Here is a 72,089-nt window from a genome sequence, read left to right as displayed (position 1 = left end):
ACAAGTTGTAAAAGGTCATTTAAGATCCATTGTAAGGTGTCAAGAGTGTTTAAACAAAGTTTGAGTCCATTTTGACAAAAAATATAAAATTTGTTAAAAGTTGTCAAAATGCAACATTTGGAAAAGTGGTAAAAGTTGCCAAGAAGTTGTAAGGTCATGTAATTCGGTCAGGAATCAAGATTTACAACTGTTATAACACTCACAGAGAGTTAGGACTGTAACAATGTTAAGATTGATTAACAAACTTAAAGTTTCTAAACTTGATCAGGGCTATTACATGTAAAGAAAAGTATTGATTATGCTTGGGATGAGAAATATTGTTGTTGGTTAAGATGCATGCAGGTATGAGGGATTCTTGGAGGTGAATAGATGAATATGAAGAAGGACTTTAGTGCAGCAGCATATAAGCACATGGAATTGTCATTGGAACAACAAGAAGTGACCAGAGACCTTGAAGGACAGATTTGAGACAAAGTAAAGCCTTTTGCTAGATTGTTAACAAGGTGGATGAACAAAGTTATTGATTTGAATAACCCATTGTAGCATGAGTATAGCATGGAAGATGATTTGCCAATTTTTTGTAAGGATTATGTTTGAATCCTAGTTTGAACAAAGAACCTCAAGTCAAGTGATTAAGAAATATTTCTTTGATGAAGAATGACCTTGAATTGATTATTGTTGTGGAAGTGAACTTAAAAGGATTGTGGTTGAGTGAAACTAGGTTGTTGAGTTGACAAGGTTAAGGAAACTATCATATATATAGGTTTAAGATTTCATTATTTGTGAAGAGTGCATGTTTGAAGCCTCTGAGTTGATGAGATATGGTGAGTGTGAAGAATATTTAGTTGGAATCTATGAAATTGAGAATATTGCAGCAGAAGATCTACCTTAAGGAGGTAATGTTTTTATGTGAAACAGTTTTAGGAGATGGTAAATGCATGGTAAATACCAAGTTTCAAGATCTGGAAGTGAGTTTTGGGGTTTGAACAAGGAGGCCCTAGTTTTTTAGGCCTAAAAAGGGGGGGTTTAGTATCTAACCTATCAAATGATGTTTTATTGTCTTGAAACCTATAAAATATATGGTTTTGGAACATTTTTCAAGACATTTTTTTTGGTTTGGAGTTGTGTTTGTACCATTTGTTGATACTTGCTTTGGAAAAGAGGGCTAATTGGGCCTAGTTGGTGTGTAGCAGGGTGTTGGTCTGAGTATTTTTTCCAAAAGACCCATAGTTGATTTTCACATATGTTAGGTAACTTCCAAAAGGGTATCCAGATATGAAATTTATTTGTCAAGTGTTTTCAAATTATTTTGATTAAATATCAAAATACCCGTTGAACAGGGCTATTAGGGAATTGGCTTATTTAGGGACCCGGTAAGGGTTTGAGAGAGAACCAGTTGATAGGATGAGTGAAGCCTATTGGGTAAAGTGGAATAGGGTATGTTGAGACCCTAGGAAGTGTTGGAACAAGTTGGTGAGGTTGAGAGTTCTATCTGGGCATCTTGGTGAAGCCTAGTGAAGGAAGGTGAAACAAGAAGAGTTGAGTTTTTTAAGAAGAAAGAATGATAAGTTGCAATGTGATTGTAGGAGGGTCCATGATGCTTTGCATCATAGTGGTATCAGAGCAAGGTAGTAGGTTCTTGCAGATTTCAGATTGAAGACTGAGAGATAAGAGAGGAAACCATCATGGAAGAAGATGAAGAAATGTGGGCAAGGTATGCTCAGGGGCACTCTATATTCCGGACACAATGCAAATGTAGGGGTAAGGTATGTAAATTTTTTGTTAGCAGTGGTTCTTTTGAAAATCTAGTCTCATTAGAGATGGTTGAGAAGTTGAACTTGCTAAGGACACCTCTTGAGTCACCTTACAGAGCATATGGGGTAAGCAATGATCAATGGGTTGATGTTAAAGGGCAAGCATATGTTTCTTTCAACATTGGTTCATATTATGATACTATTCTATGTGATATTATGCCTTTGAGTGATTTTCATATGATCTTGGGTAGAGTATGGCAATTTTATGTTAAAGCCCTACATGATGGTAGAGAAAATGCATATGTTATTAGCAAGGATGGGGAAAAAATTGTGATGACATCATTGCAAGATGACAAGGCAGCATGGGGAATGTGAAGGATAAAGTTGATTGAAAGAAGAGAGTTCCTAAGGCATGAGGAACATAAGGATGAAAAAAAGATAGAGATAGAAGGCACTTCTAGGCTTGAAGAAGATAAGGTAGAGTCTAAGTTATAGGAAGAAGATGCAAAGAGTAGGTATGAGGTGAAGGAGAACAAGGAAGCAACCCTTGAAGAAGAAAAGTGAGATTATGTTGATGAAGAGTGCATTGATAGGAGTGCAAGATTGTGGTTCAGATAAGTCAGAGGTATATATGAGAAGAGAAGAAAATGTGAGTGAGAGTGCTGATGTATTGCCAATGACAAGGCAAGGATGGCCTAGAGAGGTCATAGTAGAAGATAAAATTGATTTGCTGACAGAGAAAGTGGAGGATGGTCTAATAAAAGGTGATGTTGATAGGGCAGATATGTATGAAGCTAAGACAAAGATCCTAGAAGAGGATAAAGATGTTAGAGGAGGGGTAACTTGTGCATTTGAAGGGGACAAGAGCAAAGAGCAGTAGGTATCTTGTGAGGAGGAAGATGAACTCAATGGCAAAGAGGTTCCAAGAGTTGAGATAGAGGTAGATGATAGAGATGCTGGTGATGACAGCAAGGGTTCAAGTCTTGAAGGGCTTGAGTATGCAAAAGTGATTTTGATTGGGACAATGGAATGTCCTTTAGATGGAGTAAAAGGTATAGTATAGCAAAATACCCCTATGATAGTGAATTGTGAGGCTAATGATGTAGCCTTGAAGTTGGATAGAGAGTTGGTATGCCAAGTGGAATGGCATGAGATGAGGAATGAGTTGGTAAAGGAAGTTGAGTTAGTTAATAAGATGATGATGGGCCATGAGAAGGCTAGAGAAAGTGTGTGTTCTCCTAGCATGGACATGAAATATGTTAATGATAAGACTATGAGTTGTCTTTGCATGGTAAGTCTAATTGTTTTGCAGATGTATGCTATTGTGAGAGAGATTCCAAACATGGTGAAGATGATGGATGTTGGTAGAAGTCAAATGGTGGAAGGGGCATGCTATTGCTTCTTGATTTTGTTGATATTGATAATGAATAGGAAACCAAGAGTGAAGATGAAGGGAAAGAGTCAGAGTATCAGATGTTTTGGCATATGTGGAGATGCAGGTCAGATAGAGAGCATATGGGAGCAGCCTAATCAGAGCATGGAGGATAAGATTCAAGAGGAAAAAGAAGCAATGAGGGGTACAAGAGATAAAGCATGGATGAGAAGTCAAGAGAATGACAAATACAAAGCCAAGGTAAAGATGAGAACACTAAAAGGGAAAGATGGTGTAGGTTTTATGTTTGTTTCTTTTGCAGGTACACCATTCCCAAGAGACTTGGAAATTTTTGAGGCGGGGAGTATGGTGCACGAGTACCCAAGACAAGATTGGACACCAAGAGGCCATAATAAAGATTTATGAGAAATTAAGTCTATAAGGTTAAAATGACCATTTAATATTTTAAACATGGATAATAATGACATTTGCAGTCATCAAACTCATATAATGAGTCATTTTGTAATAAGTTGTCAAAATTGCCATGTTGGGCAAATAATGTCAAAATGAGTAATGTAATGGGGTTCAATGGGTAGAATAGGTTTTTGAGAAAGTTATGAGAGTTTTGGTGAAAATTGTTTGGAACTACCCAAAACCCTGATTCACGATGACCAGTTTTGGACAAATCATTATTTGTGAAGAGTGCATGTTTGAAGCCTCTGAGTTGATGAGATATGGTGAGTGTGAAGAATATTTAGTTGGAATCTATGGAATTGAGAATATTGCATTAATGTTCTGCATCAATAGGGATGGACACCTTTGGTTCCTTTAGCTTATAGGACAAGGCCTCTTTATGTTTCTGGAATGGGGAAACTATGACAGGTTGATTCATCACTTTGTTGAGACCCATCTTAGGCTATTGCACCATTGGTTTGCTCGTGATCTGCACTTTGAATGAAGGTTGTATTTGGATTGCACCTGAGGATCCTTTGAGGTAGAAGCAGAAGCGTCATTAGAAAACACTGATTTTTTTCCTTCCATCCACGAGAAAAGTGCATGATCTGGGGTGACTTGGGGATGTTGCTCCAAGGACATGCCTTGCATATGTGCAGTGAGAATGACGATCTCCATACCTAGGGATGCATAAGCGAAGTTAGGGTTGATTCCTTGGCTCCGTTACTCTGTCACCTTTTATTGCAAGTTCCCTTGCAGACAAGTTTGTGGCATGTGAGCTTCATTGCAAGGGAAACATCAATAATTCATATGATCTGTCAAGTTATTTTGGCCCGTGGCTAGCTCCTTGTTCTGGTTTGATGGTATAGCTTGCAAGGGGGTTGGGACCAGAACAATCTAGTTGTTTGGCTATGATTGGCTAGATTTAGTACCTCCTTGATACTAATTCTATTGAAATGGAGGTCTTTCGGCCTAGTAATTCTAGAATGGAGGTCGTGTAGGAGATGCTTGTTGCCTTTTTATGTTGATAATCACATTTGAGAAGGTCCACAACAGATTTTTCATGTTGTTCACCTCAGCTGCCAAGGAACAAGATGTAATAATGTTACTTTGTTGGGAATTTGAATAGACATATATGGACTATGGTAGTGTTGATGTTCTTAAGGAGCCTTGTTCTGGAAATTGTCCTGACAATTGGACGAAGACTAGCATGAGAGGTCCCAGTGAAAGCTTCCTGACATCAATAAAATTATTTTTTTCTCTGATTGCAAGTTCATACACATCCAAAAGAGTGTTCTCATTGAGGGATTGGATCACGACTGATATATCAAATTTGAATGCCTTGAGATAAAAGACAAATGTCATATCTATTGAACATATGGGAAATTAAGAGGGGGGTGAATTATTTGAGAACAAATTTAACAATCTTAACCTTAATGCATAAATCCATAATATTAAGAAAAATTAATAGAAATAGGAAACACATGCAAAATTCAGATCAGACACAAGAAACACCAAGATTTATGTGGAAAACCCAAAATGGGAAAAACCACAGAGAATGTTAATTCTAAATATATAAGCACTAGTTAAGGTGACACCGGTTAAGGTGATTTTTACAATGGGTGGCTCACTACCAATGTGCTCACTGCCAATATGCTTACTACGGATGGGCTCACTGCCCTGAAAGGGTCACTACCAAAGAAGAAAGAAAGACAAAGAGAATCCACCATAAGAAAAACACAGTATGTACTGTCGGAACTACTTCCAATAATATCTCACATAGTCACTGGATTCCTTCAATCTCGTAAGTCTTCAACACAAAAACCTATATATAAAATCATTAAATCAAACTCCTATATATATTGTCTCCGACAATCATAATTTTCAATGTCGATTGAGATAGGAATCTAAAATAGGTCTCCACTAAAAATTCTGATAGTGGCAAGGAATGAAACGTGAACCATATCACACCATTTCTCCTCGAACACATCAATACACTACATACATCTCCAAGGTCGGACCTAAAACACATCCACACACTATGCAATCTCAATATCTAGTCTAAGGCCTTGAGCTCTGAATCACACATGACCCAAAAATAATACAAAAAACATCTTCTGAGATACCAAATGCATCCGGTGAAACTCAAAAACCTTCAACCGCACAACATACCTAAATTGAACACTCTTGCTCATCATACCACATCTGGACCTAATCCGGACCCAAAGGATTTGACATTAATGACAACACATAATGCAATGCTAACAATCTCCCCCTTTCATTGATGGAAACATCCATCAACAATAATATGGAAAACAAAAGACCATCATTCATCATTAAGTGCAAAACCATCTCTCTATCCCCCTTTGACAGCAATGCCAAAGGTGGTCAAAACTCCTCCTAAGAAACTCAATATTGCTCCCCCTGAGAAGAAGCATGTCAGCATTAGTCCAGAAAAGAATGTTCATGTTGCTCACCAGATTGATGCACACCTGAAATACACATTAGTTGAAACTAGTGGGGGGTAATACCCCTAACTTCTATCAGAGATACTCAAAAGTATATTTGCATAATGCCTTTGTGAAAATGTCTGCAATCTTCTCTTTTGTGGGTACATACTCAAGTCTGACCTCATTATCTAGAACTTTTTCCCTCAAGAAGTGATGCTTGATAGATATATGCTTTGTTTTGGAAAGTTGTACTGGATTCTTGGAAATATTTATTTCACTAGTATTATCACACATTTTTGGAATGGGGTCATCAAATTTCACACCAATGTCCTTCAAAGTCTACTTCATCCATAAAATCTAAGTGCAACAAGAAGATGTCGCAATTTCCTTTGCTTCTACCATAAATAAGGACACAAAATATTTCTTTTTGCTTGACCAAGCAACTAACCAAGAGCCAAGAAAGAATGCTCCTCCACTTGTGCTTTTTCTGTCATCAACACTTCCAACCCAGTCTGCATCTATGTAAACTATGAGGTTGAAGTCTGAATTTTTTGGATACCATAAACTAAACTCTTATGTACCTTTAAGATATCTAAAAATCCTTTTTACTATCATTCTTTTGATTCTTTCTACCAAGGATACTGCATACATGATATATGGTCTAGTAGCAGTCAGATATAACAGTCCTCCAATCATTGACTTGTATCGACTTGCATCTGCCTTAGGTGATTTATCATCCTTAGTTAACTTTCATCAAATAGTCATAGGTGTACATACCGGTTTGGAATTCTCCAATCAAAAGTTCTTCAACAATTCTTTGACATACTTAGACTAAGAAATGAAAATTCCTTTATCATTCTAATTAACTTGCAATCTAAGGAAAAAAATCAACTCACCAATCATGGACATCTCAAATTATTTTTACATCTCAACAACAAATTATTTTCACATACGTTCATTTCCTCCAAAGATTATATCATCAACATATACTACCACAATAAAAAATTTACCTGATTCTACCTTGATGTACAAGTTATGTTCTGCTGAACCCTTGTAAAATCCTTAATCGGTTAGATATTTGTCTAATCTCCCATGCCAAGCTCTAGGAGCTTGTTTTAGTCCATACAAAGCCTTTTTTAATTTGAAAAAAATGTTTGAATCATCCTTCTGATTGTTCAATGTAAACTTATTTTAATTCTCCATTCAAAAATGTTGATTTCACATCCATCTGATAAACCTTGAAAATGCCAGGAACATCCGGATTGCCTCCATTCTTGCAACTGGAGCATAAGTTTCATCAAATTCAATGCATTCAATTTGAGTGTATCCTTTGTGTAGAAACCTAAAATTGTCCTGTTTGATTAAATAAATGAATCTTTATTTAAACCTAATTCTTCTATTAATTAAATGAATCTTTATTTATTTAATTAATTCATTTATCCTCTTCTAGCCTTATTTCTCATTTAAATAAATACTTTTATTTATTTAAATTATCTTTTTTCCTAAATTAAATAAATACTTTTATTTATTTAATTGATCCCACTTCTTTTATTCATTAAATAAATCTATTTATTTAATTAATTCATTAGCCTTTTCTACCCATGACACATGGCATTCATCTCTTAATTCCTACATTACCTACCCTCTTATTATTTTTTTATTTTCTCTACCTACCCTCTAATCTTAGCCGACCATTTATATTTTATACCTCTTAATCTTATCCATCCATTTCTTACAATGTCTTCTATATAAGAGGATGCTTCTCTCATTATCAACCCTATTCAACTACTAGCATCTTCAAGCATTCTAGCATTCGAACTTTCATATGCGATCAAGCTATCAATTGTTGGCATTTGTGCAGAGTATGTTGACATAATGATATTATGTTGTCATTGATGTCAATGTGTTGGAGAGTGAATTGGCAATATGTTGAAATGTGAACCAGTACAACGTGGTGAACCAGTATATTGAGCAATAGGTGAAGTGGTATGTTTGTCCAAGAGAACCGGTATGATGAAATGTGAACGGGCATATGGAATGTTTTCTATGAAGACTTAACATGGTATAACTACCGGTTGGTAGTCTTAGCTTAAGGGTTTCCAGTTAAAGTGTTCCAAGAATGTGTGATTCAACCGATGACATCGTATGATGAGTCAGAATTGTAATGAAGATCATATCATGGTGCCATGTCAGCCTTGTGTGCGTAAAGGATCTTGCATGAAGGAGATTGATCTTATCTACCTCGGGAATGTGTGAAGTCTCTGTAAATGGTGGAGAACGCCTGATGGGTTATCACTTCCATAAAGCGGTGAAGAATGAGCGATGGAGAATGTCTTGAGATCTGTTCAAGACCGTTATATTCAAATGCAAAGTATTCAATGGCTAGGATTGAACCACCTGAATTGCTTAACCTAAATGTTTAGGGTTTAGCGTTTATGCTACCGACCTATCTGTTTCCTATAAGGTCGATGTTGTGTTTCATGTTGAGGTTGTTGTAAAATGGTATGTGTGTATCTAAGTGAAGAGATACATGATTCTTGCCAGACCAGATGAGATAAGGGGATTGATTCCTGCATAGTGTGTGTGCAGAAGGAAGGAACTTAAGCGGATCTGCATTAGGCATTGAGTGCTATTATCAGATCATTGTAATACCTATTTCTCTTTAATCACTTCAATAGTTGGAAAATCCCTTAACTGGATAGCTTTAATCAACTTGTTGTAAATCCTTTAATAGGGTGACTCAAACTCATTGAGTTCTTGAAATCCTCTAACAAGGTAACCTCTAACAGGGTTTAAACCTTAACTGGGTATTTAGCCATCTCTTAATCGAGTGATCTCTAACAGGATCGGTTCCTATTAGAACCTGTTGTAACAGTCTTTAACCTGACTAGGCTCCTAACAGAGCGGACTTCTAAAGAGTTCAAAAATAGCTTGTGGGTATTCATCCCCACCATGTTTTTTCCCAGTTGGGTTTCCACATGAAAAATTTGTGTGTCATGTGTAGTATTTTTCATATGATGATTTAAGTGATTTGTGTCTGAAGGTAAAACATGCTGAGCTAGTTGTTATTATATTTCTGATGATAGATTACCTATTCATGCATAAAGGTGAAATGGAAGTGTAGTATTAAGTTGAGTAGAAAACTAAGTGATTAACCTGTTAATGCCTGTCACAGTCATTCCTAGCCTTACCGGTTGCATTCTGTTTCAGATTGGTGTTACTGTCTGTCAGACATTTGCAGTGATTGCAGTCAAACAGGTTTGGGAAATGATTTTGTGACTGTACTAATTCACCCCCCCCTCTCAGTACCGGTTTGGCACTTATTGTTCATCGTTGAGTTATCAATTGGTATGAGAGCATCCTCTAGGTCCTCTGTGTTGTGAGTTTAACCGCTTGAGGGAAAGATCCTATTGTAATGATGAAGAGGGAAGGTCCAAAGTTCAACAAAGATAACTTCAAAATATGGAAGGACAGAATTAATATTTACATCAGAAGCATAGGTACTCAACACTAGAGCTATGTTGAGAATTCTTTTGTTATTCCTACCGGTACTCTCACCGATGATCAAAAGAGAGAAATACAGGAGAATGGGCAAGTCATGGAAGCCCTAATCAGCAGCTTATCTGACATTGAGTTTATTGATGTCTAGGATAAAGATAATCCCAAGGAAGTATGGGACACTCTTGAGAGTATCTATGGCGGTGATGAGCATGTAAAACAAGCCAAGAAAGAAAGCCTTAGAGGGAAGTTTGAAGACATGCGGATGGTTGAAGGTGAGACCATTCAACAGTATGGAATAAGAATCAAAACTGTTGTTGGAGATATCAAGAGTGTAGGTGGTAAAATGGAAGATTCCACTGTGGTAAGTGAAGTTCTGAGATCCTTATTACTAGTCTATACAATAAGGGTTGCTACTATTCAGGAGTTGAGATCAATAGACAAGACTAAGGTATCCCTAGACTCCATCATTGCAAAGTTGACAACCTATGAGCTAAATAGTTTTGATGGCAGTGTTCAAAAGACTGAATCAGCTTTTAAAGCTTCTATTGTACCACCCAAAAAAGGAAAAGAAGCAAGCACCAGTGGTGAACCAAGACATAGCAGAGAAATGGATGATGAGGAGATTCTAATGGAATTTGAAGCTCTTCTTGCCAGGAAACTTCCTAAAAGAACCGGTAAATATAGAGGTAAGCTCCCTTTGAAATGCTTTTCTTGTAATCAGATAGGACATATTGCTATAAACTGTCATAATGGTGATAGCAAGGACAAATTGGAGAGGTTCAAGAAATTCAAAGGAGAAAACCAGAAAAACTGTTTTGTTGCAGTTGATGAAGGTGTCATAGATGAGGAATCAGAAGATGAAGAGAATGAAGATATTGTGTTTGTTGCAATAAAGATGTTTCAGACAAGAAGGCTCTTGTCTCCCACTTTGATAATCCCAATTAGTGGATTATTGACACTGGTTGTTCTCACCATATGACTCGTGACCGGAGCAAGTTTCTATCTTTAGAAGAGTATGATGGTGGTGTGGTTCATTTTGGTAATGATGCACCATGTATGGTTAAGGGAAGAGGGCCCATCTCTCTGAATGCAAAGAGCAGTGCTAACAATGTGTATTGGGTGGAAGGTCTCAAACACAATCTATTGAGTGTTGCCCAGCTGAATGACAGTGGACTCACTCTGGAATTCAAAAATGGAGCGTGCAAAATCAAAGGAAAGAATGGTGAATTGGTGGCCACCGGTATGTAGACCAAAGGTAACTTATTTCAGCTGAATGCAAATGTAAGTACATGTCTTATGGCTAAATTTGATGATAGCTGGATATGGCATAGGAGACTCTGCCTTGTAAACTTTGATAACATTATGAAGTCCAGTAAGACCAAGGCAGTCAGAGGATTGCTGGTGCTGAGCAAACCAAAAAATCCTTTGTGCAGAGAATGTCAATTGGGGAAAATGTCTTCCTCAACTTTCAAAGGTAAATCTTTCACAGCAGACAATTTACTTGATCTTGTGCATACTGATTTGTGTGGTCCTATGAAAACTAGGAGTGTGTAGGGAGATAGGTATTTTATGATTCTTACAGATGATTGCCTAAGAATGATGTGGGTCACATTCTTGAAGGACAAGTCTAAAGCCTTTGGAAAGTTCAAAACTTTCAGAGCATTGGTAGAAAAGGAAAGTGGTAGAAGAATCAAGTGCCTTAGAACTGATCAAGGAGGGGAATTCACTTCCAGTGAATTCAACAAATATTGTGAAAAGAATGGTATCAAGAGGCAACTATCTGCCCCCCGGACTCCACATCAGAATGGCTTAGCAGAGAGAAACAACTGGAATGTGGTTGAAGCAGCTAGAACTATGTTGATCCAAGGAAAAGTTGCTCACACCTTTTGGACAGAAGCGGTGAGCACTACAGTATACATAATGAACCGGGTACTCATCAAGAAAGGAAAGGATAAGACTCCTTATGAGTATTGGACTGGTAAGACACCAGTGGTAACCTACTTTAGAATGTTTGGTAGCAGATTCTATATCAAGAGAAGTGAACATCAGAGCAAGTTCAATGCAAAATGTGATGAAGGAATATTCCTAGGATATTCCACCAAGAGCAAAGCTCTCAAATGTTTCAACAATAGGACTCAAAGAATTGTTGAAAGCATCAATGTTAGAGTTGATGAAAATTCTGGAAAACCTGAGGAAACCAGCAGTAAGCAAGTAAGAGATGAACCTGTAGTAACCTTCTGGGAATCGGTTGTTAATCAACCAAGTACCGGTAACAGTGTTCCTACATCGGTAAATGCTGATGCTGATGAAGATGAGGATGAAGAAGAAAAGAAGGAGGAATCAGTCAAGAGCATTCCTCGATATGTCAAACTGAAGCATGATCCAAAGCAAATCATAGGAGATAAGGATGTAGGAATCCTTACAAGAAGAAAGGTCAGAGAGAATTCTTGTATGATCTTTGAATTTGAGCCTAAATCGTTCAAAGAGGCACATAAAGATGAAGACTGGATCAAGGCAATGGAAGAGGAACTTGACCAGATAGAGAAGAATGGTACATGGTCTTTGGTACCCAGACCGAAGCACAAAAATGTCATTGGTACCAAATGGGTGTTCAGAAACAAGTTGAATGAGGATGGCACAGTGGTAAGGAGCAAATCTAGACTAGTATGTAAAGGATATGCTCAAGAAGAAGGAGAAGACTATGGAGAAACCTTTGCCCCAGTAGCCAGATTGGAAGGAGTCTGTATGCTTCTTGCATATGCAGCTTTTAAAGGATTCAAGGTATACCAAATGGATGTAAAATTTGCATTCCTAAATGGAATACTTGAAGAGGAGGTGTATAAAGAGAAACCATATGGGTTTTCCCTATCAGAAGACAGTGACATGGTGTGTAGGCTACATAAAGCCTTGTATGGACTGAAGTAGGCACCTAGAGCATGGTATGAACGCTTGCACTCCCATCTTGTGAAGATTGGATTTGAAAGAACAAGTGAAGATAGCAATATCTACTTGAAATCAGAAGGAGATTAGATTCTAATTTGTGAAGTATTTGTTGATGACATCATCTTTGGAGGTGATGACAAGATGAGTCATGAATTTGTTGATGAGATGAAGAATGAGTTTGAAATGTCACTCATAGGGGAGATTAAGTTCTTTATTGGACTATAGATTCAACAAATGAATGATGGAATCTTTATTACTCAGTACAAGTATGTCAAAGAGGTGTTGAAGACCTTTGGCATGGAAGATAGTAAACTGGTTAGTACACCAATGGTGACCGGTTGTAAGCTATCAAAAGAAGATGACTCAGTGGTGATAAATGAGAAGGATTACCGATCAATGATTGGTAAGTTGCATTATGTAGTGCATAGCAGACCGGACATTGCGCATGCAGTGGGTATTACTGCTAGGTTTTAGCAAAGCCCTAGAGAATCCCACTTGGTAGTAGTCAAGCGGATTCTTAGATATCTAAAGGAAACTATTGACTATGGGTTATGGTATCCATACAATAACGACTTCAACCTGAAAGTGTTCACAGATGCTTATTGTGCTGGTAATGTAGATGACCGGAAGAGCACAACCGGTGGTGCATTCTTTCTCGGTGGTAGACTGGTCTCGTGGATGAGTAAAAAGTAGAGTTGTATCTCTCAGTCTACAACAGAAGCAGAGTATGTTGCAGCCTATATGAACTGCACCCAGACTATTTGGATCAAGCATGTATTGAATGGCTTCAAAGTTTCTGTATCTAAATCGGTAAGCATATTTTGTGACAATACAAGTGCAATTAACATTTCCAAGAATCCGGTTTTGCATGCTAGAACCAAGCACTTTAAGCTCAAGAGGGAAAAATTTCAGAACAAGGAGGTTGTACTAGAACATGTTTCCAGTAAGGAGCAGTTAGCAAATATATTCACCAAGCCTCTACCAAAGGCTTCATTTACCTATTTAAGAGCTGAACTAGGGGTGCAACCCCTTCAAGAGGTGAACTGAAAGTATGTACTCCACATCAGTCAGGTATTGCAGTCTCCAAATCTTTCTAGATTGATGTGTTGAAGGATGCTACTCCTCAGGAGGAGCAGCATAGTGGAACAGGAAACCTTGTGCCTTCACTTTGGCATTGTTCTCAAAGGCAGAGAAAGATGTGAAGCGGAGAAGATATCCACAGCAATGGGTTGAAGATGTGATGCAAAAGGAGAGAGCTTTGTATATTGCCATCAATGCCAAAGGGGGAGATTGTTGGCATTTGTGCAGAGTATGTTGACATGATGATATTATGTTGTCATTGATGTCAATGTGTTGGAGAGTGAACTGGCAATATGTTGAAATGTGAACCGGTATAATGTGGTGAACCAATATATGTGCAAAGAAGTGAACTGGTATATTGAGCAATAGGTGAAGTGGTATGTTTGTCCAAGAGAACCGATATGATGAAATGTGACCCGACATATGGAATGTTTTCTATGAAGACTTAACATGGTATGACTACCGGTTGGTAGTCTTAGCTTAAGGGTTTCCGCTTGAAGTATTCCAAGCTTGTGTGATTCAACCACTGACATCGTATGATGAGTTAGAACTGTAATGAAGATCAGATCATGGTGCCATGTCAGCCTTGTGCACATAAAGGATCTTGCATGAAGGAAATTGATCCTATCTACCTCGGGAATGTGCGAAATCCCTGTAAACGGTGGAGAACGCGTGATGGGTTATCGCTTCCATAAAGCGGTGAATAATGAGCGATGGAGAATGTCTCAAGATCTGTTCAAGATCGTTATATTCAAATGCAAAGTATTCAATGGCTAGGATTGAACCGCCTGAATTGCTTAACCTAAATGTTTAGGGTTTAGGGTTTATGCTACCAACCTATCTATTTCCTATAAGGTCAATGTTGTGTTTCATGTTGAGGTTGTTGGCAAATGGTATGTGTGTATCTAAGTGAAGATATACATGATTCTTGCCAGACCAGATGAGATAAGGGGATTGATTCCTGCATAGTGTGTGTGCAGAAGGTAGGAACTTAAGCGGATCTGCATTAGGCATTGAGTGCTATTATCATATTATTGTAATACATGTTGGTCTTTAATCACTTCAACAGTTGGAAAATCCCTTAACCGAGTAGCTTTAATCAGCTTGTTGTAAATCCTTTAACAAGGTGACTCAAACTCATTGAGTTCTTGAAATCCTCTAACAAGGTAACCTCTAACAGGGTTTAACCCTTAACCGTGTATTTAGCCATCCCTTAACCGGGTGATCTCTAACAGGATCAGTTCCTAGAAGAACCTGTTGTAACAGTCTTTAACCGAACTAAGCTCCTAACAGAGGGGACTTCTAAAGAGTTCAAAAGTAGCTTGTGGGTATTCATCCCCACCGTGGTTTTTCCCAGTTGGGTTTCCACGTGAAAAATATGTGTCATGTGCAGTATTTTTCATATGATGATTTAAGTGATTTGTGTCTGAAGGTAAAACATGCTGACCTAGCTGTTATTATATTTCTAATGATAGATTACCTATTCATGCATAAAGGTGAAATGGAAGTGTAGTATTAAGTTGAGTGGAAAACCAAGTGATTAACCGGTTAATGCATGTCACAGTCATTCCTAGCCTTACCAGCTGCATTCTGTTTTAGACTAGTGTTACTGTCTGTCAGACATTTGTAGTGTTTGCAGTCAAACCGGTTTGGGAAAGATTTTGTGATTGTACTGATTCACCCCCCCCCCTCTCAGTACCGGTTTGGTACTTTTTGTTCATCATTGAGTTATCATCAACCACATTTCCGTTCTTTATTGAATTCTTGTGCACACATAAAATCTAAGAGCAAATATATCAAGCAAGATCAATGGAGATTGGAAAAATGGAGATCCAAACCCTATTGGACATGTGATGGTATAATCTTTGTGATTTAAGTTTATTTGCATTGTCTTAGGTAATCTTCATATGTTATGGTGGATCTTTGTTGTTGATTAGGTTAGGGTTTTGTGTTTGAATCTATTTAGTCTTTCAATATTGTTGTTTTCATTTTTACCATAAACATTTTGGCATGCCCTGTGGGACATGTATTTTTGTTAGATCTATGTTTTTTTTGTAGGTTTTTCTAAACCTATATCGCCATTTTGTAAAACAATTTGGAGAATAACCTTGTGCAACTAGGGTTTTGGATGCAAAATCAAGATCTTGGAGAGTTTTGATCCGATCTCACAAACGACTTGGAAATTTTGCATAAAACTTTGTTGGCAGGTTGAAGACAGTATCAAGAGCTCTCAATCCAAAATTCAGAATTTGTGGAGTATATTTGTATTTTCTATGAATTTTTTATGAATTTTCATAAAAAATTAATTTTGAGAGTAGATGAGACATTTTTTTGGTTTTTCTTATATTTTTTGAAAGCTCTCCAATTTATACACATGATCTGTTATTTGTGATTTTAATGCTGATGCAAAATATTTTCTAAAAAATTGGATCTTTAAAAATTAGGGTTTTTCATTATTTTGATCAGATCTCACAAACTGCTTTGAATTTTGACATCAAATTTTTTTAGCAAGTCAAGAACAGTATCAGAAATTCTCAGTAAAACAATAAGAGTTTTGGGTCATATTGGAATTTTCTATGAATATTTTATGCATTTTCATAAAAAATTAATTTTGAGAGAAATTTAATGAATTTTTCGGATTGTGTTATATTTTTGGAAAGCTCTCAGAATTATACATAGGATCTGTTCTTTGTGATTTTACTTTTGATGCAAAATAATTCCTAAAAAATTGAATCTTTGAACATTAGGGTTTTGCATTATTTTGTTTATATCTCACAAACTGCGTGGACTTTTTGCAGGAATTTTTTATGCAGGTTTGTAATGCTATTAGGAGTTTCTAGTAAAAAAAATTCAGATTTTGTGGATAAATTTTGCATTTTTTATGATTTTTCATAAATAAATTAATTTTTGGAGCAAATTAGAAACTTTTTTGGATTTTCTTACATTTCTGGAAATTTCTTGAAATTTTACAAGTGGCATGTTTTTTATGATGCAAAATAACTCATGGAAAATCAGATCTTTGAATCTATCAAAAAAACGTCCTGTTGAAGGCCCCTATTTCACAAAGTCTTTTGGATCTAAAATTTACCTAACTTGTGTGCTTGCAGGAGGGGTATTATTGCAAAACTAATAACAAATCTTTGTTGCAGAGTTTTGGCAAGGGTTTTTTATTATTTTGTGCCTTGTTTTCATAGATTACCAAACACTTCAATTGGTGCACTAAAATTGAACTAGTGTCTTTTGTGTCTTGAGCAATAGGCTCTTTTTGTTTAATCTCTAGAGGGCTTGTCTCCCCATGTGGTATTTAGGACTACTAGTGAGGAGAGAATGACCCAAGTGGTAGCGAGGAAAACCCACCTCTTTTGAACCACTATAAATAATTGTATCCATGGTGAAAGCCATGGATAAACTGTGTTGATTAGTTCATACCGACACTATGTCTCCCCATAAATCCATTTGATCAAATTTATTTGATCAGTTGTAGGGTGTAACCCTACCGGCTGGGAGCCTTCTGTATTTACAGAGCTAAAAGTGTCGCATGTATGGCCACACAAGTGGATGCCCTTACTAGCACCTTTTTTTAATTTTAGAAAGCCAAAATCCTTTTAGTTGTTGGGGTAGGAGGTTGGACCTCTGGAGCAGCCCACACACATACGGTTCTTAGTAGAGATACAAAGTTCGCCACAGGGAGTTTTCGTGGGGACTAATGCTTGGCTGCCCTAAAGAAGTGAGTGTTGAGGGTGGAGCCAGTGGGGTCAAGTATCTAAGTATCCACTCTAAATACCGTAGCCTTGAGGGAAACCCCATGTGGGATCAACAACTATTGTCTTGGCCAACCATAAGAATTGTGCTTGTCTTCTTTTAAACATTTAAACATTCAAGACCAAACATCAAAACATTATGTCTTTTGTGTCTTCAAGTGTATGCAAAACATTTTTACATCAAACAACACAATTTATTTTGAGTCATTGTGAGTCTAAACATATGCAAACATTGAGTCATCATCAATATTGTGTCATCTTATCACAAAAAACAGTCAAAAAAATTAGATTTGGTCACAACAAACAACTTCACAGATTGAAAAATTGTACTCAGATTTTAGAACCGCATCTGTGAAGTATATAGGCACGTCTGTGTTTAGTATTGAAAAAAAAACTTACAGTCCAACAAACAAGAGAAATCAGTTTCAGATTTCTTCAGCTTCCTAGGTCATTTCTCTGGGTTTTCATCTAGTATTCAGCCTATTTCTGGGTCTCACAAAGTTCGCCATTGCTTTACATCTTGCATTACATTCACATTTGTCTAAACTTAAGTCAAAAGGTCACTTGCTTGTCCTCATCTTGCTTTGTCAACACACTACATACAACAACATTTTGCTAAGTGGTCCCTCATAAAGGTCTATCACCTTTGGGTCTCATTTGATCTCACTTAGAGTCAAGGTCAACTTACCTCATCAAGAGAAACTATCATCTCTTTGGAAGCCACACCTACTCTACTACATACATACTTGGACTTACACTTTGGACATTGCAAGTACACCTCAGATTCATTTACATTCCATCCAACAATTGGTCTTCCATACTCTTTTCATTTTCATCTAGTCTCACACATCTTGGTCAAGACCTAGTTCATGGTTGAAACTCATTCCCAAAAATATAGGAGAGAAGATAAAGAGGCTCAAGAGTCTGCAAACATGAGTGCCTATGAGTATGACAATGGTATCTTCTTCAATTCTGATCATACCACATTACCTAACATGGACACTTATAGAAACACTCAAAATGTTGAGAACATGGATAACACAAACAACAATGATACACACAATGACAATATGGATAACTTTTTCATACATTCAGCATAAGTGGAATACTCCATCATGGATCCCCATTTTAATAGATTGGCTGAAGAGATCATGAGGAGAGATAGACAATATTTCCTACAAGTGATGGCACAAAGTGGAACTAAAATACCTCATGATTTTGACATGTCTCAAATATTGGAAAATCAACCTATGCAAGAAAGTAAACGCAACATGGATCAAAGGAGACCTAGTAGTGGAGGTAATAGAGGACCATGTTTTGTGCCTGATTCTCCATCATCTTTGTTTCAAAAAACCTAAGGTCCTAAATACACATGGTCAAGCTTATGATACGCATGAAAGAGCATCTCATGAACAACTCCGTCTACACGACCATTATGGAAGCCTTATGCAGATAAATACACTCAATTGCATACCAATGCTAAGGATCAACCTCAAAAGCAATTGGATATACAAAGGCATGCTCAAAATTTCGACACAAGGAAACCCCGTGTCAAATTTGGGGGCAACACACTAGAACAAACTCATGACATGCTTGTAGAATATGATATAAATGGACAAAGCGGATATTCCATTCCTCATTATGACTCTATACGAGGTGGTTCCTATATGCAACATCATTATAGACCTCCTCCATATGAACAAGTTTATGATCAATACCATCCATACATGCAGTATGCTCCTCCTCCACCCAGTGGCTCAGGCATGGGACATGGTCCAAGAAGTCGGTCTCCACCTAAGAACAATTTAGAACAGCAAATTAAAGACTTACAAAAGAAAATAGAGGACATAAATACACCGAAGCCAGTTTACACAATGAGAGGCATATGTCCCTATCCATTTGACAAAAGCATTCCAATGCCTCCTTTTCCTACACATTTTGTGACACCTAAGTTCGATAAATACAGAGGCAAAGGAGACCCTAAGACACATATAAGATAGTTTTTCATAGCTTGCATTGAGGTAGCATCAGAAGAGACGTACTTGATGAGACTGCTCCCACAAAGCTTAGGTGATCAAGCTATGGAATGGTTCTCCCAACTTCCACCTGGAATTAAGTCTTGGGGTGATCTAGCAGAAGCTTTCATACAACATTTCTCATACAATATAGAGACAGACATATCAGTCAACACTTTGTGCAACACCAAGAAAAAGGATGGGGAGTCACTTTCATCATTCTTACAAAGATGGAGGAATTAAGCTAGCAGATGCTCTTGTGAAATTCCACAAAAACAAATGGTAGAGATGTTTACACACAATGTCCACAGAGAAATTGGTTATGATCTAAGGAAAGCTTGCTTGTCCACTTTTAAGGAGGTCATTGAAAAAGGCTTAGCGACAGAGAAGGTCCTAATTGAACAAGGAGTAATTAAGATATTCAAAGAAAACAAAGAGGACTTTAAAGGAAAAGATAAGCCACGATTTTGGAACAAGAACAAAAACACAGTAAATGATGGTGTTGTTGATTCTAACATAGTAAGACCCAAAATCATTCTTTCTGGATCAAGTTCTACAAACAGCCAAGTGAATACTGAAACAACTTCCAAACCACGAAGGAAATACAACCCATTGGGAGAACCACTTGAGTCAGCTTTCAAGAAGCTAGTGACAAACAAGATAATAACAATTCGAGATAATCCTCCATATCAGCCAAAGGTAAAACCAAATTGGTGGAATGATGATGAGTACTTTGAATATCACAAGAGCAAGGGCCATAAGACAGGAAATTGTCATTGGCTGAAGAACATCATACAAGATCTTATTGATAGAGGTGACATTGAGATCGAGGGACACTCATCCAATCAAGAACATGAAATATTTAAAGAACCATTTTCAAAACATGACAAGGGAAAAGCCAAAGCCACAGATGAGAAAACCAACTATACCAGAGCATCCTATAACTATGATTCAATTGTTAATCACATTTCAATGGACAATTATGTCTCTACCATTATCATAAAGGACAAAATGCCTGAAAATTATACCCAAAGACCTAAAGTTGTCCTACAAGGAATGGGATCTTCTTCCAAACCTACCTCTGAATGTAATGTCACGACTCATCGAGGTAAGGTCATTTTGCAAGGTGCTCCAGCTAAAAACATCACTTCCTCAGCAACCAAACCTAGATATGACCTGGTAGAACAATTAGAGAGGACGCCCATGCTTATCTTCATCCTATATCTTTTATGCATATCCCCCGCACATAAAGCCATCCTTGACAAAACTTTGAGAGACACTATTGTCCCCACTGATCTGAATGTGGACCAGTTTCAAGCCATGGTGGGATACCTTTCCATTCCACATTCTCTCACATTCACAGAAGCTAAAGACGCCTCCATGAGACAACCACATAATTCACCTTTACACATTGAAGCCCTCCTACACAAAAATCAAATAAAATGAGTCCTGATAGATGGAGGAGTTGGTCTCAATATATGTACTTTGAACACAATAATAAAATTGGGGTATTCATATAAAGTTGTGAATGCTATAAACAAAATTACCATCAAGGCATATGATGATGAAGAGTGTTCATCCAAAGGCACAGTCACATTGTCTCTTAGAGTTGGGCCGGTTACAAAGGATGTGGTTTGTCAAGTCCTAGACCTCGATCTCACATACAACATATTGCTAGGATGTCCATGGATTCATGAGATGAGATCAGTCCCATCTACATACCACCAATGCATTAAGTTTCCTCACAGTGGAGTGGAAGTAACAGTTAATGGTGATCCTAACCCATTCATATATTGCAACAATATGCGACCTAGATCAAAAATAACAATCCTAGTCAATCGAGAGGCTGATCCTTCATCAACATATGTGGATCCAGAATCCTTGAAAGCTTCTACATCAAAAAAAGCAAAGATCAAAGAAAAGTTCAAGATTAAAGACATGGGATGTGGTGATTATATCTTTCATGTTGATCAACTCCCACTATCTCCTAAGGCATTTAGTCGATGGGAATAACCTACAAACAACTTGCAATGTCAAGGAATTGGGTGTGAACCACCTAGTGTTGTGGCTACTAAGTCTAAATGCAAATCTCCTCTAGTGGTGCAAGCAGCTCTTGATATCAATAGTCCTAAGAGTGGTTCCAACAAAGAATCTGTTGAATATATCACCAACCCTCTTAAGAACTCACATAGATTTACCATTTCCTCCACTCTTTCCATTTCTAGTCCTCTCCTGGACTTTGATCAACAAGAATCACAAAAGCCCTTACTTATTCGGGATCAAAAATCAAGCTATGAAAAGAAACATATAAAAGTAAAAAATAAAGAGAAGTCCTTCGGTCCAAATCAAAATCAAAAGCTATTGGACTCTGCAAAAATTAAAGTCAAGGATAAAAATCCTATGAAGAAAAAAGAGAAAGATGATCTCTCCTAATACTAAAATAACTGGGGGCAAAAGTTCTAAAATTTAAGTCAAAAAGAATACTTGTTAATCCTAAATCTCCATCATGCTATCCTACTTTCACTTCTTTTCACAATCACAAGCCTTCATAAATCATCCATTTGTTTCGCACATCCTTTCCCTTTTGGCAATACATCATGGACCTTTAATGGAGCTTCCTCGAGGGACTTTGTTATCAAGGATGTCCAAACTTCTTTAGGTGACATGCATATGGGCCTACGTAGTCGACACACTAGTAATTCTATCTCAGTTCCTTCATCAAGGAAGATAGTCACTTGAGCTACACATCATTCAGTCAAGGAACAATGCAGTTACAATCATAAGGTAAAGCCTCCTACATTGGAGGTGGGTGACTTAGTTCTCAAAGAAAATCCTAAAAATCAAAAAGATGGATAGAAGAAGGGCAAGTTCAAACCAAATTGGCTTGTTCTCTATGTCATCACCACAATCTATGGATCAGGTGCATATTAGCTTTCAACACCAGATGGAGAATCTTTGGAGGATCCTATCAACAACATGCACCTTCGCAAGTTTTACACATAACTCATCAGAATATCCTAATTCAAAAAATACAAAAATATCAAAAATACAAAAAATCAAAAAAATATCAAAAATACAAAAAAAAATCAAAAAATTCAAAAATACAAAAAAATCATAAAATTTAAAATTGTTACTTGTGAAAACCTGGCAACCAAGCGCCTTGTGACACAAAAAAATCAAAAAAATCAAAAAAAGTAAAGAGAAATAATTTCATCCAACAATGAAAACCACTTCGGTGGCGCCCTAGGCAAGTACCATGCTGAAAATAAGGTTGTTGGCGCCATGTGTAGAGACATTGCTCCTCTCTCCTTCGGGATTCACTTTCATCCTTTCACTTTGCACACACTCAGCCTATCCATCTATAATAAACTTACCCATTCCCATCATGGCTTGTTATTGATCTAACTAATATTGGTTAGTCATTCATAATAATCCTTCCTTTTCACCCCTTTCCATCCATAATAAATTAGCTCCTATATGTGGCTAAGGCAAATCCTACGTCTAGTGATGGGTGTGGAACTAAGAGCATCAAACGTTCTGAGGAGTACAGTTTCTTCGAGTTTTCTTCAGTCTATCTGTGCACAATCCACAATAAAGAAACACTTGCATCGTCGATCTGTAATAAAGTTTCGTCTTCTCCGCAATAAAGTATCAGTTTCATGGATTCAACCAGTTTTAGATGAGACACAGCGGCAACAATGGGCTTCAACAAATCAAATCTTTCAACATACTCAGACAACATTATGGTTCAATGCTATTTATCCTTTTGTGAGAGTAAACATTGTGACCACAATCAAATCGACTTAAACAAGTGACAAGAGACACTAAACTTGGGGACTGCAATGGATGTTGGTGTCGAGTCTTGGTTTTCTTTTGATTTTATCTTTTGGTGACATGTCTTTTAGCTTTTCCGAGATGTCTCTGACTAGATATTTTATCTCTAGGATGTCTTTGACTAGAAAGGCGAGGATGGGGTATTGTCACTTGTTTTTCTTTGTTGTTTGTGGATTGTCTCTTAGTAATGCTATGACTTGTCCAAGGATATGAGGACACTGTGAGTCTAGTGTGAACTAGGGAATTCCTTGTTTGTGACTGTCTAATCTCCATGCAAACAGGTACAATGACTTTCTAGGTTGAACATATACCTCAATTGTCATCACCTATTTGCCATAATAAATCTCAATGATGATAATAGCACAAGAAGCTCTTTTCATTTTCATATCTTCTATCTTCCATCCCCCTTTCTTGATTGACCTCCATTGTCCCTGAGTCTTTGTAGCTCGTTATCACATGACTGAGTATAATGACACACCAAAAATATTTTCATTTCATGAAGTTTACACTTGCATTACCATATATAAGCATTTCATACATATAGATATCACAATTGCACCATATCTTGCACACAACTCAGGTTAGCACATTTTACATTCTCATCATGTAAATAATTATTTGCATTATCATATTCATTTTTATTTCATACATTCACATTTGTATATGCATAACATATCAAACATAAAAGAACAAACATATTGCATTTTATCATGTACATATTTGCATCCATATCAGAAGCATCATATCACATATTGTAAGCATCACATAGGTACACAAGCATATAGCTACCGCAAGCATGAATCATCTCATATATATATCAAAATCATAAGTGTCATGATACAATGATGTCAAAATAATATGGCTACAATCACCCGAAGGTGTCCACATCATCATACAAAATGGTACAAAACTGATACATAGGGAACCCTCTAAGGCTATGATGAACTCCCTCCCTCGGAGCCAGCTGGCCTCGACGGAGTCTGAGCCCTGGAAGGACCTACCCTAGGATCATCTCTCCTACCCCCTCTATTTGGTGGTAGTGGAGGACCCATGACCCCACCACTAGATGCCTGTCTCATGTCTCTCCCTCTAGAGGTCATCGCCATCCGCAATCGTCTCCAGAAGCTCCTAGCCCGCTGATCTGGTGGCACCACTCCATAGTATAGGTCTCTCCAGTAGCCTATCTCCTCCCCTGCCCACACAACATAGGTGTATCTGGCCCTTGTGTCCTTTGTTGCTTGTCTCCCTGCCCTCAGTGTTGTCTCAGCCTCTGTATAGCGTAGAATAGCTTGATCCCTCTCTCGCTCAGTGTCCCTTAGCTATCTCTTGAGCCTAGCCGTATCCCTCTCTAGATCTTGGATCTCATCTTTCTGTCCCTAGAAGATATCCCTCAAGGATAGTAGCTCATCCTCCTCCTCTCTCCCCTCACCCTATCCCTATGACTACTCCTATGGTTTCTCTTGTCCCTGTCCCTATCCGGGAACCTATACCTATCTGGGAACCTGTGCTATTGGCACCTGTAAGGGAAATCCACCACTACATGCATTTGTCTCTTCTCTCTGCCCTCTCTCCTCTGAGCCACTCTCATCTCTATCACTTAGCCCCGCCTCCACCATCGATCTCTACCTCCTCCATCCCCACTGTCATCTCCACCACCTCCACCATCACCATCTATCGGCTCCCCTGGATCCATCAGCCATGGAAATGGATACTCTGCCCAATATGCAGTATACTCTACATCCATCCTTGCATCCTCTACATCTATCCATATGTCCCAAGGCATGGGAACCATCTCCTACATCTGTTTCACGGCCTGATCATAAGACAGTTATAGACCTAAATGAGCTTGATCCCTCAATGTTTGTGCATACATCTCTGACCCCTGTGGCATCCGTTGTATCTTGCCAAACTGCCTGCATACCTTGTCAATCAACTGTCTCTCAATAATATACAGTGTCCTCCCTATCAGATACCTTCTCCTGAATACATATGGTAACTCCACTACATCATCCTCCCACTCCTCACAGTTTTGGTACAACCTCCATACCACAATGCCTATCTCGTCCATAACTCGGTGCCAATACTCTAGCCTCCCAATCTGTGGCTAAGAAGTAATCATATCATACAAATGAACATAACTGCACCCATGACCCCTGCCTCTAAAGTGTATGGGACGTGTAACCAGCAGATGCTCATATGCCCATACCTACAACAGTGTCACTTTGCATCTTAATCATGTTGATCCATGATACACAAACTGATGTAGCTCATAATACAAGTGTGCCTACAGACACGGCCCCCATACAAACCTAGTGTGCTTAGTCACCAATGTCTCCAGTGTCCTCCCCCATCCCACTGCCAACCTTCGTGTTTCCCTATTCGAACAAAGGAACCTACTGATAACTTCTGCCAGCACCACCGATAGCACCAATCTTGTAGTTGTCATAGTATCCCAAGTCACATGTCCTATCCTCATCTTCAGTCATGGATCCCGAAACACTCATCTCAGTGCATCCTTGTCTCCCTCTCAATCGAAAGGAACCAACTCCCCAACAATCGGTATCCTTAATATCCTATACACATCCTCTAAGGTGACTGTCATCTCACGCATCGACAAATGAAACATGCATGTCTCAAAGTGCCATCTCTTAACTAATGCAGCCAGCAATCCTATGTTTGCCCGAAACTAAGGCACATACATAATATATAGTAGGCCCATAGCCTCCACTGTTGCTCTATCCTCCAATGTCATCTCTACTTGCAAACTCTGAGTCGAAGGGAATCTATCTCGTGACTCCAGCATAAGTAAGTCCTCCTGCAGTCAAGAAAATCAATTGTGTCAATCCTAGTGGTACTCCCTATTCATCACAAAGTGTTGTTTTTTATCCTAGTACTTATATCTATCATATGGCACTCTATCCTAGTAGTACTCCCTATTCATCACAAAGTGCTTATTTTTTATCCTAGTGCTTATATCTATCATATGGCACTCTATCCTAGTAGCATTCCCTGTTCATCACAAAGTGTTGCTTTTATCTTATTTTTTAGCGCACTTACTTGAGTGTGTCCTCTTGAGTAGCTTATCCAATTGGCAACGTATGTTCTATCACATAATTTTCAATTTCAGCCTAATCCAATTGGCAATGTATGTTCTATCACAGAATTGCCAATTTCTATGGTGCTCCATGTTCATCACAAAGTGCCTCGCTTTATCCTATCCTAGGGCCTCTTCTTGAGTGTATCCTCTTGAGTAGTTTCCTGACTGGCAACGTATGTTCCATCATAGAATTGTCAGTCTTAGCCCTATCATAGTCTTCCCTAGAGGACCTTCTTCAGTGTATCCTCTCAGCAGCTTATCCAATTGACAGCATATGTTTATCACAGAACTGTCGATTCAACCTTGAAGATGCAAACACGCTTGCATACTTCACAAATGCACTTGCCCTGCACAGACGCACCTGAATCAAATAGAAGTGCCTTTGTTCTGCACAGACATGCATGTTCTACACAAACGCACCTGAAATACACAGACACGCTTGCATCTGACACAAACACTACTAAAACCGTAGATACGCCTGGCACAAACACAGACGTGCCTATCCTACCCAAATGCGCCTGACACCAATACAGACATGCCTTGGCGTTTTTCCCCCAGCTTGACTTTTTTTTTGCAACCTACCTAAAGTGCATTTATTGCCCTACCTAGCATGCATTTATGATAATAATTAATGCGACAAAGTACAAGGAGGTTTTGTGTTACCCACTAGCTCTCTTGCATCTATTGGCCTCTGATATCGGTGAACGCGATCGAATCTATGCACCAATGCCATTGCCGCTGACTATTGACTGTTCTTTGCTCTCTCTACACTTTGATCTCTTAGGTGTGTGGATGACAATGAGGATGTTTTCCCTCATAGTCTACCTTATAAACTACCCTAGCCCTAGTCTCCCGATTCCGTCTTCTTTATTATGTGACTCTATCACTCTATCCTATCTTGTCAGTCCTTTCTAGCCTTTCTTTCTTATCAAGAGATTGTCTGCAATCTTTTCAGACATTTTCATCCAATCTCTTGAGGGGGCATATCATTCCCATCTTGGGGCAAATTTGTATCAGTTCATCTTATCTTCTTTGAAACAATGCGACAAGTTGCATTTATTTAATTATTTAAACCTAATTCTTCTATTAATTAAATGAATCTATTTATTTAATTAATTCTTTATCCTCTTCTAGCCTTATTTCTCATTTATATAAATACTTTTATTTATTTAAATTATCCTTTTTCCTAAATTAAATAAATACTTTTATTTATTTAATTGATCCCACTTCTTCTATTAATTAAATATATTTATTTAATTAATTAATTCATTAGCCTTTTCTACCCATGACACATGGCATTCATCTCTTAATTCCTACATTACCTACCCTCTCGTTATTTTTTTATTTTCTCTACCTACCCACTAATCTTAGCCGACCATTTATCTTTTACACCTCTTAGTCTTATCCCTCAATTTCTTATAGTGTCTTCTATATAAGAGGATGCTTCTCTCTTTATCAACCCTATTCAACTATTAGCATCTTCAAGCATTCTAGAATTCGAACTTTCATATGCGATCAAGCTATCAACCATTTTACTATTGTAGTTGAGAAATACAACCCCACAGTAGCCTGAAGATCTTCTGCAAGCCAAATAACCTATTACAAGGAGAATTAATGAAGCAATAATCTGAGGAACACACAAAACACGGGGAAAATATTCTCAAAAGATGAGAGCTCCAATTCACCAAAAAAGTATTGTGAAAAGATAATACAATGAAAAGAAAAATTAACCTCTAATAGGTCAATAAACCCTAAAAAGGGAAAAACCCTAGGCTTGCACATAACAATTAATAAAATAATTAATTAATATGCACCTAATGTTAGCTTAAGTGTAAAAAGATAATTGGGAACTTAAAGAATTAAACAAATATTGTTTAATTAATCAAATAAAGACCCAATTACTCTAACACCCCCCCTTAAGCTAGACGTAGGGAGAAACTAAAACCTAGAACAACAACTGAAAGCATGAAATATGGGTCCTGGCAACAAGTTCTGATCAAGTACCCAAATACAATGAAATCTCTATGAAATGGAGACAAAGGAGATAACCCAGTGGGAAAAACTCCTCTCCAAAAAGAGATAAAAGAACATGTTGAAAGAAGAAGAAGGAAGGAAGACCTCATAAATACCCCCCAAGGACAAATTCCTTCACCCCAAGCATAGAACGCAACTGAAGATAGTGCGGTGATGCAAAGGTTTCATGAAGATGTCTGCAACCTGCTCGGAAGTGGGAATGTACTCCAGAATGAGAACACCATTCTAAATCAACTGGCAAATGAAATGCATGTGAAGCTCAATGTGCTTCATCCGCTGATGCTCTACTGAGTTGCGGGAAATATGAATAGCACTCTGATTGTCACACCAAAGAATAGTGGGACTATCAGGAGGAAAACCAAACTCAATCATCAACTATTGAAGCCATAAGATCTCCTGACTAGCGAGCACAGCAGCTCGGTACTCAGCCTCTGTAGATGATAATGCATGAGTAGTCTACTTCTTGCAAGACCATGTGATAGGACCAGAGCCAAGAGAGAAAACAAAGCCAGAAGTAGACTTCCGATCAGTGACATCACCAGCCCAATCTGAGTCAATGAAGCTAACAATGTGAGGTTCCCCTAATGTGTAGTGAATGCCATGAGAACTAGTGCCCTGAATGTACCTCAAAAGATGTTTGGCAGCATGCCAATGACTCTCATGAGGATCATGGGAGAATCGAGAGACAAGACCAACCGCAAAGGAAATATCAGGATGGGTGTGAGTCAGGTACAACAAACTGCCAACCAACTGCCTATAAAGTGTAGAATCGACTGAAGGAGTGGGACAAGCAGTAGTCAAAACAACCCCGGATTGAAATGGAGTGGGAGCAGACTTGCAATCAAGCATGCCGAAGCGTTGAAGCATGTCAAGAGCATACTTCTGCTGGTAGAGAGAGATCCCAGTAGAAGACTGAATCACTTGAAGACCAAGGAAATAGTGCAAAAGACCGAGATCTGTCATCTCAAACTGGTCCATCAAGGCACGCTGAATATGCTGAATCATAGAGGATGAGCTACCCATGATGAGGAGATCATCAACATATAGCACAAGAATCAGTATGTCACCCTCAAGAAGCTGAATGTACATTGTGTGATTAGAGTGACTGTGGGAGAACCCAGTGGAGAGCAAGAAAGAATCCATCTTCTCATACCAAGCTCGAGGGGCCTGTTTGAGACCATACAATGAACGTCGAAGTCTGCAAACCAAAGAACTATCCTACACAAATCCCTGAGGTTGTTCCATGTATATTTCCTCCTGTAGATCCCCATGCAAGAAGGCACTCTTCACATCCATCTGAAAAACAAGCCAACACCAAGAAGCGGCAAGAGATAGTACAAAGCGAATGGAATTCATCTTGGCAACAGGGGCAAATGTCTCAGAGTAATCAATACCCTCAACCTGTGAAAACCCCTTCGCAACAAGACATACTTTGTACTTATCAATGGAACCATCAACAACATACTTAGTGTGATACAACCAGCGGCACCTAACCATCTTTTTGCCCTTAGGAAGAGGACAGAGATCCCCAGTATGATTCCTCATCAAAGAAGAATACTCCTCCTCCATAGCACAATCCCACTCAGGGTGACCTATCGGCTCTAAAAAACTTCTGAGGATCATCTGAAATAGCATGACTCAAAAAACTAGACCCCACTGTATGAGAATGAGTGCGATGAGTATCTGGAGGATCACCAGCCATAGAACCAGCTGCCTCAACAGTAAGGCAAGCCCACTTGGGCATCTGAGGTGGAGCAGGTGGAGGTGGGGATGGTGGATTATCAGCACCATCATCATAATCATCCTCAAAAAGATCCTGAAGGGGTGCAGTGGCCGGAGTAGGCAGAGGAGTAGACACTGGAGTCGGGGTATCCATTGTGGGAAGGTGCTCATCAAACTGAACATCCCGTCGAAATAGGACCTCTCTGGAATCAGGATCAAACAACCTATATGCCTTAACATCCTCACAGTAGCCAACAAAAATGAGTGGTCAGCTCTTCTGCTCCATGGCTTTCCGCTGAGCATCAGGAATAAAGGCCCATGCCTCACTACCAAACACTCAAAAAAAGGAAACATCAAGCTTGTCATGAGACCAAGCCTCCTCAGGAGTCATATGTCGAATAGCCTTGTGAGGCATCCAATTTTGAATATAATTGGCACAATTGACTACCTCAGCTCAAAAAGATGAATCCATGTACCTGGACTGAATCATACAGTTCACCATCTCCTGTAAATTTTTGTTCTTGCGTTCAGCGATACCATTCTGTTGAGGGGTGTAGGGAATAGTAAACTGATGCTGCAAACTATGCTCAATGCAAAAATCTCTGAAATCCTGATTCACATACTCCCCCCCATTATCTATATGTATCCGTCGAATAGAATAGCCAGACTGCTTCTCTACAAATGTCTTGAAGACTCGAAAGGAATCAAAGACATCAGACTTGTACTTAAGAAAGTACACCCATGTGCATCTGGAGAAGTCATCAATAAAAGTGAGTACATACTTGGCCCCGGAAAAAGAAGGAGTGGGAAATGACATGAGGTCACTATGAATCAACTCCAAGGGTGCCAAAGAACGAGAAGCTTTTCCCTTCGGAAAGGGATCTCTGTGATGCTTGCCAAGCACACAACCATGACAAACACCATCAGTGCAGGAAATTTGTGGGAGCCCAAGAACAAGTGCCTGTGTACTTATCTGCTGAAGATATTTGTAATTGACATGGCCCAATCGTTCATGCCAAAGCTTACTCATTGAATCTGCATGTGCTATGAGAGATGAACCTGGACCCGAAGAGGGCTCAAATTCATCAAATTTGTAGAGAGGAGATGTAGAATCCACACTACTAGTAGCCACAACCAAATCAGGGTCATGGAGGTCCCGAATAACCACATCATGTGGTGAGAACTCGACTGTCTTACCAGAGCCAAAGTAGCAAATCTGATAAATGGACAGGAGGTTAGTTGAGATGTCAGGGACAACCAAAACATCCTACAGAGTACCCCCATCCAAAGTGACAGAACTTGAACCCAAGACTGAAAGATGAACTGAGTCGCCCACTGCAATTTGTGAAATACCACAAGAGGCAAGAGAAGTAACCAACTGTTGAGTGTGTGTCCTATGGTGAAAAGCACCAAAATCTAGAATCCATGTGGACCCATAGGTTGAAGCTCGAGCAGTAAGAGCATGACCTTTCCCTGTGGAAGGAGAAGACGACTGAGGTGAGGAAATGTGATGTTGTTGCATGGCTTCCTCTAAAGCCTCTAATCGTTTCCAACTCCTGGAAACTGGATGTCCTTCCTTGCCACAAAAACTGCAAGTGTCTCCTGATTTCTTCTTAGTCTTGGAGGAAGACTCACTAGACTGTGAAGATGTCCCTTGTTTGGGAGGAAATGGAGGTTTAGAATCAGACTTAGGAGATGGCTTGAAGGAAGACTCACTGCCTACAGAATTCTTCTTGGGCTTTGGTTTTTGCTTCTGTTTCTCCTTCTCCTTAGAGGACTGAGCAACCAATGCTTTGTTCTTGGAGCCTGAGAGCATGTCCAACTGAGAAAGATGAGACTACTCACGAGACAATTGCTCACAAAAGACATCAAAGGTAGGCATGTTGAAACGAGCACCCAAGCCATCCATGGTAGAGTAGAAAGCAGAGGCAAAAAACTGAAAGTGACCCCGAAGCTTCAAAAGAATCAAATGAATGCACTCTGTATCAATCTTGTTCTTTCCACATCCCTAAAGAATAGATCTAGTAGTCTTGAATTTGTTCAAAAAATCCTCAATAGTGGGAAAGGAATCAAGTGACAAAGAAATCAACTCTACTTTAATCTGTAATGCTTGAATCTCATTGACCCTCCCGAAGAGAGAATCAAACTTCAACCACATATCCTGAGGAGTAGGTAACTCATCAAGGTGAAATAGTAGACTGTCGGAGACATGCAAAGAGATCAAACCCATGGCCTCATCAAGCTTGTTCCTGTGCATAAGAATCTCATAAGGACATTGCAGTACTGGTTGAACCTCATCCAAAGAAGCCCACAACCCTTATGCCCTGAGAAGCCTCATGATGTGGGGCTTCCAAGTGTGATATTTGTGTGAAGTCAACAACTCAACTGAAGGATCTGCCATGAGAACAAAAAAAAAACTCTGCACCTGCACCTGCTTGTTGGTTGGTTTTATTATGTGATCTTTCAGAATAGAGAGAAGATGCAGAAGGGTTTGTTTGTTTTAAAAGTTTAGGTGTTCTTGATTTCTGATATAAATGACATAAAGCGAGAAAAAACACCCCCCCCCCACAATAGAGAAACCCAAACCCTAGTACATAGTAATGAGAAGGAAGTAGTGCATAAGAAAAAAACATTCAAATTGATATCTCATGTACCTGGTGAAAATTCTAAGAAAAAAGATCACAAATCTGAATAGAGCATGCTGAGAGCTTTCCAACGACTATTCATTTTTGAAAAACGGAGTTCGTTTGTCCATTCTACGGCCCCGAAAGTGCAAAAAAGGAAGCTCAACTTTGACTGGTAAAACATACAGTCAAATAGTATATTTGAGAAAAAAATCCACCACCACGAGGTTCGGCTCGGAATCACCTTTCCGACGCCTATTTGTTCGCCAAAATCCGACTCCGGATGCGCAATCTAGACCCAAAAAACCAACCCCTCCTTAAAAAGGTTGAAGGGTGAAGCTCCGGTGAAGAAGCCTAGCTCTGGTGGTGCGTTGGTGGTGCATCCGAGCGGAGCAACCAGGCCGAGTGGAGCAACAGGGCAGAGCAGCCGGTGGAAGAGGGCCACCGGGAGGTGCGGTGGTGGCGGGCAGCAACAGTCGGGGAGGCAGCCGCGCTGCGCGCGACGACCGAAGAGGTACGCAGTGCTGGGCGCAATGGCCGAGGAGGTGGGTAGTGCGGCGGATGTGGGCAGCGCTGGGTGTGGCGGCGTTTGCAGGCAACGACATAGGGAGCGGTGGCCGGTGGGGGCGTTGGCCAGCGGGAGCAATGGCCGGTGGGGGCGGTGGCCAGAGAGAGCAGTCGGCGAGGGTCGGGGAAGCAGGAGCCAGAGGGGCCACTTGCGGGGGCCGCAGAGGTAGGACTGATAGGTCCGGCAGGCCCGTACAACGACCGAATGTCAGATCTGGTACCCTACGGTACCCACAACCTAAACACAAAACAATTTGTTCTTCGCCCTTTTTTTTTTAATTTTTTTGTGAATATTGACTTTTGAAAGATTTTTTTTGATAAAGTCAAGATCCGGCCTACATGTCGTAAAAAGGCAAAAAAAAAAATTCTCGATTTGCATGCCAGATTCATACGGCTTGGTTCGGAGAAAAAAAAATCACCCAGATGCTCAGGGGTTAAAAATGGACAAGTTTTATATGACTATAGGGGTTTTTGGGCCTTCTGAGCACGATAGTGAGGTCCGTTTAGGCCCAAAGTGCTCAGAAAAGAAACCTTAACCCTAAGCACACAAAAAAATGTCTGAAACCCTAGATCTACTTACAATGCAAAATTCTCAAAAACAGGAACAGATAGCTGTAGATCTGAGCTCTGATACCATATTGGAGTTGAGAAATACAACCCCACAGTAGCCTGAAGATCTTCTGCAAGTCGAATAACCTGTTACAAGGAGAAGCAATGAAGCAATAATCTGAGAAACACACAAAACACAGGGAAAATATTCTCAAAAGATGAGAGGTCCAATTCACCAAAAAAGTATTGTGAAAAGATAATACAATGAAAAGAAAAATTAACCTCTAATAGGTCAATAAACCCTAAGAAGGGAAAAACCCTAGGCTTGCATATAATAATTAATAAAATAATTAATTAATATGCACCTAATGTTAGCTTAAGTGTAAAAAGATAATTGGGAACTTAAAGAATTAAATAAATATTGTTTAATTAATCAAGTAAAGACCCAATTACTCTAACATTTGCCTGATTCTATCTTGATGTACAAGTTATTGTTCGTTGAACCCTTGTAAAATCCTTAATCAGTTAGATATTTTTCTAATCGCCCATGCCAAGCTCTAGGAGCTTATTTTAGTCCATACAAAGCCTTTTTTAATTTGAAAACAATGTTCGGATCATCCTTCTAATTATTCAATGTAAACTTATTTTAATTCTCCATTCAAAAATGTTGATTTCGCATCCATCTGATAAACCTTGAAAATTCTAGGAACATCCGGATTGCCTCCATTATTACAACTGGAGCATAAGTTTCATCAAATTCAATGCATTCAATCTGAGTGTATCCTTTGCAAACCAACCTTGCTTTATTCCTTACAACCTTTCATCTAGCTTATTCCAAAATACCCATTTAGTATCGATTACATTCTTATCTTCCGATTTGCTGATTAATTCCCCTGTCTGGTTTTTCTCAATTTGATCTAGTTCCTCTTTCATTTCCCTCATCCAGTTCTAATCTTTGCAGGCTTCTTCTACTATCTTTGGCTCAGTTTCAAATACCAGACACAACAAGACATGTCCTTGTGTTGCTTTACTTCTTGTGATAACTCCCTTGTTCTTGTCTCTGATGATTTGTTCTTCTAAGTGATTCTTCTCAACATACCTTGGAGTCTTGGATGCAGATGTCAAAGCATCCTAATCATTCTTTTCTTCACTCTTGGTTTCTTCTTTATTTTCCTTTTCTCCGAACTCAACTGAGTCATATCTTGTTGTTTTTTATGACTCTTTTGAAGTATTCTCATAAACTTTTACACTTGCACTTTCAACAATCTTATTCAATCTCTTGTCAAAACATCATTATGCCTTTCTCTTTGTTGAGTAACCCAATAATATACCTTCATCTACTTTGTTGTCAAATTTTCCAAGATTATCTTCATCTCTCCTAATATAGCACTTGCTTCCAACAACTTTGAAATATTTTTCTGTCGGAGTTCTTCCATACCATAGTTCAAAAGATGTCTTACCATACTTCCTCCAATACATAATTTTGTTGAGTGTGTATGTTGCTATATGAATTGCTTCTTTCTAATAGACTCCAGGTAACTTTGCACCTTTTATCATGATTCTAGCTACTTCTTGTATAGTCAGGTTCATTCTTTCTACTACACCATTCTGTTGAGGTGTCTGGGGAGCTGATAACTATCTTTTGATGCCATGCTTTTCACAAAAGTCATTAAACTCATCTGAGATGAATTCTCCTCCTCTATCAGACCTTAAACCTTTGATTTTCTTGCCAACTTCATTCTCAACTTTTTCCTTGAATATCTTGAATTTTTCTAATGCTTCAGATTTTTCTCTAAGAAATGCAACCCAAGTCATTCTATAATAATAATCAATCAGTAACATGAAATACCTCTCACCTTGTAGGATTCTTGTACGGGTTGGACCACAAAGATCTGTGTGAACTAAATCTAGTAATCTATTGGATGAGTACTCCTTTCCTCTAAATGTGCTTCTAGTTTGCTTTCCTATTTGACATTCCCTGCAGATATTGTTCTTTGGTTCAGACAATCTAGGAAAATCTCTTATTGCACTCTTTGAACTGATCTATATCAAGTTATCAAATTTTATATGACACGTCCTCTGGTTCCATAGCCAGTTGTCATCAAGTTGTGATATCAGGCAATGTTTTGTAGTGCCTTCCAATTAGTACATATTTTCATTTGTCCTTCTTCCAACTACAATAATTATTCCAGAATCCTTCCGGATATCACATCCATTGTCCTGAAAGACGATATTGTATCTATTTTTGTACATTTGCCCGACACTTAATAGATTATGATGCAAACCCTTCACATAATAAACATTGTCAATGCTATGCTTTCCATCAAAGGTAATTGAACCAATACCAACAATATGTGTTCTCTGATTATCTCCAAATATAACTGGACCTCCATCATACCTTTCAAGTTTTATGAATTTTTTTATCACCAGTCATATGATTTGAGCATCCACTATTAATCAACTATTCATTCTTATCTCTTCTAGCATGAAATGTGTCAACAACAGTCTTAGAGATATCATACTTAGGAACATCTTTTTCTAACAAAAATAAACAATCACCATCCTCATAGTCTGATTCATCATCTGAGATACTAGCATCATCCTTAACATAATATACCTTCTTATTGAACTTTCCCTTGTTTTCCTTAAAATTTTGTCTATTTCCCTTTTCCAAACATCTAGTTGCAATATGCCAAATCTTACCACATCTAAAACATTTAAAGGGTAACACACCTTTGTATTTGTCAGTGCCTTTCTTTAACTTCCTTACAAAGTTTGCTTCTACCTCATCTAGGCTTTCTTCATCATCTAGATTGTCTTCAGATGCCTTGAATGTGGTTTCTGACTTGTCTTTGTCATTTCTAAATTTCCTTACTTCAAATGCAGTTAGGGTACCAAACAGTTGCTCTCCAGTGAACTTCTTTGGGTCATAAGTTTGTTCAATTGCAGAGATCTTGTCACTCTAGCTTACCAGTAATATCATCAAAATCTTGTCAATCACATCTTCATCACTCAAAGTGCCTCCGAACTCTCTAATCTCATTCACTGTAGTATCAACCTTCTCAAAAAATCTCACAATATCCTCTCCTTCCATCCTCAGGTTTTCATATCTTCTCTTAATAGTTAATCTCTTTGTCAGCTTGACTCTCTCATTGCCTTCATAGATGTCTTTTAACTTCTTCCATACTTTATAAGCAGTATTCAAAGAGATAACCTTAGTCAATTCAATTTTTGATAATGCACTAAATATAGCATACCTTGATTTTTCATTTTATTCATAAGCTTGAATTGCATCCGAAGTATTGATTCCATTCGCTAGAAGAACATACTTAGTCTCCACAACCTTCCAAGTATTGTAACCTGGAGAAACCAAATAACCTCTCATCTTCACTTTCCAAAAACTATAATCAGATCTTTCAAAGATAGGAATTGATAACTTATGTGACATCAGATCGGGATATACCTCAAGCGGTTAAGCTCTATCTCAAATAACCACAGCTCTGATACCAATTGTTGAATATCTAGGCAACTGGGAGGGGGGTGAATCAATTGATAGAAAATTTAACAATCTTAACCTTAATGCACAGATCTGAAATATTAAGAAGAATTAATAGAATTAGGAAACACATGCAAAACTCATATTAGTCACAAGAAACACCAAGATTTACGTGGAAAACCCAAAATGGGAAAAACCACAGAGAATGCTAATTCTCAAAATATAAACATCGGCTAAGGTGATTTTTACAATGGGTGGCTCATTGTCAATGTGCTCACTACAGGTGGGCTCACTGCCAATATGCTTAATACAAATGGGCTCACTACCCTGAAAGACTCACTACTGAAGAAGAAAGAAAGACAAAGAGAATCCACCACAAGAAAAACATAGTTTGTACTTCCGGAACTGCTTCCGGTAAATATCTCACATGGTCACTAGATTCCTTCAATCTCGCAAGTCTTCAACACAAAAATATATATATGAAATCATCAAATCAAAATCCTATATGTACTGTCTCTGGAAATCATAGTTTTCAATGTCAGCTGAGATATGGATCTAAAATAGGTCTCCACTAAACATTCCAGATGTGGTAAGGAATGAAAAGTGAACTATAGCGCACAGTTCCTCCTCAAACACATCAACATGCTACATACATCTCCAAGGTTGGACCTAAAATGCATCTGCACACTATACAATCTCAATATCTGGTCTAAGGCCTCGAGCTCTGGATCACACTGGACCCAAAAATAATACAGAAAAACATCTTCCGAGATACCAAACACGTCCAGTGAAACCAAGAAACCTTCAACTGCACAACATAAATTGAAAACTCTTGCTCATCATACCACATCCAAACCTAATTCAGACCCAAAGGATTTGACATCAATGACAACAAATAATACAATGCTAACAATATCCACAAGAGGATAGACAATGATTGAGATTCCTTGCCAGGTTTTATGAAACCTAGTGTTGAAATCAGTTATTGCCTCATGAATGACCCGTCTTATAGTTATCAACTATTACAGTAGGGAGGATCTATCACCCTTCTCAATGAAATGTTCAAAGAAATAATCCCCAAGATGGTCCTAATCAACAATCGAATTTGGTTGCAGGGATCTATACCAATCCTATGTTTTTCCTTTAAAGGAAGTTGTGAGTAGCCTTAATGCCATATTTTGCTCTGTGACATTATTGTTGGGATTCAGGAACACTGAGAGGGGGGGTAAATCAGTGTTTTGCCAGATTGAACAGTTTTTAACTTTCTAGACCGTGCATATATATACCGATAAACAATTAAACATATAACAAGAAGCAAATGAACCATCCACATAAATGAACACCATAACACAAATAATTTATACGTGGAAAACCTCAATGAGGAAAAACCACAGTGGGATTTGTGACCCATAATATCAGTTCACTAGCCATATGAAAAGATATTACATATAATAGGGGCCTGCACTTGCAGGAAGGCACACTGCCTAGAGCATACTGCTCACCACTAAAGACCCTCACTGACTACAAGCTTTCTGCTATGCCAAATAGAGTTTTGGTTCTGGTTCTACTCTATACCGGTTCATAAACTCTGAACTGCTACCAGTATCTCTTCTCCTCCAAGAATGCTTTCCAAGCTATCGACAGATCATTGCATGATATAGCATTCGCATACAAAATGATCTCCATACATATATTTCACATCATACAGTTCTGCTATATTCTCCTATATCCAAACATATCATATATCTTACTCCATTACAAAAATAACCTAGCAAACTGACCTGTATACCTATTACAAATGATATGCCTTACGTCGGCTTACAATACATTTAAAAAATGTTGGCCTTGATAATAATAATTACAAATGATTTAAGTAAATTATCCTTGATGTTGGCTTCCAAAGAAGTATTGATATCGGTGTCGATGCCGGTGTTGGTGTAGCCCTGAATGCTCCAAAGCCGGTATCTGTCGGTATATGATTCCTAGTGCCAGTTTATGACTTCCATCATATATTGTTGCCATCAATAACAACAAAATGAATCCAATGAGTGTCAATTACCAACAATTATGCATAGTGCACACATCCACAACATCGTGCAAGTGCTCTGTGGGCATTTTAGAATCCTCTTTGGTAAATTTTGGTAAGGCTTTTAGGTTAGACGTTGAAATAGGATCCCATTGATTAGGAGGTACAGGTGGAATGAGTGGACTCCCACTACTCCATGTGACAAAATTTTGAGGAGGAATGACCATCTGCATAGGGACTTGGATTGGGATTTGTGCGCCTCCTCTTAAACCTCGGTGTTGGAATTCTACTAGAGGTAGTATCAATAGACTTGGATTTAAAGCGGTTTGGGATCTAGTAATAGGCATATGGCTCATACACCTGCTCTAATTAGAGAAAAAAATTGGGTCCCACCGAACATGTCAGAAAAAGATTGTTGATGTCTAAAATTGCTTTCAGACACACAACCTTATGGGAAACTCGGTGTTGGGGGACCTATGTGCTTTCAATGAGTAACCTTTAGGATTTAAGAATTTGATATGCTTGATTGGAATTCTTGTTAACAACTAGCACAAAGAACCTCATACAGATGTTATTCTAAGGCCCATTCAACAATCTACATGCCTTATGAACAATCTCGAATGCATCCAAAGTCCCTTGAAATGACATAAAGCAAAGTATACGTGAATGTCTACTAGAATGAAAGAGTACACAACATGATTCAACTAGTAGATCTTAAGAATGCATTGCTAAAGTCAAGACTAGATACTCAATTGCACAGAAAACCATTAATGAATACTGAACAAATTACCCGAAAAAGGCCTAAAGCACAATTTGATTACTTTGATTCAAAGAGACAATAACAACATTGAGGCTTATAGTTCCATTTTAGAGATCTTTTTTTTATTCTAAAGCAAAAGTCCATAAGTCCTTAATTTAACAAGCATTTATAATTAAATAGAGGAGGGTCTAACTACCCACTGCTATGAAAATGGAAAAATTGTCGCGATACTATGCCTGATCTTGTGCGAGTTGGCCCATTCAACAATCTGCAAAGTCATCAAATATAGTGAGAGCAATGACTACTTTGAGCCTATAGCTTTATCATCCATTATCACGATCGAAATCACAAGCATGACCATTCCACCGCAACAAATCCTTGTACCTATCTGGAATAGCACCCCAAAAATGGTTTGCAACCATTCTCTACATTGAACGAGCCTCGCGAGTGGCATCTCGCTTTCTATTATATGAACATGTGGAGCTCCGGGCATTCGCTTTGAAGTGACATGTGGTTGTAGGATGAGAGGTCTAACCCTTTGGCGAACTACAAACTCAAAGCTTCACGTAGAGCTAACACGTGGCTCTCGAACTGCATCCCTTTGAACTGCAAATAAAACTTGTGGGAGAGAGAAGGGTGGAACTATGTGGCATTCAAGCAGAGTTGCTTAGCAAAATAAGTGAATTCATCAAGAAGATGCACCACACCAACACATGGGGGGCGTGTGTGAACTACAACCTTAACACGTAATTTGATCAAACCAAAGATCGTGATCTAAGATAAAATAAAACGGGTCTTTTTATTAGATGATGTAGATCATAAATCTACAATTTTATGGTGACTCCTGGGGAAATATTGTCTGCAAGAGATGATACTCAAAACTCTAGTTTTATAGACCATATCTACATGCTTTCTCCAAAGAGTTGGTTGAGGACTTTCTACAAGTGGAGCCAATCATCCTCTGAGGGCAAAGCTTGGGTTTTAAGATGTTGATGATCCTGATCAAAAATAATGATTTTCTTGAAAGGAAGACCACTTATCTCACTAAGAGTTAGCTCTATGAGAATGCAGAGCTAAGGGATGAATCAATCCTTCAATCTCACCAACGTTAGGAGTGTCACTCACAGCTTGAAGATATAACTGGTCTTGTTGGTGTTGCTCTATCAAATCCATAACATGCTTGCTCTTTATGATTGAATCATCAAGGGAGAAAGGTGAGGGAAGACCGATCTTCACAAACTACTCAAATTGATCCCTGATATGTGTGGCTGAGGACCTCAATGTTGCCAAGCTAGACATAGCTTGAACAACTTCCTTATGACAATTTATGAACTCATTTGCCTTCCTTGCTATAGTTTTGTAATCTTCAATCCTCGTTGTAGCCAATTCCTTATTAGAAGCAACATATAGCCAATTGACTAGTCTCTGAGAACCGAGGACCTTATGAGCGATGGACTGCATGATCTAGTAGATGGTATTGCTTGCATCGCCACGCAGTGACTAAGAGTCTACCCAAAATTTGAGGGTTGGCTGCAAAAAGGCAAAAGGCTGCTTCACTTTCTCCCAGAGAGAAGTGTAAAGTTGTTGTACTATAGGATTATAATCTATAGGGGGGAGAGGAGGAAGTGTGGAAGGCTCCAAGAGGAGATTGATTTCAGCTTCCTTCAAATTAATCATTGTCATATTCTTCTATGTTTTCGCCTAAGATAATTAATTTAACTAATTTACCTAGTCAACTATACCCTAGCTCATTTACATCTATTATATTAAATAAATTCCTCATTTAATTTAATTTAATTCACTTTATCATTTTCCTCCAAGTATAATTCAAAGTAATTATAAATTCATCCCCTCTTTCTCTCTCCAAATGTCACGTCCTCCTACATTTCCCACTTGCCCTCTAATCCCAATCCTAATATCACTTATTTTCTCCCTAATCATTTGCACATTCCTGATCTAGGAAGGGATCAAATTTTCTATAAATAGCCTCCCCACTTGCCCAATTAACCTTAAAGGCTTTCTCCTTTTGGGAAGGAAGCCCACATGCGTCCTCTCCCAAAAGGTCACGGCAAGGTATTTAATAATTATTTATTCATTGTTCTCTCATCATTTTGAGTGTAGGACAAGAAATGTCTTAATGGAAAGATTGTATCCATATTACAAGGGTACTCTTCTCAACCACCATCTCCTCTCAATCTCTCTCATGTTGCCACATGGAAACCTCTCATGCCTTGAGAGAACTAAATCGTCCTCCACTCTTGATATCCAAAAATCAATCTTAGCCTTCCATTGCATTCTCCCTTATTCAAACTACTTAACACTTATCCATTTTTCATCATCTCGTGCATTCAAATCCTAAGAGCACCATCACACTATCACAATTTCAAGTGAGCACACATTGAATCCAATCTTAATGGGAGAATCTACACGGTGAGGAGATCATCATACTTGGTTTGAAATGAGTTTTTTGATGTTTTGATATCTATCTAGCCTAAGCTTGAGTGTTTTATTTTGTTTTATGATTTTATTTTTTTGCTATTTCGATTCCTTTGAAAGAACATTTCATTGCGCGTACTCCTATCTTGATGACACCTACCCTTTTGAGAACTTTCCAATTGTACCTACTTAGGAGATTCTCTTCCAAGAGATACCCCCATGTGTCCATCCAAAAAGGGTAGGTCATAGAGACCCTATCCTCACCTTAACCATATAACAACAACCATGATGATCAAATGGGGTGGTGACACCTCACCCAACACCATCCTAACAACCTTCAAATTTCATCACTTACTAAAAGTGGCAAATTTAGAGGTTAGAAATTTAGTTTTAAAAAAATAACATTCCAAATTGACTAAATAAAAATTAAAAAATCCTACTTAAATCCACTTTAGAACCTAAAAAAGAAAAATCAATATTAAACACTTAAATGACCACTCCCTCTAATATGTGACACTCTTAACACAAATTAAAAATAAACATCAATTTTATACATGAACATATCTCATCACATAAAAAAATATTTCATATCACAAAAGACAATCTACATCACTCTTGACCTTAGTCCCTCCATATGGACTAAGGTTGACTTCACTAGTTAAGCACAACTAGGTTTACCAAGGGACCTCCATAGTTTCTACTGGCCATGGATTTTTTCAAAACAGTTAATTGCACCCATTAGTAAATTCATCGTATAGCCAAAACAACTATAAATGCGAAGAACATAAAATGTAATTATTCATCATTCTTGAAATAACTAAATTGTAATGCTCTCATAATAATGCACTTTATTGGTGCATCCCCATCTTCAAGCATAGGTCCTTCTCGATAATCCATTTGGCATATACATATTGTAGACACCTAAAAATGTCTCATTGATCATGTACCAATTATTCCTCCAATTAGTTAAATAATTCTTTAATTATTTAATTAAGTTAATTAATCTTATTCTTTTAATTTCATATTTCCTCATTATCTTACTAATTATTCCAATTTCAATTCTATCATCGTTTCATCATTGAAACCATTTCTAAAGTTAATTAAATATTTATTATTTAATTAATTGTGATTAATCCTTCAATTTAAATAATCTTTATTATTTAAATAAATTCATTCCGCAATTTCTATCTCTAATCATCTAATCATTAACTCTCTTCTAAATATTAATTAAATATTTATTATTTAATTAATTATGATTTTAATCCTTTAATTTAAACAATCTTTATTATTTAATTAAATTCAATCTAAATAATTAAATAGTTATTTTTAGTTATTTAATTAACTAATTAATTCTTCTAATTTCATTTAATTCTTCTAATTCCAATTCCAAATCCCCAAATTCTAATTTCATTTAATTTAATTAATTCTTCTAATTTCATTCAAATTCAAAGTCAAAATCATATTCTTCTAAATTTCTTCTAATTTCAAATACATGTGCATGATTTCAAAAATCAAATTGAAAATCAAAGTCAAGTTCTAAATATATTCAAATACTAAATTGAATTTAAAATAAATTCAATATTTGAATTAAAATATCATGCAAAGATTAAATTGAAAATCAAAGTCAAAGTTCAAGCACATGTTAAATTAATTAATTCAATCAATTATCTCTTCAATTCCTATTTCTATCTTTTAGTTAGCTTTTTTAAAATAAAGCTCTCAATCAGCTTTCGATCAGTTAACTATTTCCTCCTCTTTATTTCCTCCAATCATTCTTTTTCATCTTTCAATCAGTTTTTGCTCAATCAGTTAATTCATTTAATCTATTCAATCTATTGAGTTCCACCTCTAAATCAGCAATTCAACTATCAATCAACATGTGAGCTCACCTGAGCTCCACCTCTTGATCATTCTGTTCCACATTTCATTCAATCCTCTCCAAAAATCTATAAATTGAACATTCAATCTCCATTTTCAACAATCTCTGAATCACGAACTACGAATCTTTGTGTCACTTGCAGGTTGTCAGCGCAATATTTGAGAGCCATCATACCACAAAGAAGAGAAGAACAATGGAAGCAATATGCGATCATAAAATAGAGATTTTGAATTGATTTATTTTACATTCCTATTTGATTGATTGTGTTATTTCATTGGTTTATTTAGAATTATTTGATTAGATAGGGATTCATGATTTCCCCTTTATTTCTAGTTGAATTTGCTGATAAATTTTGCATACGACACATATTTCTATTTATTTCCATACAACTAGTCTTAATCCAATACTCTAAATTTTTATATGGTTCAAAGCATACCTTTATAACATTAAAATTCAATGCAAAATTAACCTAGACATTCCCTTTCAATATCATTAGAAAATTGAATATTTTCAATTCATAGTTTGAATAACATATAATTGATACAATTTAAAATACATACTCATGATATAATTTGTTAGACCCATAATTACAATGAAAATAGAAAATGGCAAAATAAGTTAATAGTATATAAATCAATGTAAAACTATCCTACATAGAAAAAAGAAGGTAATGACGAACAATTTAATTGTCAAACAGAATTGCCAAAACTAATACAAACTAAAAGTAGAAACTAACTTATAACCGCAAATGATTAATACATCAACATCCCCCCTTAATTTGAAGGGGGTTATCATGAAATTAGGCAGTATTTGAAACTGTTCAAACTTCTCTTGGCCTAGCACATTGGTGGACACATTTGCTTGCTAAACTAAAGCTTGTTACCATGGTAGGTCTTAAAATTTGTTTGAACTAACATTGTTACCTTGACAAGGTTCAAACTTTTATCATTGAGCCTATTGCTTTGATAGGTCTCAAATTTTGATAATAAACCTAATGCACTACAAAAAGGACTCATGAACCACAAGATTCAAACGTTAATGTTGTTAGTATCAATCATAAATGAAAGATAAAAGAAACTACAATCCTAAGCATGCATATCAAGAGAGATAACAAACAAATTAAAGCACACAAAAATGGAAGAAAGTCACTAAACCCTCCCAAATGCTCTCCAACATGCTCATAGTTGCTTCTCCCTTGTTCCTCTTCTCTCCAAGTTCCACATGAGTGTAGCCCTCATCTTTTTGCACTATTATGGATGTCTTATGGAGATTCAAGATTATGAAAATGACTAATTATGTAAATGCAAGCAAGCTAAATATGAGAAAGCCTATTTAATCTATGTTGGTTTTAACCAAAATAACAAAGAAAAGTGCTCCTAGAATGCTCTCTTAAAATTGGTATAAGTTTGATGCATACAAAATTTCTGGATTTCTAGATGAGAGGATGAGAGCTCTATTTATAGGGGAAATGGGGCAATGGATGGTTGAGATTGAGTAATCTCAACAAGGGTCAGGATTGATGGGTTTATGATCCATGTGAGGGCTTTCAACCCATTCCCAGGATGGAAAATGTCAACATGAGATGGCTTAAGAGGAGAGGGAAGAAGCATTAAATGCTTGAAATGACTTGAAGGTTACCTTGGGAGGTAAGGTTAGGCTTGAGTTAGATGAATAAAGTCTTTATCCAATGGGCAAACTCTTGTGCAAGAGTTAATGGGGATAACCATGGTGTGAGATTTTGCCAAGATCAAGGGCACAATGAAAAGTATAAAAATAGAGACAAAAGAATGACAAGAACAAATTGTATTCTCATCAATATGAAAATGATCAACTAGATTCACCAATACAATGAATATATGCCTTCTTATATAGGCAAGGCCATATGGATGTACAAGCACACAATCATGACATGTGGCTCAATGAGAAATAAGGGTAGGTAAGAAATACTAGGGGTAGGTAGGAGAAATAATATAATATTCCACAAGAGGTGGATGACCCACCGAATGTGGAGTGTAACAACAAAACAAGACCACAAAAGGTGGAATTTCTCCTACAAGCTCTATCCCTATGTGCACACTTCCCTAAGTGTCTCAAATCCAAACTACGAAGAGATGCATTATCCTAAGTTAACTTAAGTAAAGTGTAATAATATCCATAATGAATATTTATTTACACCAACACCCCCCCTTAAGTGCAACTTAGGGGAATGAAGACTTAAGTCAACAATGCAAGATGGGTCCCAGCTACAAGGCCATGATAGGTACCCATGTACAATATGCAAATGCAAGCAAAACCATGCAATGCAATCTCTCACAAACGGAGAAAAGGAGAAAACCCAGTGAGAAAAAACTCCCCCACAAAACAGAGATGAAAGTACAAAAGACTCTCAAAGAAGAAGGACAAAACCTCAAAGAGGAAAAAGTCCCCCCCCATAAGAGAGGAAGGAGAAGTCAGCTGACCCCCCCTAATGACACATCCTGCACCCCCAAGAGAGCTCGCAACTGCTGGAACTTACTCTCGGTGAAAGGTTTGGTGAATATGTCAGCAACCTGCTCCGCTGTAGGACAATACTGCAAATCAATGGCCTACTCCTGAATGAGCTCTCGGATATAGTGCATATGAATCTCGATGTGTTTGGTCCGCTGGTGTTGGACCGAGTTCTTCGAGATAGCAATAGCACTCTGATTGTCGCAATGTAGAACTGTCGATCGTGCAGTGGTGAACCCAAACTCTGTGAGAATCTGCTGAACCCAAATAGTCTCAGTCGCTACGTTAACAGCGCCTCAATACTCAGCCTCAGTCAAAGAAAGAGCAATAGCATGTTGCTTCTTGCTCTGCCAACAAATGGGGCCTGAACCAAGGTGAAAACTGTAACCGGAAGTAGACTTACAATCATCAAGATCGCCAGCCCAATCGGAGTCTGTGTAACCAACCAAGCGAACTCCTGTGCTTACTGCATAGTGAATCCCATAGTGATGTGTACCCTGGATATAATGAAGGATGCGTTTGGCGGCTTTCCAATGAAGCTCATGTGGTTCCTGCATGAAGCGGGAAACCATGCCAACTGCAAATGAAATATCAGGGCGTGTATGGGTCAAGTAGATGAGACTACCCACAAGCTGACGATACAAAGTGGCATCAACTAGTGGAGAAGAACACTGAGCCTCAAGCTTGACTCCTGAAAGAAAGGGAGTCGGGGCAGGCTTACAATTAGCCATATGAAAGCGTGCAAGTAGATCAAGAGCATACTTGGGCTGCGATAGTGTAATCTCGGAAGGTGACTGTGAAATCTCTATCCCGAGAAAGTAGTGCAAAAGACCCAAGTCAGTCATAGCAAATCTGTCATGCAAAGCAGATTTGACCCTGCTAATGATGGATGCGGTACTCCCTGTAATGATCAAATCATCAACATAGAGCACAAGTATCAAGTGAGAGTCATCCTGTTGCAAAATGTAGACATTCGGATCGGAATGACACCTGGTGAACCCTGCGGAGAGAAGAAAGGAATCCATCTTGGCATACCAAGCCCTGGGGGCTTGCTTAAGGCCATAGAGAGATTTCCTTAGTTTGTAAACCAAGAAAGTATCCTGGATGAAACCCTGTGGCTGCTCCATATAAATCTCCTCATCAAGATCACCATGAAGAAAAGCACTCTTCACATCCATTTAATGTACAACCCAACCATGAGTTGCAGCAATAGCAAGTGTCAAGCGAATGGAGTTCATCTTGGCTACAGGTGCAAAGGTCTCAGTATAGTCAACACCTGCAACCTGAGAGAAACCTTTCGCAACAAGTCGAGCCTTATACTTATCCACACTACCATCCGCTGCAAACTTGGTCCGATGGATCCACTTACATCGAACCATCTTTCTCCCCTTAGGGAGATGGACTAAATCCCATGTGTTGTTCCTCATCAAGGAACTATACTCTTCCTCCATAGCTTGGTCCCACTCAGGAACCCCTGATGCTTCCCGAAATGTCTGTGGATCGGAAGCGGTAGCAATGAATGCATGTGGTAGATCCTGATGTTGTGATCGAGTTCTCTGTGTATCTAAAGGATCCCCAACAAGAGAACCTGCTGACTCAAGTGTCTGTCGAGCCCAACGAGGTCTAGGTGGAGGTGGAGAACGAGGCTCCTCAACTACAAGTGGACCATGCGGAGGTGTAACCTTGCGAGTCGGAGTTGAAGGAGTCCCATCATCTGAATCACTCGCATCACTATCCACAATGGAGGAAGGTGGAGGAGGTAGAGAGGCTAAGCTAGGAGAGCTTTCCTCAAAGTGAACACTCCTCTCAATGAACACCTCATGTGTCTTAGGATCCATCAATCTATATGCCTTAACACCCTCAGGATATCCAACAAATATGCAAGGCTGACTCTGAGGTTCCAATGCCTTGTGTTTTTGCAGAGGTATACGAGCCCATGCTGGACACCCAAAGACTCTGAAATGTCTCACAATCGGTTTCCTACCAGCCCAAGCCTTAAAAGGAGTAATACCTTGCAAAGCTTTGTGAGGAACCCAATTATGGATGTGTGTGGCACAACTGATAGCCTCGGCCCAAAAGGCGGGATCAAGAGAACGTGCATGAATCATACATCTAGCCATTTCTTTGATAGTTCTATTCTTGCGTTCTGCAACTCCATTCTGCTGTGGAGTGTATGCTACAGAATGCTAAAGATCAATCCCCTCAAATATACAAAAATCCTCAAGTCTCTTGTTCACATATTCCCTTCCATTATCTGTACGAAGAATCTTGACCACTTTCCCGGATTGCTTATCCACATGAGTCTTGAAGTCTTGAAATCTGTCAAATACTTCACTCTTATGAATAAGAAAGTAGACCCAAGTGAAGCGGGAGTAATCATCAATCAAGGTGAGGACATAGCGGGCCTTACTAAATGAAGGTGTTGGAAATGGACCTACTACATCGTTGTGAACAAGTTGAAGAACTTCCAAAGCTCTCCAAGCTTTCCCCTTATCAAACTTTTCCTCGGGATGCTTGCCCATGGAACAACCTGAACATACACCCTCTGAAAAACTGATTCGAGGTAGACCTGTGACCATGTCTTTAGTGCTGAGCTGCTGAAGATAGCGGTAGTTGAGGTGACCAAACCGCTCATGCCATAGCTTACTTTCGGAATTTGAATGAGTAAGCAAGGCCCTAGAAGGTGAACTTGGCACAAAGTGGGAGAATGAATAAAGCCTTGAGTTGTCATTGACTTGTCCCACTGCTACCAAGGCATCATCATCAAGTTCCTTTACCACAACTGAATCTGGTGTAAACTCAACCTTTTTCCCATTCCCATAGTGAGTGATTTGGTAGATAGAGAGAAGGTTGGTAGACAAGTTAGGAACATAGAGAACATTCTCAAATGTTCCATCATCCATGTCAACTGAACCTTTTCCTTCAACCTCTACTTGTGTATCATCACCTATGTAAATGTGAGGTACCTTAGATGGCTCCAATGAAGAAAACTGCTCCTTTGTAGAACCCATGTGATATGAGGCACCTGAGTCAAGTATCCACTGCTGTGAAGAACCTGTAGTAGCCACAAATGCTTGCCCTTTTCCCTTAGACTGTGAGGAAGAGGAAGCAGTTGAATCCTTCTTTGTGTAGGCAGATGGCAAGTTGATGTTGTCTTTCTTAAGAAGATTAGTTAACTCATCAACTTGCTTTGTGTGGCATCGATGCTCATCATGACCATACTTCTTGCAATATGCACAAGTTGGCTTATCCTTCTTAGGTGGTGTCCCCTTCTTGGAAGAGGATGAAAAATCGCCTTGTGATGGAGAGGATGATTGTCCTTTTTCCTGTTGTGGCTGTGACTTAGATTGCTTCTTCTTCTCATTGGAATCTTTGCCTTGACTTCCTTGATTCCCTTGATTAGCCACCAAAGCCTTGGACTTTGAAGACTTGAGAAACCCCATGTTCAACAACTTAGATTGTTCCAATATCAACATTTCTGTGAAAGCATCAAATGAAAGCATAACATAGGAACTCCCCACTGTCAAACGATTAGTTTGGAAGCTAGACACAAATGTTGCATATTCTGGTGCAAGCTTGTCCAACAAGTTGAATATCAACTGAGCATCCTTTTTGTTAATTCCACAATCCTTAAGCTTTGCTCTTAACTCATTTGCTTTGGTGACATAATCTTGGATTGTCTCAAAACTCTTGGGATCCAAGTTGGTGAGCTCATTGTCAATCTTATAACCTCTGATTTCATCAACTTGACCATACAATTTCTGAAACATATCCCAAGCATCTTTGATTGTAGTACACTTTTCAATGCAATTCTTAGTGAGCCATTCTAATTGAGCATTAGGATCAGCCTTAGAATCAGGTGGTGCTGCTATTGTTCCATCTATGTAATGCGTGAGACCTTTTTCCATTAATTTGCTCCATACTTTAATTTTCCATGATGCATAATTATGTAGAGTTAAAGTTGGAAATTTATGAGGACTCATGAGCACAAGGAAAGAGAGGCACAATCACACAAGACACCCCCCCAAATTCACTCAATCAAAGAACCCCCCAAAAGTGATGATTTGGCACTTTATACTTAGTGCATATACAATGGGCCACTTGCAAAAAATGGCAAAGTGGACTTCTGATTTCAATTTTACAACTACCTCAATAAGGCCAAAAGAGACTCAAACTAATAATGCAAGAGATCTAAACTAAGATCCAAGCAATTTACAGGTACCAAATAGGCCAAATAAGACCAATATCTGAAAGTACAATTTCTACTTAAAATCTCTGAAATCTGATCATAGATTATGAAAGTAGAAGAAAAAAAATGCACTTTCAAAAAAAACGACACCTGAAAAGGAGGTCGTATGAGCTCAAACGAGGCCTTTGAAGTTGCAGAATTGAGGATTGGACAGGTACAGCTGAGAGAATCCAAAAATTCTGAAACATTTGTGCACCAAAACCAGAAAATAACCACACCACTATGAAGAGCATGAAAAATTAGCCCAAATCAAAAAAAATTGCACCCAAAAAGGAGCAAAATTGAGCAAGTTATGGGCCTCCAAAGTTGACCCAAAAATCCAAACTGCTCAACGGAGAGGGGTCTAAAAATTTCCAAAGAAAATGCTGACTGGGCAGAAGGTACAGATCCCAAAAATAATTTTCAAAAAAAAAAAAAAATTTCAAAAATTTTCAAACTGGAAAATAATTTTCAAAAAAAAATTAATCCCGAAAATTTCGTACCGTACCGCCTGAATTGGGCAGAAAATTTCCTCCACACCCAAAAATCGATTTTCGCCAAAATAGGTTGAATTTATACTCGATTTTTATGGAAACGACCTCCGGACGCAATGGTGAGGTCGAAAACGCTCCAAGATGCCTCCAAAAAATGCAGTCCCTCAGATCCGAAAATAGAAGCCTTCCACAATGTCTCCAAAAACCAATCAATGAAGCCCCAATGGCTCTGATACCATGTGATATTTTGCCAAGATCAAGGGCACAATGAAAAGTATAAAAATAGAGACAAAAGAATGACAAGAACAAACTGTATTCTCATCAATATGAAAATGATCAACTGGATTCACCAATACAATGAATATAGGTCTTCTTATATAGGCAAGGCCATATGGATGTACAAGCACACAATCATGACATGTGGCTCAATGAGAAACAAGGGTAGGTAAGAAATACTAGGGGTAGGTAGGAGAAATAATATAATATTCCACAAGAGGTGGATGACCCACCGAATATGGAGTGTAACAACAAAACAAGACCACAAAAGGTGGAATTTCTCCTACAATCTCTATCCCTATGTGCACACTTCCCTAAGTGTCTCAAATCCAAACTACGAAGAGATGCATTATCCTAAGTTAACTTAAGTAAAGTGTAATAATATCCATAATGAATATTTATTTACACCAACACATGGTCAAAACAATGAATGCTTGAAGAGACCCATAAGTTAAATGGGGGTTGAGTTAGAAGGAAAGTCTCTAACCATGTGGGCAAGTTGAATTAACCATTAATGGTTATGTAAGATCCATAAATGGTTATGTAAGAAACATTAATGGTTTGGAAGACTTTGGGGGTTAACTTGTTGAAGACATGAAGCCTTTAATGCTTTTCAAAGACTTTGGAGGCTTTGAGAAGTGACTTCTCTTTTCTTAGAAATGTGACAATAATTAGGAGATGGATTAGGCTAATTAGAAATGGTTTAGAAGAATCTAGAATGGGTTTAGGATGCAAGTGGGTTTGGTGGGTGAGAAAAAATGGGATTTTAATTAAAATAAAATTACTTTATATCAACTAAAATTGTGCACCTTGCATTTGTAGGAGAATGCAAGCGGGGTGGGTAATTTAGGGATTTAAATAAATATTTATTTATTTATATAAATGAGGAAAGGGGTTAAATTAAACAAATATGCTTTATTCATTTAATTGATTGTTAGAATGTGGTTTAATGAATTAATTTAAATAAATTGAATAATTTAATTAGTTAATAGAAGAAGAGGTTTAAGGATGAATTAATTAAATATTAATTTAATTAACTGTTGACTGATGGTTAAATAATCAAATAAATATTAAATATTCATGTAATTAAGTGGACAGATTTATGTGTCTACAAAACATATTACTTTGATAGGTTTCAAAATGGGACTTGTTTTGTTCATTTTGAAATAGCACACATTGGGTGCAACTGACTTGTTTGTCCATGTTGCAATTTGATAAAATGGCCAAACTTTAGCGACCAATATATGGAGTCGTCAATTATCAATCTCAAGCAACTTTGTATCATAGTATTTGGAATAGCACACATTAGGTGCAAATAATACATTGAAGTATCATCACCGCACTAATTACAAGGTGACTTCACTTGAATTTGACATATACAAAATATTCCCCCTTTGGTAGATGAAAGAGGAAAATGTGAACATAGTCTCCATGATGGAGTTATTGGACAAGAGACATCATTTTTATCTCCATAGCCTCAAATAGGTGGAATACATTAGTAAGGACTAACATCATCATAATTATCACAAATTGCATCTCCAATGTTAGCAAAATCATTCCTACTAATAAAATTTTCATCAACGTAACATCGCTCTCATTATCAATAGTATCTTTACCAACACTTAACATAACCTTAGCCTTATCTGTTTGAATCTTTGCCAAAGATGTCACGGCTATAATATCTAGAGAACCATTTGATGTCATCCTTGGTATTGGTTCAAACAAAGGACTAACAAAATATGACATAGGTTTTTTTTACTTTCTTTTGAAAACAATGAAATGAATCATGAGTATGTTAACCACATGAAGAACAAGGGTATAGATCAAAGCAAGTACTAGAAATATGACCTTGATGTCCACAATAGGGACAAATTTGGAAATTATTGGGTTTAGTACCATTTTTATTTTTTTTAAGTTACTTAGATCTTTGAACTTCACAAAAATCATGATCAAAATTAGACTTAACATGAGATTGATACCAATGCCTTTTGCGATGGCTCTCTCGCCCAGAAGTTTTTGATTGTTGTTGCTCCTGCAACCTGTCCTAGAGCCTTGGCCACAACATTGGGTGGCTTGCCCTCCCCCCAAATCCTTGCTCGGATACTGCTCACTCCTGCTCTACGCTCTTCCATCCTCTCGCTATGTCTGTTGTGCGCTCTGCTCCTACGTCTATTGGGGAGTGCCCTCCTACCGATTTTGTGGTTGGTTCGGGCCTTCCCCCACGACCTCCCATGGGTGTTATCAATTCTGCTGGTTCGGCGGGTCTTTCTGCTGCTACTGTCGATGATGTTGGGGTCTTTCTACTGTTGGTGATGTTGGCCGAGGTGTGGATGCTCTAGGTGCCATTGGTGTTGTGGTCCCTCATAGACCTCCTCCTTTCATTGGTGGGCGAATGTACTCTCGTGTGGATAGATCTATTGCTCATTCTCGTAAGGGGATTTGTTCTCTTCCCCGTGTCAAATCTTTTCTTGTGGTTTGTGCACAGGATGTTGTGGATAATATTGGTTTCTATCAACATTGTGCTTTAGTGTGCAAATTTTTTGGGTTCTGGTCTTGTCTTCTAGACCTTCATCCCCGGGTGAGTAACTCTTGGAAGCCTCTAGTTGCTCAAAACATTGAGCTTTTTCCTTGTGCTAAAGGTTTTTTCATTGCTTCCTTTACTTCTTCTTTGGATAGAGATTCGATGTTGGGCAAGTTGTGGGTTTGGAGAGATCACTCTCTTTCTGTCAAGCCCTGGACAACTTCTTAAATAATCCCCTTAGTTAAACACTGAATGTGCATCCAGTATGGGTTTGCCTTCCTAATCTCCCTCTCCATGGAACATTCTTGCTTCAAGGCTATTGGTAACTCCATAGGTCGTTTCTTAAAGGTGGATGATGCCATGTCTTCTATGGGGCACTCTACCTTTGCCCACAGTTTAATCAACATTGACATCTCTTCGCCTCTCCCAAGGATGTGGTTCTCATGGACTTAGTCATTGGATTATGAGAGCCTCCCCTTTCGCTATCGAAAATACTTCTCAACGGGTCATCATGCTTCAAACTATTCTCTTCCACGTCATAGGGGCGTTGCTACTTGGTGGAAGGATGCTACTGTAGATTATTTGATGATCAATGTTATGAACTCGGATTTTGTTAGCTCCTCTCATGAGGATGATGTCTCCTCTAGGGATGATGTGCCTCTCACTGTTGTTGAATCTTTTATTTATCCTCTTGCTTTTATTGTTGTGGCCTCCTCTATTCTTGAGGCCACCACATCTGTTACTCCTATTTTATAGCCTCGCTCTACTTCTGTTGAACCTACTTCTGGCTTGTTTCGTCTCAACACCCTGCTACTATTTCATTGTAACAACCTACTGTGACTGTTGTTAGTAACTCTGCGGGGTCCTCCCCGCTCGATCCTTCCTTTGAGGGTCCTAGTGATAGTATTGCCTAGATCGTGGTTTGTCGCAGGTGGAAAGGGAAGTCTTCTCCCCTCTCTCAAACCACTCTTTGTCAAGGCTTGGGTGCTTCTCCTCATCCTTGAGTTGGGTTTTGGGTTGTTGCAGGTCGGATAGGTTCTGTGTTAACTTATCTAACATTGGTTTGTTCGAAATTCACACCCCTATTTGGAATTTACTCTTTGCTACCTACGGGTTTTGTACTATGAGTCACCGCCCTCGTTTTATGTTGCTTTTTTAATCAAAAACATGATTGGTTCATATATCCTCCTGAAACAAATTTTATAGGTTTGGAATATTCGAGAACATAAGAGCCAACAAAACCTTTGTATCCAAGCTCATATTTTCCTCTATTTGGTTTCTCAGATTCCCAAACTCTCATAATAAGTTTGGTTGAAGTAGCAAACTTCAACTCAATAGATTTCTACTTTTGTTTAGACACCAAATTTACCTTTATGACACAACACCTTTCTTCAAAGACTTTTTGGTTTTACATGCTTGCTTTGTTGAAATGCTAGAAGGAGGCACATCTTGCTTAACCTCTTTTTGTTGTGTGATCCTTAACTCATCTTGTAATCTATTAAATTGTTTTCTCAACAATATGTATTGATTACAAAATTGATCGAAGAAATGTTTATATTGTCTCTAACATTCAAAGATTAATTTTGCTTCATCCATTCATGAATCTTTTTAAAAGCAAGATACCATCCGTATAGATGATGAATGTAGACATGATTGTAAAGAAATAAACAAATTGAAACACCTTATAACATCAAGCACACCTTATTCCTCCCCCAAAATTTATAAAAATCACTATTGTTTGTCGGATAACATCCACATACATAACAAAAGGAAACTGAGTTACCTTGCAGCCAGATTATCAAACTTAGGCACAGTCATCATCATCTGGATATCACACAACCCACACTGGTTTCTGACTTCAATTCCACATCAGCATATTAAGAACAGGGCAGAATATGCAAATATTACACTTTTAATGCGAATTCCACCGGCATATTGTAACAAGTAATGCCTATAGAATTACTTCCCCGGCAGACATTGTCTCCTTGAATGAGATCTTTATGGATTGAGAAATGTTAAAATATTTTTAAAAACTCCAAACCTTTTAAAAACTTATGCAGATGCTGCGCTTTGTGATTAATCCTGACAGTTGCATTCACATCTTCCATTGCGCTGCTTACGAGGCTTGCCAGAGAGTTACAATTGGTAGGACTGTTGGGAAGACTGTTTTTATATTTTATTTATGCTGGTTTATTTGTTTCAATATTTGTTATGGGTTTATTATTCCTCTTTGGTGGATATTCATGCTATGCAAAGGATGGATTATGTTTAGATCGAGCACCATTCTATTATTGTACATTATTTAATTTTAAATGGCAGGCTAAAATTATGATATTTTTTCAGTTTTTAGTAAAATTAAAAAATTCAAAATATTTTGAAAATATATTTAAGAAAATCAGGAAGAATTTGAAAATTTTATTTATATTTAATTCATAGTTGAATGTAGAAGATAGAGTATTTCAATGGTTATCTTTTTTATTTTGTATAAAGATTTTGGAGCCATAAGCATAATAGATTTTTCAGTTGCATATATTGTAATTGAATGCATCATCAATAGAAACCATCATCGAAAGAAAAATTTAATTTGAAATGGAGAAAACTTGAGGCATGGCAATTGTTGATAATGCAAGACCAGAATAAAGTCTTTATGTCAATGTTAAAGGGGATGTCGGAATTATAGTGCATGACATATAAAATAATAATAAATTAGCATGTTGCTAATACTATCGGTTATCTTATTTCTATTAAAAATGTCACTAAATCTAGAACTAATTTTTCGTTTTGCTAGATTCCATGTCTTTGTTGAGGCCAGTTCAGAATTTCTAAGTTTGAAGTTAGAAAGTAGGAACTTCATCGGGAATTCCATGTCTTTGTTGAGGCCAGTTCAGAATTTCTAAGTTTGAAGTTAGAAAGTAGGAACTTCATCGGGAATCTTCTCATATGTACCACCTCCATTGTGTTGGGAACTTCTCCTTGGCATGGAACTCTACTTCATCTCCAATTGGGGATAATGTTAACCTGCCTAAGAGTGTGTTGATTAAAAAAGTTGACACATTACAAAATTGTAGATTCTCTAAGCATATGAATGCTAATAAGTTCTGTCAATGCAATAGTGATATCAACATTTCTAAACCTAATTGCTAGTCAATGTATGGGAAGCCTTTTGAATGTAGAGACTTGGGGAATGTGAAAAGTCCACGCATGGGCAACTTGAATGAAGTGAATTCATGGCTTTTGAGTTCATGCTTGTCACAAACCATTATTGGTTTCTTATTTTTGTCTTGCTTATATGTTGAGTGATTGAATTAGATGTTTGTAGTGTCTTTTTTTTTTGGAGTTGAGAAAATACTGCCTGATTTCTACCAAAATTGAGACACGTGATCAAAGACATCTATTTCAGCATATATTAAATTCACATACATTGTATTGTAATCACTTTCAGTTGATAATATAGTGAGCGATGCTGTGATTTGGCTAGGTTTCTTCCCAGTAATGATTCCCAGGGTTATATGGGGTTATGTGTGTATGTATTAACAATCTCAACTTTCTCAATTTAGAAAGAAGCATTATTTAAAGAATCAACTACAATCAAGAACAAACATATGCAGAAACAACTCAATCTTCGCATTTTCCATGAAGACTGTCACCGTGTATGAAAGGCTGCAAGGAATTTATGAATTGGTGGATAAAGAAGACAACAACAAATGATAAATCAAGCAAGCGTCCATGCAGAAATAGCAAGATATTTTCTATTATATGGTTATAGTTTAATTTAAGTGCTCACAATGTTTAGGCCAGAAGTTTTATTTTATACTCTCGGTTTTACGGAAAGCTTTTTATGCTAAGGCACTAATCTCTGAATCAATACTGATGATTATCTAACAGTAATTTTCAGTCTTATTTTGGTCCTATTGGGGCAATAAGAATGCCAGTAGCTGCAAATTTAAGCCACTCTGCTACAAGAACTATTTAGAATTTTGAATCCTTTTTCTAAGCAGGCCTGAGCTCTGGATCTTCAGATAGTTCCAATAAATTAAATTTACACTGTACAATTGTATTACAAGAATAAACTATATGAAGCAACGTTAGCAGAGAACAAGAACACTCAGGAAGCATTTTGGTCTTTCCTAATACGTCCCTATTTCTTGTAGCAGATGCCTAGGGAACTCAATTATCAGTCAAACTGTATATAGAATCTACATAGCCTTCTGCATCCCAAAGGAAAGAACCAAATGCAGTAGCCTCCAGAAGTAGCCTTCTCAAGCTGGAATATGTTAGCCTGATTTCATCGGATGCAATAGTGACTGTTCCATCTTCTGCAATGTGTGTAACTGGCCTTCCGAAAAGAGCCCCAGCATGTTTCTCAATCATGTTAACGGTTTCTTTTGTTCTCATTGTTGCACATCTTTTTAAAGAATCTGCATCAAAGGACATGATATAATCTCTCAGCTGCCTGGGTTTTGCTTTAGTTTCAACCAAGTAAGACATAGAAGGATCTGCTTCAGGAACAACATCTGCAGCTTGAACAGCAGGATGCTTGCTCCAACTGAAAATGTTATTTCCTCCCAAATCCAAAAGATGTTTGTTCAAATCACTTGAATCAAACAGAGGGGCATAGACTATCTCTAAGTTGACCTCTAGCTGATATCTCTGGCATGCTCTTCTCAAAAAGTAGCTGTACATTATGGATGCAGCATAAATACGTCCAAGCGTTAGTCTATCAATTTGAGTAATCGTATGACTATCAACAATATTCGTTTTGCCTCGCCTGCCTAAAATCCTGGATAAATGCTCTCTAATCATCTCAAGCATCTCTGTAGAATGGATAGATTCTAGTTCCTCATCTTTTGGCAGCCAAGAATCTACCCTGCCATTCTCCGTGCATGACAATAGTTTGGGTACCATTGGTATTTCGAGATTAAGGAACCTTTGAACTATTAACAAGTAAATCACCTCTTCTGCTGCCGTCTGACATTCCTTTGCTTTCAGTTCTGCTATCTTCCTGGAAAAAGTAAAGAAGGAATAAGACAGGTTTATAGCATCATTGTAGATATGATATTTGCGTCTTAATGCGTGAACAATTTCAGTCAGTCATAAACAAGATAAAATGTCATTATTATAGAGCATGATAAAATGCTAAACGACTCAAATTCGAAAGAACACGAGTAAATACCAAATATCTTAAAAGGCATCCCAAAAGGGAGACCCTGAGGAGAGCAGCAGCAGACACTTAGATAACAGAGTGGCAAGCCTATGGTCAATGGTATGAGCTCCAATGTAAATTATCCTGATTTTATAATGGAGACCCATGTTCAAATCCTCAAGAGACATGCTACGTGCTTAAAAGTGTACAAATGTTGTATATTGAATCAGTTTAATTATCATTGTTGGCTTGATGATGATTGCAATGTATTCATCACTTGTTGTCATTGATAAAACATTCTAACACACACATATGATTATATTGACTACCGGTGTAACTTCAATTGTCAACCGGTATGTTTAAGGTTTATCTCTAACCGGTACTTTGTGTCAACCAGTATGTGCATAAGAGACAACCTGTGGTTACACTAAGTCGGCATCAAAATGAAGATGAAGATGAAGATGGAGATCAAGCCGAAGATTCCAGGACAACAGTTCACATGTTTTGTTCCAACCGGTATTGACTGTTCTAACCGGTATCTAATTTTGTGATGAGTTACCAGAACCGATTTCTTGGTGGTCACTTTTGTGATGAGTTTTGATCACTTGTCTAGATACACTGCACCTAGGAAATTGTGTTTTGATTTCCTTAGGCCAACATAAGATTTGAATGTCTATTTAAAGACATCTTAGTGAATCATTTGTAGATGATGTTATGCGAATACTGATATGCATCAAGAGTGAAAGCTTTTGTTGAAGAGCGATAAGGTTAAGATGAAGAGCAGTGTTGAATGTACTTAGAAGGATCTGATCTAGCAAGTATTGTGCTACTCAGAACAGATCAAACCATTCTTGTTGTTTTCTAATCATTACAACAGAATCAAATCCCCTAACCGGGTAAGCTCTAACAAGCTTCATTGTACAAATCCTCTAACAAGGTGATCCATTAGTTTGGATTCTCAAATCCTCCAATGAGGTTACTCCTAACAGAGTAGTACTCTTAACAAGGTATAAGCTTTTAATCAAGCTTTGGGATCTCTAACAAGATTCGCTCCTAGCAGAGCACTTTGTAGACCTTAACCGGTCAGTTATCTATTACTACAGATAGTTAACTTGTGAGTTCCATCTCACCGTGGGTTTTACCTATTTGGGTTTTCCACGTATAAACACTTGTGTTATAGTGGATGCTGTACTTTTTGTGAATGCTGTTATATCATTTTTGATAGCATGTATTTTGTTTAAATGCTTGGTTAAGTTCATCTACCGGTTAGTGTTTGAAGTAATGTTAAATTTGGTATCACTGTGCTTTTCAAGTCCATCAATCACATCCAATTTAGAATGGGTTGTTGTAGCCTAACAGATAAAGGCCAAGTGCTCTTAGGTGAATTCAACAGAAGATATACGGTATACCCTATGGTAAATCCTCAAGAGATATGTTACGTGCTTAAAAGTGTACAAATGTTGCATATTGAATCAGTTTAATTATCCCATCCAATTCAGAATGGGCTGTAGCCTAACAGATAAAGGCCAAGTGCAAGTCTTAGGCGAATTCAACAGAAGATATACGGTATACTCTGGTCATGGCACCTATGCAAAGGTCAGAATTTGACAGAACACATACCCCCTTGGTCATGTATGGTCACCCCACAAGCGGATATATTAAACCTATTTTAAAATATAACAGTGATTACAGACTCTTCCAAACCATTACAAATATTGCTGCCATAGAAATTTTCCGTTTAAAGCTATGTCATTACTTTCTTTCTTACTCAGCACAAATGTGTGTACGTCAGTGTCGGCAATGATTGGACATTTTTATACATAAACATGTACTCACACATGGTGGTATTCTCCGTCATTACTTACTAATATTTAGCAGTTGAGAATTTGAAGTTGGAAGCTTTTTGGGTGAGATTGAAAATGACATACAGTTACACTATTACACAAGAATACAAAATGTAGAGGCAGCTTGCCAGGTTGCCCCAACTAGATCCCAGAAAATATTAAATAGTTTTATAGCCCTCTGATAATCAGCTTAAGATTACAACCCAGCCTAATCTTTAGAAAATGTAAAAACATAATTTCATTTTGTCAATAAGAGTTGTAATATTTCAACATTTCATATTAGTCAAACTTAAGAGTACCGTTATTATCGACGTTTCAGATCATAATCCAAAATTCATCATCAAGATGAAGAGGAACAGGTCTTACATTGTCCAAACGCATTGACGAGTTTCATTCTATAAATTTCTCCAAAACATACGACCTAGTTGATAAGACTGGTAATTATGGATACAAGCCTTACTCAAAATTTTCAGATGTGCATTAGCGTAAAATTTCTTTTGAGTTTTCATTGCATTTTGTAGTCTGTCTATATGCATATTCATGCTCGGAGCTAGAACATCACCTACCTACCAAAAGCGCCACCAATGGAACACATATTAAATCCAGTTCAGATGTTCTCCCAAAATAACAGGAATAAAAGCAGTACAATCACTTTACAAGATCGCAGATAGAAAAAGTGTAAGAAAAAAAAGCTAGCAGGCACAAACAAATTATCATACATGTCAATAAAACATTCAATAAAATTAACCACTTTGAATTAAGACATCATTAGCTGAATGTAAGGATACTTGAATTTCTTGATGTCCAAAAATTCATCCAAAATGTTATGTATTCTTACCTGTGTAAAACTGAGTATGCATCACTTGCACTCAGCTCTTGACGAGCAACAGCACCATCCCTATCAGCAGCTAGTTCTTCTAGTTGTCTAGCAACAGCAAAATGAAAGAGATCTGGCTGTTTTTCAAGTATGTCACTCAATAACTTGCCTGCAGGAGATTGGACCTCAAGTGGTGCGAGATGACCGCTTTTATTGCATTTGTGAAGCTCTGCTCTAGCAATGGACAGATTACGACTTATTTTACACCAGTTATCACATTGGAGGAGTTGCTTTCCAAAGCTTTTTCTTGATCTCTAAAATCAAAAACACATTTCAGTAAGCTATAGTACCCTATCCATTGCAAATTTGATATAAACTAGGCAGTTCCATAACACCAAAGTTGCACTTTCTTCAGAACTATAATTGTATTTCAACATGCCCTTCTCAATAAATCTGTGCTACATTGGAAAAACAATATAAACTTAGAATTAAACATCTCCTAGCAACTAGATCACCGTATAATCAATTAATCCTCAGGCAAAATCCTCTCCGAACTAGTTTGTTTAACTCTTAACAAAAAATATCACCAACGAGGCCACTAGATTGTGCCAAGTTTTGTGCTCCTCTTGTTAATACTATTCATAGGAGAGAGAAAAGCTAATGTCCTTCAATAACAATTACCCTTTAACTGTGTAACTTAGGGGCATTACACCTGAAGACTAAAATGAAAATTGACTTCCAAATCTTGGGAATCATTTGGAGGATCTTCGCAGGTTAACATGAGGGGTTGTCGATTGCCAGAATCTCATTCAGGTCTGGATTGACCTCCAAGATTACCAGAGATCTATTCGTTGCATGTGTTAATACTAGACACAAAAAGCAGTCAATGGTGAAGACTGAAATAAAAACTTGTTTCAACACCTTGGGAACTATTGGGAAGATCTTCGTAGGTTAACATGGTGCAGATTGTTTGACTACCAAAAGCTCATTCCAAGCTGGGAATACCTCCAAACCTCACAGACGTGGTAAATATGGAAAACAAAATCTGCCAAGTCTCTTTCTCCATGGTCAGTTATCTTTCTCTAACATATTTATCCAGATTGTTGATAAATTTTCTTATGCCCTTTTGTATAATTTTTATGGCAGGCTCTAAATTCATCTAAAAGGGATGTTAATTATTTATAAGTTATAACAGTATGCTGTTCTGCTATAATGTCTTTTCTCTGAGATGTTTATCCAGATCGTTCATAATTTTTCATATGCCCTTTTGTGTAATTTTTGTGATAGGCTATAGCTATTAAACCTCAGTATGTTACCCTGAGTTACCAGGATGGGGACAGCAGGGGACGAGGGATGTGTTTTGGGATGGGGACAGAAGGGAGCCGTTTTGGGGGAAAAGTAGCTTCTTCTTTTGCCCTTTGCTCATTCTCTTTCCTTCTTTCATTTGGTTTTTGCTCGCTTCTCTTTACTTCTTTCACTTGGTCGCTCCAAGCTATGCTCTTCTTTTCACACTTTACAAAATGACACAAACGAACTCTATTTAGATTTTGGATATTGTCTTTATTTATTAATTAGTTTTATATTTTTTAATAAAACAAAATATTGTTGGCCCATAGGGGACGGTTAGCCTTCGCCAGAAGGGTCAAGTAACGTCCAAGCATCCCCTGTCCGTCCTGAGGACTTATCATTCCTACGTTTTCTTACATGTCCCCAAGATGTTTCCGTTTTATTTTCAGATTTTAGGCACAGCGGGGGACATTTCCGAGCGAAGACGGCCCCAATTTGATGACGCATCCCCAAGTTAATATAGTCATTTTGAGCTCTTCTGATGTACTTTTGTGTACTTTATTTTGGAATTGCATCAACATAGCTCACGAAGGCCACCGTATTGGATACGTATGTTTAATATTTATTAAGGTCAGGCTCCATACATATAATAAGTGCTCCATGGTTTTTTTTTTTCCTTTTTAAAAGTGAATAGTCACGGCACTAACTAAAGTCTAATATAGTCAAACTTGTAAATAAAAAAGTAAAACACTCTCTGAGATGAGCAAGAGCCCCCAGACAAAACTCCTCGAGAATGAAAATATTTCCACTTAAACCCTTGACAATATCAGCAATTATCATTCCAAATTTCCTCTACATTTCGATTTACAGTAGACGATGTTTATATATATTTACATTAATCTACCCCAAAACGCAAATATTTCCATTTAAATCCTTGAAAATGTCAGCAATTATCATTTCCTTTTACATTTTGATTTTCCGTCTATAAAGCTTGTGGAATTACATTTTTGGAACATAATTAATCTCAACAGCATAATTCTTTTCGTTATCCTAAACAAAGTATCTTTTTAACTCTGAAAACATTTTTACTGTCCTATGCATTGCCAACCATGAAATGGACAATTCACGCAATCTGTGAAGCTTGCTTCCCAAACATTTAGGGTTTTAGAATTTTTTTTATTATTATTTATGTCGGAATAGAGTTTACAAATATAGCTCTAAAGAGCAACAAGGTTACAAATCATTACAAAGAATATCTCGCAAGATATATAGTATGACAAATATGGTAATCTCGACAAAATCAACTCAAACAGAATACTCTGGAACTTAGCAATATGATTTCATGAATTTGAAAGCACCTAATCTGCACACATTATGCCTCAAAAGTCAAAATATATCTATAATTTGCCTATGTTCAAAGGTGTTTCTCGGGAAGGGATGACAGGGGACAGCAGGAAACACTTCAAGGATGGCAGCGCCAGGAGGCCATTTGTGGAGATAGCAGAGATGTCAGCATATTAAAAAAAATTAAACATAAACAGGGAAAATTTTACAAGTATACCTCTACATAACATCAAGACTCAAGTTTAGACATTCACATAATACATCAAATTCGAGATTTGATGTTCATAGTTCATATTCAAGTATAGAAGCAATAAAACTTTCATTGTTTTCATTACAAATAACAGCTAAAGGTCTGAAGGATACAAAATGTCTAATAAGAGGTATAGCAGTAAGACTGGGTGACAAATATGAACATGGTTCGGTTAAAGGGGGGTTTATACCCCTTCTTTTTTCTTTTTTGTTTTAGAGATTTTCAAAATTTTACAGCTGTAGGGGCATTCGGCCGTTCCCGAGACATCACACCTCTAGTTAACACATTTTGGGCACGTGTCCCTGATTTTGAGCAGGGTTGGGAGCACCAAGGGGATGTTTCCCTGTTGCCTCCATATTTCAGAAGTAGAAGGGGCGAAGGGATGGTTGAAAGGGGCCACGATGCATCATATAACCTTGTTTGTAGTCCCATATATCCTACAGGACATACTGTCAAAATTCTACCCAGGATATCTAAAAGAGCTTTGACAACATCTTCCTGAGGAAAACTGAATTGCAAAATTTCATTTAATTTCATCGTTTATTTTTTTACCCATGTTTTACCTAATTAATTAGCTTCGGATTGAACAATTTTGACGTCATTAAACGAATAAATTATGACAGTAATCCTGGATATTTTCCCAAAAAAGACACTACGCTATTTTTCCATATGTCCTGAACAAAAGGCACAATATTTAGCAATGGATCTAGGATGATTTAACATAAAAATATTTATATACTTTAAATTTATTAGAAATTAAATTTCAAAAAAATGACAGGGAACTACTCATAAAAAAATGCAAAAATTCATGAGAAGTTCCTTACTCAAACCTCAAACAGTCAACTGTTAGGAATCAATGTAAGGTTTCCACGGGAAAACACTTTCACCAAAATAATCACACCACTAGTCAACAGAGAAACAAATTTTGACCAGGAATTGAAAACCAGCACAAAGATAAGGACTTAAGGATTTAGACAAAACTTTCATCGGAATTAGCATTTAACCTGGCTTTTTTAAAGATTTTTGACACTCGTCAGTAGAGAAACTCCTAGTGACAAATAATCAAAAACCAACAAAAAGATTAGAGTTTTGAAAATGCTTTCATCCAAATCAGTATTTAATCCAGCTAAAGTTACATCACTTATCAACAGACAAACAAATCTCGCCAAAGAGTTAAAAAAAGAAAAAAGAAAGATTAGAGTTTCGATAAAGCTTAGAGTAATGAATATTCCATCAGCTTTTTGTACTTTATTATATCATCAATAGGCAGAGAAATTAATAAATCAATATAAAAATTAGGTTAGAGTTTCATGAAGGAGGGTTCTTTGAGGGGCTTTCAAAATCTATTTTTGAAGAATAGGAGGTTTCATGAAGTCAAAAAAATGTTATTTTTTTTTTTAAAATAGCAGTTCCTACTAGATATTGTCTTACCATCTTAATCTTTTTTCCTGCTATTTGTTAATCATCTGAATTTTATTAATTTTTATTAATTTTTATTTTTATAATTTTTATTTATTTACTCAAGCAAATTGAATATACTATATAACAAAGTTCATGAGACTGTGGGCTTCCATAAATTTGGAAGCTTAAATTTTTAAATCTAGACTGCACCACAAAATTCATGAAACTGTGGACTTCCATAAATTTGAAAGCTTAAATTTTTAAACCTAGACTGCACCACAAAATTCATGAAACCACCCATTTTAAAATAATTCTGAAAGATTCTCAACAGTGTCCACAGAAAATTTTGAGGAAGCCCTTCCATAAGATCCCAGCCTTAGAATTTGGAGAAATCTGCTTTTCTACAAAGCTACATTACTTGTCAGCAGACAAATTATTTTTGAAAAAAATAAAAAATCAACACCACTGTTAGAGTTACTCTCACCAGAGAAACTAATTTCGACAGAGAATTTAAGAAAAACCACATTAATTTAAGATTCCAGGTTGTTCTATCAGTATGGCATATTTGTAGAGCATTCTGGAGTAAGCGGCATATAGCTTTTAATCACCAGAAACCTTAAAACAGAAGAAGGGAAAAACTAGAACTAAAATCATCATGAAGTTTTAAATGTATAATTATATGATTGAATTAAAGCAACTCGAACAATAAGGACAAGTATATAGAAGAAGACAAAAGCTAACCTGCAATTTTGAAATGTAAAAACGACAACACAGAAACGTAAATACTAATTAAAAATCAAATAAAATTACACAAACAATGAGCTCAAAGGTAAAGCAGTAAAAATTCTAACCTGTAAGCCAGTGAAGGCGTGAAGAAACGTAGATGATTTTGACACAAAATGAGGGCGGAATCGTTCGACTGAAACGGCACTATTCACAGTGAAAGCCCGACCAATCGCCAAAGAAGCAAAGCACTCCATCAACGCACTCAAATCAACCCTTGAAACCCTAACACAATGCAAAATCTCACTGATGCACTCTAAATATTCAAGCTTTAAAAATTATTTCTCCAATTACGAGAATTTTTCAGCACTTTTCTCGCGGCAAAATTAAAATCCAACTCTTTCTCTGATTCCACAGGTTTTCACACAGATTCGACTACTTCTTTCGCGATTTGATGCTTTCTCCTTCGATTATGCAGAATAGAAGCTACTGCATAAATCTCTTAAATCTAAGAATCTTTTAGTCACGATTCAATTTTTGAAAGGAGAATGTTGAGAATTTTGCAGCATTAGTTTCATACCCTGAAATTTCTGAGGCATTTCGATTGAACTGCAACTCGTTTGGTAGCTTCGATCAGTCAAAAGGTTGTGAACAAAAAAATCAATTCGGAGAAACTTCTGACACACACAGATATTTTAATTAGCACGCGGAAAATGTAGGTCGCTGCGGAAATTAGCAAAACCGTGGGTGTATTTTCGTGGCAATTGCTCTGCATATCTTTTCGGAGATTCGGATAACTATGCAAATTACGGCTTCCGTGTTCCGCTTTTCAATTTTCAAGATCTACAAAATACATCTTTTGTGAATCGCCTGGTTGCGTGTCATACCCAACTTTATTGGACGTTTATATAAAAGGGATAATCTTGTATTATACTTTGAACTTTCCTTTTATTAGTTTTGGTTTGGTTGATGAAAAGGGTACAAATGGCGTTTTGTGTATATAATTTAACGGTTAATTTGTTTATATTTTGTTTATATTTGTATTTATTTTCAATCAAAATTTATAATTCATTTGTAGTTTTTCAATTTGATGGTGTCAGAATTTTTAAACATCAATGTTTTGAATCCCACTCTATTATCGTGATGTAAGAGAGCAAAGAGTGATTTGAAACATTGATGGTTAAAATTCTCACACAATCGAATCTTGCATACAATATTTGTATTTATTTTGTTTGAACCTTTTATTTATGTATTATACAAGTTGGATAGCCATCTCAAATTAAAAGTGAATAGATATTTGAATTATTAGAAATTTTCTTATTCAATATGAAATGAGACATGAGTCTATTCAATGGCAAATCTAGAATTGAACCTACTTTCATACGATGGTAAGTAGTGTGTGTCTCATTAGCTCCAAAGAAAGTTCCTCAATAGCAACATACAACAAACACTACAAAAAAGTTAAACTTATACTTGTATAATGATTTAGTTGAAATATGTAATTGCAACAATAATCTTAAGTTTTCAAATTTATATTTAGGTTTGTCTGATTTTTAGAAGAAAAATCATAATAAAAATATATTCAATATATTAATTTCAAATATAAGACTAGAATGTAATACAATGTTTAACACTTTTAATGGAGATTTGTAATTCTAATTTTAGAGTCAATTCAATAACATATATTTGTAATAAAAAATTCCTATGAGGATAATTTTCAAACTTATATTAAGCTCAAATATAGTTCTAGATAATGAAACAAGATAAGAAGATTTTTTTATTTTATTTTTTTAAGAAGAAAATAGAACAACCACAACACAAAGTGATACTAGATATGCCTTGATAACACCCCCATAAAGAAAAAACTAGCTTCTAAAATATCAAACCTATTGTATCAATTAGCAACCAATAGTTAAATTAGCTATGAAGGTAGCCACCCAAGATCTAGAGGCCAAATGGAAAGCACAACAAGAGAGATAGAATATGACAATTGTATTCCTATCGATGATGCAATAGAATCCAATATATGTACATAGGAGACCCCTTGGATATATAGACTAAGGTGAGAACATAAGAGTGTATAAGATTAGGACAAGTGTCATAATCTTATGACATGAAACAAGTGATAACCTACCATCCCACCTAAAGTGGAAAAGTGATCACATGATAACATCACTAAAGGTGGATCACCCACTTAAGGTGGAAAAGTGCAACCATGAAAGGTGGATATGATAGTGTGATAAAAGCACTAAAGGTAGAGAAACCACATAAAGTGGAAATGATAACATGATAATGCCACTAAAGTGGAGATGTTGCAATAAACTCTTATGTAATTCCCTAAGTAGGCTTAAGTAAAGTGTAATTAGAACCTAGGTGAGAAATAACCAAAGTAAAATATCTTAACTACACCAACACCCCCCCCCTTAAGTGCAACTTAGGGAGGATGTACACAAAATGTAACAATGTAAGATGGGTCGCAGCTACTAGGCCATGTTAGGTACCCATGAACAAATGCAATCTCCCACAAACTGAGAAAGGAAGAAAACCCAGTGGGAAAAAAAATCCCCCACAAAAGAGAGATGAAATCACAAAAGAACTCTTAAAGAAGAATGAGAAGGACAAAATCTCATGTGAGGAAACCCCCCCCCCCCCCATAAGAGAGAAGAAGAGAGACCAAGTTGTCCCCCTTCAATGTAGAATATGCACCAATGTTAGATGCTCCAAGGTGGATGTAGAAGATGTTCCACGATCGCCAAACACCATTCCTCCCCTTAGGGAGAAACAAAAGCAAAGGTGTGTGAATGATGTCTTCCCAATCCTGAAAGGTAGATGTAGGAAGAAAACTCAAGACCTATGGAGAGTCTAAAATTTGTTCAAGTCTCCCCATGTTGATGTTGAAAGTTGTCCCTTCCATATCAAGTGTACTAGGGCACGCTGTTGAAAAGGACAATCCGAGATCTAGTAAAGATGAATGTAGAACAAGTTCCAAAGACTCAAGTGTCTCCTCTATATATAAAGAGACCTTCTAAATGTTGTACATAAGCATCCACAATCACATCAAACTCGAAAGAATGGTCATGTAGAGAATAAACAAGAGGGTCATAGTGCTCTCTCGCAATAAATGAAGAAGGATCATCTCCATCATAGAGAAGATGAATATCATCAATGATGTCTTTCAAATTTGCAATGTAGGACTCCACAAACAAACTTGTGATGTCTATCAAGTAATCATCCTAATGAACTGTATTTGAAAGACAATGTATATCCTGTTGGACCAAATCACAATAAGCCAAAACTATAGCAACACAAGCATCATCAAGAGCAATAATAGATGTGATATCAATAGGAGGAGATAAAATGCAAGGATCAAGAACTGGATCACATATGAGACTACCCAAGTTCAAGTAACCAAAGTTCTCCGTAATATTGAAATCTACAGTGCTATTAGTGTGATCATCATCAGAAGAATCAAAGTCATCAATGGGAACAAAGTCTAAAAAGGAGTACAACCGAGATGCATGATCCACCACCCTAGTAGCAATGATAGTTGTACTCTCCAAGTCTCTAATGATAACTGAATCACGAGTGAAATCCGCAATCTTCCTTGCTACACCATGAGTGATTTGATAGATGGAAAGAAGATTATTTGTTAGGTTAGGTACATATAAAACATTGTTGAAGGTGCCAACCCCAATATCAATAGATCCATTCCAAATTACATTCATATATGTGTGATTGACCATCAAAATTTGTGACATGTTACAAGGCTCAAATGAAGAGAACATAGACTGTAAAGATGTCATATGATGAGAAACTCCTAAATCGTGACTTGTAGTAGCATAAAGAGCTTATCCTTTACTTGTCTTAAAAGTGTGATTCTTTCCCTCGTCTAATTATGTATCTTTGGAAGAATAAACTAAAGTAGATATTCTAGAAGGCAAACTGATTCTATTCTTCATATGAAGATATTTTAATTCATTAATATCCTTCTCGTAACAATGGTGTTTTTCATGTCCTAACTTCTTGCAATATACACAAGTAAGCTTCTCCTTCTTAGATGATTCCCCCTTAGGAGAGGATGTAGAATCTCTTTGTCAAGGAGAGGAATATTGTGCTCTATCCTTTTGTGGCTTTAGATTTGATTGCTTATGCTTCTTTTTGGAACCTTTCTCATGATTAGCCACCAAAGCATGTGACTTATATGACTTGAGAATACCCATTGTGATCAATTTTGCTTGTTTAAGCATCAACGTGTCAATGAATGAATCAAAGTATGGTGTAGTATAGACACTCCCTATTGTCAACCAATGACTGTGAAAACTAGAAACAAATAATGCATATTTAGAAGGAATATTACCCAACTAATTGAAGACCAATTGTGCATCCTTCTTCTCAATGTCACAATCCTTGAGTTGTGCTCTTAGCTCATTTGCCTTAGTGACATAGTCTTGGATTTTATCAAAATACTTGGTGTTGGAAGAATGTTGCAAATATGTGTTTGAGAGATATCTGAGAGATGCGTTGTCATTGATGTCAACATATTTCTTTGTCTGAGACAGTGATGCAATGAAGTTCAGTGAGTTAGTTTGTTCAACATAGTAAGTATGATGAAGATTAGAGTTTATAGATTAAAGGGTTTGTAGAGAGTTGTCTCTAGTTGACTCAGTTCAAGTTTTAGAGGCCCGCATGGAGATTTGATTGAGTTATGGATATTTGTGTTGTGGCTGATTTTTCAGTTGTCTAGTGGTGACAGAGTGAGTATTTTGATTTGCATTGCTCCGCATTATAATATCTTGTTATGAGGATTTGGAGATATGTTTGAGATATTGGTGTATGTCCTCAATTCGAGTGGCTCATGGTTTGGAGGTCCGCAAGTTATTTTTCAAGGTTGTCACTCATTGTAGTTAGTGTTCTTGAGGTT

General features: G+C 37.4%; 1 protein-coding gene across 1 annotated transcript; it reads right to left on the bottom strand.

Annotated features, from left to right (window-relative positions):
- Positions 1–58,086: 58,086 nt before the first annotated feature.
- On the bottom strand, positions 58,087–68,043 carry LOC131033580 (UV-B-induced protein At3g17800, chloroplastic). Its single transcript, XM_057964809.2, has 3 exons — positions 67,297–68,043; positions 62,185–62,477; positions 58,087–59,361 (listed from the first exon to the last, which is right to left on the bottom strand). The coding sequence occupies exons 1-3, from the start codon at positions 67,423–67,425 to the stop codon at positions 58,527–58,529; spliced, it is 1,257 nt and encodes a 418-aa protein (XP_057820792.2). The 5' UTR covers positions 67,426–68,043; the 3' UTR covers positions 58,087–58,526.
- Between the last annotated feature and the right edge of the window lie 4,046 nt (positions 68,044–72,089).

Source organism: Cryptomeria japonica, chromosome 5 (assembly GCF_030272615.1).
Source record: "Cryptomeria japonica chromosome 5, Sugi_1.0, whole genome shotgun sequence".
In the NCBI taxonomy this organism is placed as follows: Eukaryota; Viridiplantae; Streptophyta; class Pinopsida; order Cupressales; family Cupressaceae; genus Cryptomeria; species Cryptomeria japonica.
Note: the sequence above shows the minus strand (reverse complement) of the source record. Positions and strands in the feature narration are given on the sequence as shown.

Excerpts from the sequence above, each read along its gene's own strand:
- LOC131033580 (XM_057964809.2), bottom strand. The coding sequence starts at position 67,425 with ATGGAGTGCTTTGCTTCTTTGGCGATTGGTCGGGCTTTCACTGTGAAT. Across the intron at positions 62,478-67,296 it reads ACGCCTTCACTGGCTTACAG|AGATCAAGAAAAAGCTTTGG; the intron begins GTTAGAATTTTT and ends TTTTGATTTTAG. Across the intron at positions 59,362-62,184 it reads GCATACTCAGTTTTACACAG|GAAGATAGCAGAACTGAAAG; the intron begins GTAAGAATACAT and ends TACTTTTTCCAG.